Below are 72089 nucleotides of genomic sequence, written 5' to 3'. Positions count from 1 at the left end.
TTTGCCTTCAGAAGTCAAGGTCAGATGACTTAACTGTTTCTACAGATAAAATCGGACTCTCTCGTGAGCTACTGCATTTACTATGAAGTCTGCTGTACAGAATATTCAAGTAGACGATTTGATTAACAATTTCGTGCAATTTTAGTGATGAGTTTTCTGCTTTTGCAGAAAGTGTTGAACACACACCCGCTATAAAAATTTACTAGGAATTATAAAGTTTAATTTAAAGTTATTTTAAAGACAGTTGCTTGTTTTGAGATGATTAAACCCATTGCCTTACAAAACAAATCACATAAGGCCACAGCTGGACAGTGGTTGCTCTAATTCTGCTGTATGACAGCTGGATCCACTGAGGCCCCTTCCTGTTCCATATAGGAGACAATGCAACAGGGAAGGAAGGGTCCTCGGCTGAGAGATGCACCTCATCGCAGTGCCAGTCCTGCCCTAACAATGAGCCTTATTAATGGTCCTTTTCTCTTACTTTTAGTTTTATGACTTACAGCACTTTACTGAGTAGTTAACCCAGAGGTCAGCCACGCCAGAGGGCCAACATGACCGGACTCCATCCAGCAACATATTAAAAGTTCAGTGTGTTTTGTCACTGTTAGCACAGATCGCTTGTATTTGTCACTCCACATTAAACTCCATGAAGCTATGCCTCAATAGACTCTAAGAAGTGACGTAAAGATCCCCTCCAATATAAATTACTCTGTTTTTTTGGTCTCCTACTACATTCACATGTAAAACTTAGTTTTAAAGTGTAATTTAAAACGCATAATTGAAAAAAATTAAAAAAGTGGGCAAGGTGCTGATAGATTAGACCATGTCGACAAATATGACAACTACAGCAGGTTGGAAAATAGTGATACAGTATGTGCCTCATACCACAAATGAGCGTTCTGTTCGTCTCACTCTCTACTGCTGTGAAACCACTTCGTCTGAGAGCCAGCAAAATGATATATGTGTGGGGAGAGGCGAGTAGGGGGGTCTGATTAGAGGGCGTTAACATTTTATGTTTACATTTATTTCATGACGTAGATTAGTCCCAACCAGTTGACTCTCAGAAAATTGCAAGACTAGGCCTGATTTATTAGATGGAGTGTGTCATGTAATGGTGATTTTTATCAATTTGATAAGTAATGTCTATATTAACACCAGCATTGATGTGTTTCTTCACAGCACAGTTGTATCATTCAGCGTATAGCTTAAAAGAAGTTTCCAGTTACTCTTAAAAGTGAGCAAAATTAAACGTTTCCCCTTCAGCATGAATGTGCATCATTCTGCAAAGTGACGTACAATTAAAGTAACAATAAGCGAAACACATTTTTGAGTGGGAGATAATTGAAATAGAACGGACAAAACATCTCAGAAAATCTGCAGCTAATTTTCCTGTGAAGAAGATGTCTTTTTAAAGATAAATATATACTATTCTTTCTTAGCGACTTCATTTTATTTTGCTAATGAGAAAACACAAACTGACAAATTCTCTTTGACACTATGTGAGCACTAAGTGACCCAGTGGGTCTGGGCACAGGATCAGATTCAGACAGTGAACATGAACACATGGTGTGCTTTTCTACAGATGTATGCACATACACAGCACACGCCTGGGTTTCACTATGGTGTCCTCTTTTAGTTACAACCATAACAAAACTTCACATATACAACATTAGGTGTGCAGCGAGACCATCATTTCTCTCTGCTCTTAATTAGGATTGGGATGGTGACTTTAGAATAAATGAGGGGAGGGTTATGTTGAATATACTTGGGGTGAGTGATTTTAACAGGTCAGGTTGCGTAGGTGTAAACTGAGAGTGTTGTTTGGGTGTAATGGTCCTGTGAGGGCTGCTGCTTTACGTTTTGGCTCATTAAGCTCATGGACATCAGCCAGGTTAGACCTTGAGAGAAGGAGCAAACACGTTGGGCTGAGATGCTGTGCGGAATATCTTTACATAGAGTAGCAGGTGAGAGTGTGCCTCTGGACATGCTCTATCAGTAAGTGTACGGCCTAATTAACATCCGGCTGATGTATCACATGCACCCTTACTCCCATAAAACACACTGCACATTTCAGAAACACTTTCCTAAATGGAAAATTAGGGCCACTGGGACTTCTCCTTTGCTACTTTTCCGAAGCAGCTGAGATGTTTAGCTCAGAGGTTCATGGATGTGCACGTGTGTGTGTGGTGCTGGTGTGTAATAGAGATCCTTGTGACCATTCCTATTCATATGTGTTTAGCCTCCATCTGGATCCTGCTCTCTGAACACATGTCAGGTAAGTCAGCATCGAGTAACAGAATACAGGCACAGATGATGAGCTTTTACATAGAGCTAACCTGTCATTTATCTGATTCTCCACACTAGGTCACTAAAACAGTGGGGTTATACCCACACAGGCTTCCTGACGGTGCTCAAAAAGGAACAAACAGGCTGTCACGTGTATTAAGTTACATGTAGACTTTCTTGACATTTCCTATTTATCTTAGAAATTCAAAGAATGAAACCCACCTTCATAGACATTTTAGTCTCACTTTGCGTTTGATACAATGATGGCGGCTGATGTGAGAGGTGTTTTGATTGATAAGTAATGAAAACCAGGTGAGTATCAATCAGGCACGCTGGTCACAAGGTCACAAAAGGTTGGAGAGAGAGGTCACTCTACCTCAGGGGGGCTGATCGGGGGCAGAGAAGGCTGAAACTCCAGGAGTCGGTTTTCAATTAAGTCACAGCTCAAAGTGTCACAAGGATATGTGAACAGCCCACTGGCTCTCCTTAAAATTAAACTCCTCATCCATCTTTCCTTTTAAAGCTCAGAGGAATCAAAGACAGCTCATGTCTTTATCAAACATGACCGTGACTCTGTATCGTTCCCCTATCTATCACTTTTTATCACTTTGAGACGTATGTGCTCTCCTTGTGTCTCTCCTCATCTCTGATCACAATCAGGATGAAGCTTGATGTTTGCTTTCCCTCAAAGTTCTCTCATATGGTTCATTAATGCTGAATGTAAGATTTAAGCTTCAGCACATATTTCCACACATTGTCAATGTTAAATAAAATCCCATAATGTCGTTTGTGAGGGATGTATTGTTACTCTGGTTTGTATTATTGCTCTTATGTTAACCTCAGGAAATGAACTTTTACCCCCAGTAGCTGTGCTGCATTAAATGTGTTCGTTTTATCTGTTGGCCTGTGTATACATGAGTGATAGAGAAAGAGAAGTTAAAGGAACCCAGACTGAGTTGAAGACAGAGACACTAACAGAGATCATAAAAAACTGGAAAGAGAGAGAGAGAAAATTCAGCAGACCTCAGTCTCACTGATGGATGGCTTCATCTTGGAAACTCAGACATGCGAACCAGATGGTGGACAGGCCATCGAAACAGGACTCAGCTGATGAATGGGATGACAGTGAGGTTCACATTTAAACCAGAGCGCTCCCTCTTATTTAATTAGTAGATGAACAGTTGCAAGGTCTTGGACATATAAGATTTTTTTAAGTCAATTAGTGATTAGTTGGCAAATGATTGTAACATCCCTGGCACTATAACATTCAGCAAATGCTTTGGTCTTTGTAAATGAAAAGGGCCCCTCGGCGTCAATACATTCCGGAAAATAATGCCGGAGAAAGAGTCTGACAGTTTTCAATGAAGTCATTTGACCAGTTAGTTGAACAAACCAGTCAACGAGGAACAGTGGTGGAAGAACAACTGAGAACTTTTACTTAAAACAACTCCAAGGAACTTTCATTTCATGTAGATTTTGGAGGCCGTAGTGTTTCCATGAGCAGCCCTGCCTCATGGAAACATGTCACAAAGATTTTAATCTCACAAGCACGAGCAACTGTTTTGTAAGAAAGTGCCTGTCAAAATGTAAAGATAGACACTTCCGGTTCGCGTTCTGCTCTGATGTTCATGCTGTGACTTTTTTTCATCTCAGAGGTCACTCAATGGTCACAGGACTAAAAGCATCACTTCATAATCAACGATGTAGACGGTGTAGTTTTTTTTACATCAGTATTGGTTATTATAGTTAAATATTCACAGTGTGTATGTTCATAGCAATGATCCAGATAGTTTGAAAAAGAGTTTGGACCCCACTGCTGACTGACTGAAAATATAATATAACAGAGTTTATGGTGTTGTTTTCCTAAAGACCCTGAAAAACAATGTGAATAAGCTTCATTGGTTAAAGAAGAAAACAAAAGACAATACTTTTATCCCGGTTTGATGATGAGTCATAATGTGCCTTGGGCTTTTTGCACCAGAGTGAAACAGATATTTCTAAGCAGGAGAGCTGACCCAAAGCAGCAGAGCCAAACGTGACATTGATTAATCAACAGTAAACAGATAGACTCTTCACAATCTAGTCTCTAAGGACTTAGCTTGGCTTGAGCTTGCAGAGGGGGGGCAGAGAAGAAAGAAAGACTCATTGTCAGGGTATTTGTATGACTGACTTTTTCATGGTCCTTTCTATTAACTCTAACAAAGCTGTAAATGAAGCGCCAAGGGGCAATGTGACATTGCAGCTGAGACTGCTGTGGTAACAATTACAGGACAAATATATCATCAAGCAGGATTGTAACACACATATAAGGTTAAGTTTGCTATTTCATGTGTGGGACAGTTTCACAGCATTATGACTCTCTTTTAACATTTCCCCTTCCACATGCTTTAAATTAATTGCACTGGCATGTATCCCACAGTGGAAATATGAGTCTGATGTTCCCGGATGTTGTGGAGAGTCCAGGAGAAGGACAGTGCATGAGAGAACAAGAGGGGGAAGAGATTTTAACAAACTAAATAGACTGCAAAGTCACTGGTTGTGCACAAGCTTTCTCATACTGTGAGAAAGGATTTCAGAAATGTATCTTAAGCATCTTAGGTGTATTCATAAGTGTGGCTTTGTAACAATATTAATACAATGATAGTGAATTCTTAAAGCATTTTACAGAAAGAGGGGTGAACTCTGGCCTGACTCCTGCCTTCTAAAAAACAGATTGTGCTCCAGGGCTCATGGTAGGTCTGAGTCTGGAGCGGGGGTTGTGGAGGATGTGGGGTGAGGGGGTTGGAGGGTGAACGGCAGACTGTACACACTGCAAAGAAATTAGACAGGTTGTCAGCTGAGTGTGCAGCAGGGCTTTGGCGGTCAGCTCGCCTCTGGGATCTGGAGGAGAGGCGTGCAGGAACGGAGGAGTGTGTGAGCCGTGCACAAGGGGGTTGAGACACGGTTTCCTGTGTGTATTTCCTGTGTGTATTTCCTGTGTGTTTAATGTGGAGCTCAGGGCCAGGGCCTGTTTCCTGTGTGTGATGGGTGCCAGGCCCAGGATCCCGACGCATAGACAGCACGCCACGAGAGCCCACCAATGTCTGTAACACACATCAGGACAGTTTCACAGGCTTCTATATACAGAATCAAAGTTTACAAAATGTGTCTCTTGAGAGGCAGAGCTTTTTCTCTCTCCCTGTCTTTGTCATTATCTCTGCTTGGCAGACCTCTGCCTGGAGGGCTCGATACAGCTAGGTGTGCCACTTTACATAAACACTGTGATGGAATTAAAGTTGAAGGATAAGGCTTTTATTCTATTTTATTCTATATTTATTCTATATTTTCCTACCTCCAATACCATGAAACACCACTATTAGTCCTTCTCTTGATACTTTCTGACTTTTATCCTGTTTGTGACACTCAGCCCCATTTTGTAATACTGAAGACATTCTTCTTTAAAAACGGATCAAAATGAAATTGATTTTTAAAAGGCTTGGTAATTTCCTTAAACAGCAGGGCACTGCCGCTTATAGCGAATGGAACTCAAACATAGGACATATCACATATGTTTGGGACTATTTTAAGTGGATTAATATACATTTGGTGCAATAATGAGTATTTACAGCAGGATGGTGTTTGTGGGATCAACACGGAAATAAACTACAGTGCCCACGATCATTCCGATGAAGGAACATGTTCCCGGTGCAGTGATGTGGCTCACTGATGCTTTTTTTATGTTTTTGAACAATAACAGATGTCCTATATTCAACAGATAACAGATAGCTGCGGCTCCACTGATGAAAGCGGTGAGAGTGAACTGCACATCTTAACAGTGAGCTGAAAGATGCTAAAAAGCTCTGGAGAGGTGATCATCACTAAGCAGCTGCTTTCACATTTAAGTAGTCATGTGACCCATTGTTAGAATAAAGATATTGATTGTAGCTGCTTTTTGACTGCACAAACATTGTGTTTGAGCTTGTTTGAGGAGTGTGTTTGGACATGTGGTAGAGTGTGTGTGTGTGTGAGGGTCAACCAGGAGCTCTGACAAAGTGACAAAACCTCACTCAAGAAAACGGAGCATGTTTGCCCAGTAAGAGTAGCCTTAAACACACAACCAACACAAACAAAGACCCTGAGCATATGGGAAGGTAAGGAACTAGAGAGAGGGAGAGGAAGGCAGGGACGGAGTGCACATGACTGAAGCTGTTAATTCACCTCAGACAAGCACAGACACACACACTGAAACTGTGACGCACTCACTGACTCTCCCTGGAATTCTCCACTTTGTATGTGGAAGTGTGCACATCCAGGGCCACGATGTGTGTATGGTTGTGACCAAGTGATTACTGGCTTTGCTTACTGATTAGTTGATTTCCCAACAACAAAGCTTCAGGGCAAATTCATAAAGCTAAACACAAACAATGATACATTTTGACTGCTTGACTCGGTGAGACAGAAACACACACTGATATGCACACACAGAGATTTATGGGTGTATGTGGTGGCCAGCCAAGAGCCTTGGTTTTTATGAGTCTATCAGGCACACACAGATAGGTGAGCCAGACTGCCTCCAGAGGGAAGGCCTTATGAATGAAAGAGGCTGCCAGTCCTCTGTCATCACATGCCAGTACCCTGCAGTCAGGAATAAACACAGTGAGGCAGCCTCAGACTGTCCATCTGCACTGTAAAATAACAGTACAAAGGTAGGAGGCAGTAGATTTAATGGGAGTCAATGAGGATTATGGCACTAAGGCCAGCCGCATCATCTGATGTACTACCCTTCCATATTCTTGTATACTTGTTGCACACCCTTAAAACTTCATTCACACACAGCACAAATATTGTGTTACTCTCCTGATTTCTACAGAAACATTTTGAATTCACATATTATTACATTGAAACTAATTATATCATGTGATAAAAATTAAAAGCCAATCTCAGATACAGTGGCTTGAAATTTTCAGATGTTTTTAATTTGTGATTTCCAACCAGGGGTACTTGAAAACGGATGTTATGACTGAGAATGACTTGTTTAATTAATAGATAAAACACATAGGATTACGAGTTGACATGAAGCTGATCTTTAGTATATTTAGTTGAAATAATAGGCTAGTTGTGAAGGACACACCTCACACAAACCTGAGTCAGTTGTAACACCTTGACAACAGCGGAGAAAAACGAAATGGGTAGCTGAAAGTAAATAATTCATTTTTGAATCTTATGTCACTCCAAGTGGTGGTAATAATGCAGATTGGATATTGATACAAAAATTATTGTATCAATATCCATTTATTATTTTGTATAGGCCTAATTAAAAGTGTTAAATATATATGTTTAAAATCTATTCAAATGAACTTGTTTGACACATAACAATTGTTATTAAGGTTTATTTGTCAGACAAAAATGGTTGAAAATCAGTGGTTTAAATGAAAATTAATGACATGCAAATTTAACTTTGCAAGTTTTAAACAAGGTGCAACCATTTGGTAAATTTTAAAACTCACACATTTTAACAAAGAGTGTGAATTTCATTGACGCAGGTATAAATGCAGATATGAAGAGATGCAGTAATGAGCTCAAAGACCAGGAGGATACTACTGTACCTCTCAAAACTTCCCAACACATCACTGAATCATGAACCTGAGCAGGTATGAGAGCAGAAAGACATGAACCTCTTCACTGACCTCTACCCAAAGCTATAAGTCTCCCATCACTCAGCTCTCAACTCTTTTGTGTATATTTGTCCACCCTGCAGTTCAATGGAGTGAGGAAAGCTGCCATTCACTGATCTGTGTGTGTGTGTGTGTGTGTGTGTGTGTGTGTGTGTGTGTGTGTGTGTGTGTGTGTGTGTGTGTGTGTGTGTGTGTGTGTGTGTGTGTGTGTGTGTGTGTGTGTGTGTGTGTGTGTGTGTGTGTGTGTGTGTGTCCACCAGGGCTGAAAAGATTGTAGAGGGAAGTCTATGTCATTATGTACAAAAAAAGACCATGTTGGAGTCTATTCAAAAGGCTCTTGAGGACAGAAAAGACCTCTCACCCATTATGAGGAATCCCTAAAGCCTTTTTTATTTTTTCCCGCATGCTGCGTTGTATGCTATCTACTGCAGAACTCATTTATCAGAGGAATAAAAGGAGAACATCTCGACGGGTGTGTGTATTATTAATCTGTGCAAGAAAAATGGATATCTATTCATCTGCTCTCACAACATGTATGACTGATAAAAGCGCAGCAGTGTCTTAGTTCCCAGCTGTGTATGTCTGCGAACTGAAGCATAATGATGTGTCAATATCAAATCACCCAGACTGAATTTCACAAAAACATTAGGATGGGCAGGCACAAGGAATCTCTAATCCACGACTTGCCCATTATTGCTCCACTTTTTGCAGTGTCACGAACTGACAGGTCTGAACATGACTGCAAAAGCCAGAAGGGTGGAAAACAAATGACATTGAAAGAGATCGTGGTACAACAGTCGAAACTCCACCCATACACAAAGTGTGGCAGCTTATTGTATATTTGAAATTATTATAACCGCTTAATTTGAAACACAATTTTGTTCAACAACACATTCATCCTCAGCTGATGGGAGAGATTACTCTTTCTGTTGGTTTTAAACTAAAGGTCAGAGAGACTTGGCTTCACTGTTGCCTTGTTGAAGAACAAAAGCTTTCCATTCTGCTTTAAGTATCTAAACCCTCTATGTAAACTGAACTTTGATATTTACAATGTGACTTTTCCTATGAATACTCTGCTTGTTGTTTTCTTCATGTTTTACAGTATATATGGCCATTCTTTATTAATAACTACAAAACTTTTGTCTACACAAGGCTAAACACAATCATGAGTTGATCTGAAATGCACTTAGAGTCTCTGGCTGACTCTCTGCTGCTCTCTGGGGACGATGTAGTTTAATGACATACTGTTAAAAATGAGCATGCAACATTGAGAGCTGTACTGCATACTATAAGTATGTTCAGTGCAGTCTTCTCAGTTTGACATCAGGCCTTGAAAATATTCCCTTTGCCATATTTATTAATGAAGAGTAACACTTAGCCTCTGTTTCTATGTCTGCAGCCACATTAATTGGCTGTAAGCACAAACAGGACAATTGTCTAGTTAGAGTTTCAGTGGATATCCATTCCACTGTTATGATGATAGTCATGTCATAAGAACAAGATACAATTCTCTGCCTTCCTAAACTTCTAAACTACAGTTTTTGCTCACACTGCTAGAATAGAGATGAATCAAACTTATGTTGTCCCATGCTGCCCTCTACTGGTGGTGCAGTACATCTCAGGCTGCACAAATGTGTCACATTTCAAAAACCACTGACCTAATATACTATATATACAATTATACCATAATTTTAGATTTTTATTCCTTGAAAATTAATTTCTTTTAGTTTTATATTATCTTGTTACATTTTCATGCTCAGCTTTTAAAAGAGACGGTCTCTATTAACCTGAGATGATGCTACCTTACATTATTTAATCGTCTATAGATGAAGGGCATTTTTTGCATCATCAAACAAGATACTTTCGGATGTTGTAAAAAACTGCAAACACCAATATTCACACATACACACTCTAAGAAGCACACAGTCTTACATTTACTTTCTGTTGGACAGATATACATTGGCATGTTACCTCCACTCATAGAGGCGGTGCTGCTTCTACTCAAACTCATCATACACTTATGTTCTGCCTTTTACTGTACCCTTCATTTATTTCCCTATCATTATGTGCAGGCACCATTAATAAAGTAAAGTCATTGCAATCCACTGATAAGATTCATTGACTCCCTCAAAGTGGACAAAGAAGAGGTAACTCGATATTAACACTCCAGGCTTTCTCTGCAATAATTGCTGATGTAAAATTAATTTGTACTTCTAGCCTGAAACACTAGAGGACCTCAGAGAGTTGTTGTGTTTACACAGAGGATAAGAATAAACACTACATTCAAATGAGACAGATGGTTCTCTTAGAAAGCCAGGAAATGTTTGTTTAAAATGAGGCAGTGTGAGGATTTTCTTAGTCATCTCTCTGAAAATCAAAAGAGGGATTAGACAGTCACTACACACACCCCTTTAGCTAGACCTCAACATTGGCCACCTGTGACTATTGTTGATTTACATTCATGTGTCTGACTGGTGTAAAAAGCTCAGTATGAGCCACTGTGGTTTAAGTTCCCAAAGTCTGCCATGTTTGTTTATTCAATATTTGCTGAAATTTGACTTTTTTGTGTTGTTTACCACATCTGCAGTCAATAGTTTCTCTTTAATCTAAGAAGGATACAGAGGTTGATACAAGTTGCAAGAAGATACTTGCATGTGTAAGTGTCTAATGCAAACATTACAATGACAGCAGTCCATACTTAAGTCCAGAGATAAATACTCTGGAACATGAATAACATCACAATATTAGTGGCTTTCTACGACTGAACATATTTATTAATAAAGAGTAAGACCACAACCTCCTTCTATGTCTGCAGCCACATCACTTGGCTTTTAACACAAACAGGACAATTAAAGCTTCAGTGGATTTCCATTCCTCAGTTATAATAACATTCATATCATAAGAACAAGAGACAAACTCTAGATGAATATCTTTTGAAACTCTGCAACATAAGCTTTAGATTTATCGCACAGGCATGAGAGTATCATCCTTTTCTTCTAACTCTCAGCAAAGTGAATATGTGTTTATCCCAAAACATTGAACAATGCCTTTGTTGAGGATCCTGTGGGACCCAATGGTAAGCTGTTAAATTAATTCAAGTACAAAAGTGTGAACACTGCAATTATCAGTTCATCTTTCACTTGAATGACTCAAGACTCTCAGAGAGGAGTTGATGTGCATCTGCAAACACACACGCATCCATAACTCTTGTTAGCGAAGCAGCAGCTCATCATGGTGGTATTTAACACAGAATGTAAAGCCTCTAAACCCTGTTGTTAGAGAGAGTTATGGGTCGCCTTGAAAGATAAAGAGGTATTATTTCAAAAAGGTAAGGTTAAGTAAAAGCAGGACCACACCCAACATGTGAAGGAATGTGGTTCCAGAAGACTTAACTGATTCAAATGTTTATCTCTAAGTAATGTTGTAAATTTTGCTATTTCACTTCTTTTTCTTTTGTTAATGATGTGGAGTATTGTTATATTTGTTCAATCCTGAGGTTTTGCCTGTAAATCTTTCAACGTTTCAGATCTTCCAGCCAAGAGCAACAATGCCTACCAGTGCAATTATTGAGGAAACGAAGAACCAAGACACACTGGTGAATCATCAAAGATGGTACCTTTGTCTACATCAGTGTGTTCAGACATGTTATCTACTCTGTTATTAGAAACTTGGTATTAACATCCGCTGCTGCTTTCTGTCTGTTTTTTTCGACGGGTCATTAAGTACATAGCACAGAGCTTTGGAAGTCACGTTGTTACAGTGGAAAAAAATAATCAGAGTCTTTGATAAATACCTTGGAAGCACAATGTGGTGGTATAAAAAGAGAACACTTTTATCAATTTATAGTCCTGTTGTAGAATGCATAGACATGGGTTTTCTGTTTAGATGTTGTTTTTTAATCCTTATAAAGAGTACATGTATGCTCTTTATTAACCTCAAGGTCTTATTGGTATCAATAATTGTCAAAATGTGTAACCATTTGTAGTTGGCATGTCAAAACTTTCTAACTGGCAATTCTTAGGAAATTTTTCAAATACAATTTGACGTCTGTGACTGTGAGAGCAGATCGGTATGATAACATGACGTGTTTTGTGTACACAGGCCTTATGCAAGGAGAGTTAACATTTACTATCACAGCACTGCACCTGATTAAGGTCTAAGTTCATCCATTTCCAAAAGAAGCTAATATAAATGATCATAATAAAATAGTTAAGGATCAATATGAACATCTTCTGAACAATTCTTACAGGAAGCTGTAATTTACAAAGACTGGTGTTTAAAAATATTAAATGCTGCTGACATGTATTCAAATTATTTTAAAGGTGTTGTAATAAATTTTAAACTGACTTTATGCCAACAGTGTCTTCACCTCCTTAAAGGAACGATATACTCCTAAATAAAATACAGCAACTGCTGGATAGAGCAATAAAATATCTTACACTGTGACAGACGGTAATTTGTGACTCTACTACTTACTTACTGACATTTTTCTACATTACAATACAGCTGAATGCCCTAATATGTTTTTTTGTCTGCTAAATGCAGGTTTCAGTCAAAGCTGTTCACTTAGTTCACTTCTAAGCGCTTATCAATAACATTTGAATGCTTTGAATGTTATTCACCAATTGTCTGTTTTCTTCATTGTTATACAATACCACATATTTTATTCACAATTCTTCTCTTTTTTTGTTTCTGGGCAGCATGTGTCGTGTCTTTATGCCCATATGTGCTGCGTGTGTGCAAATATGTAGCAATGCTTGCATCATATTCTAACCATGGCTTCAGAGCAGAGAACAACCTCACAGCGCTTCCTTTCAGCTGTTTCTAGTTTTATTTATGAGATGTCACTCTGTGGTGTTTCTAGTATCCTATCAAATTTTTGATATTTGTAAGGAGGCCTTATATTTCAAATATTATCAACATTTTCTTGACCTATTAACAAAATAATCCTTCTACATTCTACAAAAAGTAGGTTTTTGACAAAGTGTCACTTATTATATATTTAAAGCATCTGTACATATTCTGTAATTATACCTTGATTTTAAAGAAAAAATCAATATTTTGGAAAATAGTCTTATTTGCTTTCTTGCCAAGAATGAGATGAGAATAATATAGAGTTAAGGTAATTTAGCTTAATTGAAGACTGGTAATGGCCAAACAGCTGGCTCTGCCCAAACTCCAAAAGTAAAGCAACAAATGTGACCTACCAGCACCTTTAAAGCTCACAAGTTAACAAGTTTTATCTTGTTTCTTTTATCTGTACAAAAGAAACAATTCACCTTTTTACAAAAAGGTTCTAATTACTAGACGTATGTACTTTTTTGGACCAGGATCAGTTACTTCACGGATGTCTTTGCTGGTTGCTTGGCAACTGGTCCTTGCCCTTAGACTGACCTAAAGCCTGAACCAAGTCTAGCAGACTGTATTTCTAAAATAAACTACTACCTGTCAGCATTTATGACTTTGAAGTGTATAGCACTTAAATATTCAACTACAACAACCAGAATAAAGTGTGAGGGCCAGTTTGTGCATTTATGCCATAAAGCGCAAAAAAACAATTGATTTAGGTCATGACATGATCCCTATTCCAGCTCCACCACCATGCCAACATTTCAGTTTAACATTCCAAACTGGCCTCATGCACCACAATTGGGCAAGAAAAACAATATTTGCTGCACACATTGAACGTCCATATGGAAAGATACAGCCACCAAACTGTGACCACTCATATACTGTATTCTTATTAAATCTGTTCAATTGATAGACAGTTTTCAATATATTTTTCTAGTCCAAGCGTAACATGTAAAATTGTACATGCTTCAAAAAATTTCAGTTTCTTTGCTTTCTCCTTTCCCCTATTTTAATCACAAGCCTCTATAATGGAGGTATGAGAGCAGGTCACTGTGCTATATGTCACCTGGACAGGTGGTATTTGGAGAGAAAGCTGCAGGCGATTGAGGATCACAGCAAGAGAGCCTTGCTCTTTATCAGCTTCTCTCCTCTCAAACCCTGCCTGAAAGATCGAGGAGAGAACCTGTGAATTCCTGCCTCGTGATGAGGTAAACCATCCCTCCTTCCCTTTATAAAGCTGAAAGGGAAAATGACTCCCTACAGGGAAACAACTGCACATTCCTGTAATATCTCCTATCCCCCATGTTGTCACACATCTTTAAATCCAGTTAAATCAGCTTAACATGTAGAGCTACCAGTTGTGGAGGAGAGACTGAATGGGGAGATCAGGGTTAATCACAAAAGAAAGCAAAGAGGACAGACATCACATGTCATCATTTAGTCTCTTTGCATTCCTATCTCCATCTGGAAAAAAATTAAAAATTTAAAACAACAAGTAAAATGTGACAAATCCTTTTCCTCATATATTATTTTCTAATTACAAATTGATTAAGTTTCAATAGAAAAAATTCTAAACTAAATCATTCACCTTTCTAATAAAAACAGACTGCATATTAATATGATTTTTGTTTTGAAGGATCAAGGAATCTCATTGTGAAATTAAAGGTACTGTCAAGAGATGACAATGATAAATGTTTGTATAAAGGGATAATCAGACATCTGTTAGTACATCTATGTAGTGAAATTATGATTTACCCATTTTTTTTAAGTATTTAACTCCAAACCAATCCCTCATAAAAACATGCTCACACATGCTGACAGCAGCTTGCTAGTAGGAGTTCAGTATCACATATAACAACAAGTTGCACTTCATGCCCACTTTACTCCTCTTGTTTCAATATATCTGGTTTACTGGGTCCTTCTGCCAGCCCCTCCACACTGAACCCTCGCATGAGAAGTGAAAACGCTGCAGACAATAACAGAAATTGCTCACTGTTTGCCAAAGCATTTGTTGGAGATCTTATGATATCTGTTCACTGACATCTTGTCCTGGCTTCAAATGTATGAAATAATATTGTGGAACCTGAGATATGATACCCTACATGTGATTTTTTCCCCCACCTTTTAGGTGAGTTTGCTGAACATGCAATTACATTATTTCGTTGTTTTATAGCGAACCCTGTTTAACATTCACATAGTCAAATCCTTATAGTAGTGTTAAAATCATATGAGCTACTGGTTGCTGAACAAATCCATCAAAAAAATTGGTGATTGGGTAACCGTCTTCATGCACAATGTACCTCTGGCGCAAACTTGCCTTCATAACCTTCATCTAGTTTATTTTTTGAGCCTGGTTATGATTAAGACAGAGGGATGTCACATGGCACTGTGTGGAGGTGGAACATCGTGTGCAAAGTGCTAATTGAAGCAGTTTAAACCACAAGTCATCCTGTCCTTGATGTCCTTAACCAACACAGGCAAAAAAAGCAGTGTTGGGAGAACACACATTCTAGAGCTGGAATGTGTTTTTATTAGTGCAGCATGGTTACGGGTTCAGCTTCGTTGGCTGGTTTAAAGATCCAGAGCTACATAACACATCTGCCTCGCACAGATTTATTTCGAGCGCTGTCTGCTTGCCTGCCTGGATAGCTGTTTACACCAGCCTGTCTTCTCTATCTCTCTAAAAACACAGAACAAGATGAACTTTAAACCAGTGGCTAAGATTAAATGGATGTAAAGAAATACACCATCCATCTGAACAGCAGGTGTGTTGTCAAGGCTGTTTTTATCCGAAAAATTAGGGGATGAAACATGCATTGATGACAAAATGTATTACACATGGTACTACTGACATATGATGAACAGTACATAGCAATGGTAAGAGTACACCAACATAAAGAACATAAAGAAATATCAATAGTATTTCCTTTGGCTTCACCTACCAAAGTTAAATGCCATAGTAATATGTTCTCTAATGCTAGAGGGTCACTTTATCTACGATAACAAAGGCACCAAATGAACAATCAAGGTATCAAGAAAGAGGAAGAACTTCCCTTTAAACAGCTAAGCTGATCCCACTTATGTTTGAGTTATTCTTTCATGTGATGCATTCCTAGTTATTCTATGCATCTACAGATTTTTGTATTGTCAAGGAACTTGGAGGTCTTCAAATGTATTCAATAATACGTGAATAAACCACGTGGTTTGACAGTAAATAAAGGCAATCTTCGTGAAATCATGTAACCCTGAGCCTGAAAAGTAGCGAAATAGTTTGGCTAATGTTTCTGCTCCGCATGGATACATGTGTTGCTTGCAGGCAGGAGCAGGGAGGGACAAGAGGAAAAGAGTATGAGGTGGGGAGAAGGGGAGAAGGGGGAAAAAAGCAGAAAGGGAGAGCTTAGGACTCCCCTTCAGGCATCTGAACAAGTCTGGACTGTTCATCTGCTGCTTGTGTTGAGCTAAGCAAGGCAGCCTCGGGAATCATAAACAGCGTTTTTCTTCTGCATGGATTCAGCGACAGGAGATCAGTTATTAAGCTGCAGTGATTGATTGTGGAGTTGCCCTTCGCTATTTCTTTTTCTTTTTTTTTGAAGCAGTGACCCTGGGCACCGCTGACTGGGAATACCACTGTGTGTCCAGACGCTGCACGGAGAGCTAGGGCTGGATATGCCACAGGTGGAAAGGTGAGGAGCGGCAGGCTGTGAACACGGTGCACGGAGCAGAGAGCACCCGAGTAAGAGGAGGCAGAGGCGGGGAGATGAGGTCCTGACCTGGGCTCCCTGGCAGCCCTCCTAATAAATATACATTTATGGGGATAGCGGTGCTAATCGGGATTAGAGTTGTGCACAATTTGCTAAATGCATTCTTGCATTACTTTTAAAAAAAAAAAATGTATTGGTGTTTATGTCTGCGAGATCTTACATGTATGGATGCAAATATCGACATTGATTTACTTTGCATGTGCATGCTGGTGAGCGATAACTCGTACACGTTAGAGCACTTATCTGAATTGTAGCCAATGCACCACTCCTTAGCTTATTGCCTGCCCTGCAGCAAAAGCCTTGACTTTGAACAAGACCGAGCAGAACATTTATCACCTAATTTTCACCCTTTCTGAAATTGAATTTCTCAGAATCCCACAGACGATTCAGTGATTGGACTTAAAAAACAAAGTGATGCATTTTAAATGAGTGAATGTCTAACCCCAACAAATCCTGTTATTAAACTCCTTTGCACTGCCTAGATTAGTTTTAATTACAGTTGCACAGGCCATCGTGGGGGTGTACTACAACGTTGACCTCAGCTGAACTCATTTAGTTATAGGGCATTACTCCTGACACAGAGGAAGGGACTCTCACTCCTCCGTTTCCCCCTTTGACTTTATGTCTCCATTGGTTTCAATTTTCTTTTCCACTTCTTAGTGCATCCGTCTCTTTGCTGTGGTTTGGCTCAAGAAATCCCCTATTAACTTGGGACTTATAATAATGTCTGAAAAACCTTTAGCAGGACTGATTAAACTCTTCCTCTCTGACTCACCGTCAGCCTCCCACTCTCTCACTCATCTTTTCATTCACTGCACTGCTGCAGCCTTGCTTGGTTAAGTTTTTTGCGTGCCATGCTGTGGCATAAAAAATGGCTCTGGACTGATCCCAAGTGTGTCATCTTTTGAGGGCTGCTGCTGGTTACTGTGTCTGTTTGTAAGGGAACAATCTTGTTTTCCATTATTTTCAGATCTTCATGACTTTTTAAGAGTAATACTTTAAATAATTTAATCAACAATGGGCTTTTTGTGGAAAACCTTTGCAGCCATAAATTCTTTTTTTAGTGGACATGTGTATTTTGATTGTTACTAGTGCTTAAATGTCTCTTTACTGTGTTTATGTTGTATTAAAATAGCTACAAGCTAGGGGATATTGACTTTTTGTCTCCATTCATTCATTTCTATGAATGAGAATAAGATAACCTATTGATGAATGCAGTTTTTCCCTAATGTATTCCATCTGGCTTTTGTTTGCTGTGATACAAAGCTTGTGAAATACTTAAAAAGGATGATAAGATCAGTACTTATTTTGAAAGGGGTCATGGAAGATTTTCTAAAGCTGCCTGTTTTTTAAGTACTTTTGTTTAGTTTGGATGAATAAAACAGACTAATGATCCATTACTGGTGGACGTGAGGGACTCTGTACTTGACCTGAGGTTAGAGGTCAAAGGTGACAGAATCAGTCTACCCTGCTTTTAATTCCCAGACAGCCCCGGAGTAATGCTCCTCTGTTCTTGCCACCAGAAGCTTCTGGCATCCAGGTATACAAAATTGTGGTGTGTGAGCAAATTTGCGGGAGACTTTGGTAATTTACTGTGACAGCCCGTACTCCCTTGACCCCTCCGTCCCCTTGTCCAGTTGGGTCACTTTCTGTCCCTGGTGACTGATGTTGTGCTGAGGGAGCCTGGCTCTTACACAATCCTGCACTCTGTCACATTTCAGTGGCCTGTGGCCTGCCGCCCCCCTGGGAGAATGGCATCTCTACTAAACCACAACTCTGTGATCCTGCCAGAGCAGAGCTTTCACAAAGCACAGGCCAAGCTCTGTACAGCTCCCACCAGAAGCTCTGGGATGAGCCCTAATCTTGTTTTCTTCCTGTCCCTGAAAAGTCCTTTTCTTTCTCTGTCAGGTTTTTTTTCAACACTAAGTCCTCACTTGATACCTGTTGTGGATGGCTTTTAGCTGCACTTTGCTACTAAGACATTGGCATTTAACCCATGTGTTTGGTTTAATTACCAGGTGGCTTATGGTAGGTGTGGCAATATCCATAAACCAGGTACTTCATCCTTTTATAATCCCAGGTGTGGAGGCCAACCTAGGAATGGTCTTGATGAATATCTTTACATATGCTGTAATAAAAAAGGAGCTCATCAGAGGAAGCAGGTTACTCCCACAATTGGCATGTGTATTATTCGAGCAAATATATAAAAAAGATGTACTAGCAGGATTGTATTTACTCACAGATTAGAACAGGGTCTGAAAATAGAGCAGGGTGTGTGGGTGTGTTGTGGGAGTGGCAGGAAGAGGAAGAAATCTGTGCTTTTTGATGCTTTTAACGTTTACTGCCACTGCTTAAAGTAGTCAGATGGTGTTTTTAAGTCATTAATGCCTTTAAATTATGATCCGTTAAGTTAGCCAATATGTAAGTGCTGAGAATAGGTTGTGGAAATGGACTGTGGTCTCAACACCTGGTTTACATAATGAAGCCTGAAATAAACATTGTTTAGATGTGGCTCTTAAGGAGCTAATTGTACATAATTTAATTTTATAGGTGTAGAAGTCTTAAAAAGAAATACTTTGAATCTTTAAAAGGGAAAGGGGCATTACATTTGGTATATATTAAGTGTTATGTTGGTGCTGCATGCTTGTGCGCTCTACATCTTACAGAGGGAGCAAACATATATGTCTACTTATGGTCTTCTGGCTTCAGGCAACATTTGAACGGCCAATGGATCGGGTGACTATTTTTAGTAATGTAAGTTTTTAGAGTATTGCTGTACTGTCAGTACTATACTATACAATGTATGAAAGTATTTGCTCAAGTATTGTTCCAGAAAGACCAAACCCTAGAACTTTCTTGCGTTATTTCTTCAAGGAATAGTAAGACATTATGGGAAATTTGATAATTTGCTTTCTTATAGAGAATTCGATCAGACTCTCATGTCTGTAGGTAAATGTATAGCTACAGCCAGGAGACATTAGCTTAGTTTAGGATAAAAACTGAAACCGGGAAACGGCTAGCTTGGCTCAGTCTAAAGTTAACGAAATCCACCTCCCAACACCTCCAAAGCCCAATAATGCACATGATGTTATATGTTGCTTGTTTAATTCATACAAAAAGTGTAAAACTACAATTTGTGGTTTCATGAGGTGTTTTGTGCTAAATTATCTCTCGGCTGGGTTCAGTGAATGAAAACACAATGTTGTTTTTGCTCTTTTAGTTTTTGTAATGATTAAACAACTGATAAAGCTGTTCATCCCTGTCTCCAGTATTTCTGCTAATATCAGGTGGCTGGTTTTAGCCTTCTATTTACCAGACAGTTATGATATTCTTCTCATCCAACTCTTAGCATGAATGCTAACAGATATATGTGAAACCATTGGTAATAGCTATTCTAATTACCAAAATAGTTGTCATGCAGCATTACATCAAAGTGGGAGCCATTCAATGTATTTTTCTGTCTGCTGAATGTATTCAGGCCTGTCAGCATGCGTCAACTACAGCTTTCTTTCATGTGGGCTAGTTCTGACGATGGAAACCCTGACAGTCAGTCTGGTTCAGGTCAGTGTTCTAGACAGCAATGAAAACGACCCAATTCCAGATGCTGACATCACTTATACATTTGGTCTCATCAACATAAGTAGCTTCTCTGGGTTTTGATCTGGGGAATGTTTACTCTAGCTACCGTAGGTCTACAGAGTAGATCAGAGGTTTTGTTTTGTTGGCTCAACATCTTTCAGCTATTTGCAGTAACTGCTGTGTTGTAACCGCTGTGTCCTCAAAATGGTACATATGATTCATAAGGTTCTGGCATCTGCATTCCAGACATGCAGTAATAAAGTTTGAGGGTGTTATCGGTCATGCTGTGGAGAGTGGTATGAACAAAAAGAGTCCAATCTGATAAAAGGACTTTGAAGTAGTTTATCTGTTCTGATGAGGCAAATGAGGACACACAGAGAGATGTCTAGGCAGCATTGCATTATTGGTTTGTGTCTCTCTGCACATATGTTTATGTGTCTTAGTGTACCATGTGTCCTTGTCAAATTTAGACCTAGTGATAGTGGGCATGCACATTTGTGTAAATTATAAACATCAACAAATTCTTGGAATGTTTTTTAACCAGTTGGTGTTTGACACTGAGCATTAGTGAAGATTTAGTCTCCTGAAATACAATTTTTTCAGATTTTATGCAAGACCCTTGTGTCATTAATGAGAAGATATCTTGCCTTTTTTTGATTGGACATTTTAGGACAGAAATTTGAATTAACACTTATAAAATGTTATTTGTTTGTTGACCTATATACATGTTTCCATTTAAAGAAAACCATAATGGTCTATGCGGACAGCTCATGCCTGTATTAAAGGCCAATGCATTCAGGATGAGTGCAGAACCACAATTCATCCACCAGATGGAGATGTAGAACATGGAAGGTTTAAGGATAGGCTGTTTTGATAATGGAGGAGGTCCCAGTCAAAATACTCTTCCAAGTCATGGAAAGTAAAACAGACTGATTGAATCCAATCAGAAATTATCCAGAGACATTGGAGTAGCCATTACCAGAGTTGATATGCCCTCTAACATAAATTTGTTCACAAAACAGCAAAGATAAAAGAGGTAAGACATCATTTATGGTTATGGCCGTGTTCAGCTGGTTTAGTCAGCTTTGATCGTAGACTTGTAAGACTCATACCGTTGGAATCTGCGGAGTCTCAGCTTTCATGATGACATATCATTTGTGCGGGTACAAAAATCTCTAGCACCACTATACGCAAATTATGTTGCTTTGTGTTTGAATTGATGTTTTGTTGAGGTAAAATTATCCTGAGCTTTTAGCCAATCTTCTTCCCATTATGTGGTAGTGCAGAGTGAATATGTTGCTATATGTTGCTATATGTTTAACAACGTGTTTGCTGCATGTGTAAAACTGCCCCCAGCACCAGGGGCGCTTGTTGAGGAAAATCTATCTGATAAAGGTTGTATGAAGTCAGTGTGGGGGTCAAGGGACCCCCAGAGGAAGGATATGTTGAGGAAAATCAATCTATTATACAATTTTATATAACTTATGTTGAACCCCAATAACCTGTTTGATGAAATCATCTGTGGGAATGAGGGAGACAAGCGATTCCCATAAACAGGGGTAACATCGCGCCAGGAAATATGAATAACATAATTTGTCCTGCCAAGAAGGTTAAGATGACCTGACGTTAAAGAAGCAAACAGGATGCAAGTGAAAGGCCAGATGTGCTTTGTTATGGTCCAATCGACTAGACGTGATTGGCTAAAAGTAATGTAAGAGGGGCGGGATTAAGAGTATATAAAATATGATGAAGGGACTAACGTGTTTGATTTTGTTGTAAACTCGTCTGCAATAAAATATCCCCACTGGTTGCAAACTCCAAGAACTGCATCTCTTCATTGGTTTTCTGCCACAACACGCTCTGGTTCATTTAAGTTACAATGTATCAACAGTGCTTGATAGACAATGTTGTTCTGTCTTTATAGTTGAGAAATAAAAGCTTGATGACAATGCCAATAAAATTAAGCGTTTAAGGAGAAAAATCCACATAGATTAAGATGGTTGATGCTGGAGTGGTTGGTCCAAAGGGACGCTTGCCCTGCTTTTTCACATGCGATAGTTGTTGAGGCTGTTTCATATACTGCTCATTACTCACCAACAATATCATTGAAGTGTGGTGATGAGAGCCAGAAAACATGAAATAATTCATCTGGGTTACACAGTGTGGACTTGTTTTTCTGAATCTGAATAGACCATATTGTAACCATTTTGGAGCATAGTATAATTCATATTTCATTAACTTGAGTTTCGGGTATGGTGGTCAGGGAGCATGAGTTGTTGTGTATACATGTATACATATGTTTCATGCTTAAAGTTAATAGGTATGATGATATTTTCACTTGAGATCATCATCCATGGTGATATTGTACCTTCTAGAACACATAAGCAGGACAACAGCTCTTACTTGGAAGAGCAAAATGGGACTGGAATAAGCTGTTTGCCTTGTTTGTGTACATCTACTAGGAATAATATTAACTTGTGTTAATCTGTGGGCGGGTTGTACTCAGACAGATCAGCTTTGCGCTAATGACTTCATAATTTTGCCTTAGCTTACACTACAAGCTCCAGTTTTGGTCATTACGCTATTCTTAAGAAATATTTATTCAGAGTGCTACGACAGTGGTAACACTCACTGAAACTGTATTATGCAAATAGAACTTGGACCTTAAACAGACGCCTGACTGGTATAATAAAGCAGACTTTACTCTGTAGTCAGACAGACATTTAGAAAAAGAAAACATGTTCAAAGGGAAGAGGCTGGCAGGCAGGCTATCAAAGATGCTAGGTGGTTTAGAACAGGTACGGGCAGGAACAATGGCTATAACTCCAAAGAAACACAGACAATCTGACAAATAACAGGGCTGAACCACCCTCAACATATACAGAGGAACAAATGACTAATGAGCTGCAGCTGAATAGTAAGTAGCTGAGGGCTTTATTTTATTGGTTACAACACCGACAAATATAACCTTGAAAGTCAAGGAAACAAGGAGTAGTAGTTATTGCAAAAAACGAGGCCCATCAATGTCTGCAAGCATGAATACCCAAAGATTTTTTTTTTACTACCAATCAATGGATGAATGTTAACAGACAATTAGAAAGACGTATAATATCACTATATTGTAATGTGGTCAGACTGTTTTGCAGTGAGTTAAAATAGTTTGTGACATAATTAAATCGTTTTTGTGCTCTTTGTGCACCCAGGTTGTGAAGATGTGGAGCTGGTTTTTCACTGTGACCGTCCTGCTCTCCTCCATGAAACGGATTGAAGCTCAGGGTATAAATAACTCTCCTCCTCAAAGTGTTCTCCTCCGTTGTGTGTCTGTTCATGTGCTCACATGTTTTCTCCATCGCTTTGTATTTACAGGCAGGTGTAATAATGTGCAGGCAGCAGATATTGTTTTCCTTGTTGATGGGTCTTCCAGTATTGGCCGAGCTAACTTCCTGCAGGTGAAAGGCTTTATGGCTGGAATCGTCAAGCCATTTGCCAGCTCTGTCAGTGAGACGGGTATTCGGTTTGGGGTCATACAATACAGCGACACCTCCAGGTGATTGACAGGATTAATATTCACCTCATTACTTTCCTGTGCATGCAATAGCAAAGGATCTTACTGCAGGTGCGGAAATGTGTATTTAATGTGCATTTATCCCCTTCCAGAGTTGAATTTACATTTAGTACCTACCTGGTTGGCACTGAGCTGATCAATGCTGTAGAGAATCTGAACTATAAGGGTGGAAACACACGGACTGGTGCTGGTCTCAAGTTTGTCGCTGATAACTTCTTCAACCCTGCGTCCAGTCGGGATGTACCAAAGGTCTGAGGAGCAGCCATTCTTTTGGGGTTCATAATAACATAGCACCTCTTGTGTTATCAATTCTACCTATGGGTCCGCTTTAACTTTCAGATCACTATCCTGATCACAGACGGAAAGTCACAAGACAGTGTGGAAGAACCAGCACAGAAGCTGCGCAGTCAAGGAGTGCATGTTTTTGGAGTCGGTAGGTGTCTACCATGAAGCCTCTCCTTTCTTACTCAAAGTATTTTTTTTTAATATTCTTGCTTCTGAGCCACGGTGATTTTCTTTTTGTTTTGCCAATTTCTTTGGTTTGTTAGGTATAAAGAGCGCTGACCAGAATGAATTGACTCAGATTGCCTCCCAGCCCAGCAGTGATTTCACCTCCTTTGTTGGGGACTTCAAACTGCTGAACACTCTTCTTCCTCTTGTGAGCCCACAAGTGTGTTCCAAAGCAGGAGGAGTCTATGCTAGTGATGGTATGTGGGTTACCTTAAATAACAAGAAATCAGTATTACAAAATACTCGCTCATAACAATGTTATTGTGAGAGTGCAAACCTGCATTTAGTTGTATCTGTCTCATCCTGCTTCCACCCTCTTCTCTCCTTTCAGAGGCCTTTTCAGGTCCATCGAACATTCAGTTCACAGGCCAAACATCTGATACTCTCAGGTTTCGCTGGAGTGCAGCAGGGGGGCCTTTGAGTGGCTATGTGGTCCAGTATGTGCCCCTGTCCGGTCTGGGTCAACCTATCTCAGCAGAGCTGCGTCAGGTGAGTCCAGGTGTTGGATTAGTATTCCTGACACATGGAGAGGACCTAGATATAAGTAGCCAGTTGCAAGAGAAAAACATGCCTTTAGGCTGAGTTTAAACATGTCAAATGGGTGGATCTTCTTTGTGTAGATGCTGTAGCGATAAAAATTTGGCAGAGCAAAGAGTGAAATTCCCTTCTCCTGGCAGACATGATGCAGATAGAGGAATGCCATGGCTTACCCATCTATTTCAGTCATTCACTTTGCAAAAACCTGTTTTAGGATTGACTGCTTACAAAAAATGACCTCTCTCTCTGCAGGAGACTGTCTCTGCCAGTCAGAGGACCTTTACCGCACAACAGCTGAGGTCAGGAACCGACTACCTGGTGACTGTGATCGCCCAATACCCCAACAGTGTGGGGGAGTCTGTTTCTGCAAAGCAACGAACCAGTGAGTACAAAGTGAAGGAGAACAGAACCCTTGCTGTTGAAGCTTTTACAGTCATACACCCGCAGTGTCTTTTTTTTATCCTCATATAGGGTCTTTGCCAGGGGTCACCAGTCTCCGCCTGGTCCAAGCAGGCTTCTTCTCTCTTTCTGTGGGCTGGAGTCAGCCTTCGTCTCCTGTGCAGGGCTACAGACTCACATATGGACCACGAGGTCAGGCACACACTTACCTGTCTACCTTTTCTTACTCTTTCTGTGTGCCAACTTGTGTTTTAATAACACTTACAGTACATAAGCAACATCTCCTCTTTTGAACCTAAAAAAAACTGCCTCAACGTTTTTCTGTTGCAAAACAAATCTTGGTAGGATAAATAATTATAGTAAAAATGAGAGAGGAAATTAAGCTACAGGACTGAATAACAGTTATCCTTTGGCGGCAAGTTGGAAACATGTCAAAAAATGTAGAGCAATCAGGGCTGAGTATGGGGAACATGAGCTTCTCTATCACCTAACCTCCCTCAGGCACTGGCTGTCAGTTAAGATTCGTATTGCCCAATCATAACTTATATATTAAATACATGTTTATCATCATCAGGCTTGAAATATGGATAGAGAGTGAAAACCTTCACCTACATCTTGGATCGTCAGTAATTTTTTCCTCACATTTCTAGAGACAGGGTGTGGCATAGATCATAACAGTGTCAAGATGTCTAGGTGCTTATTCTGTGATTCAGGAGAGAAAAGTGGCTCCTGAGGGCTGATATAAACAGTTTCTCCCTCTGAACATGTGGCAGGAGTGCCAGTCTTACATGGAGATCCTCCTCTGACTAGTTAGGTTGGCATGTAAGTGAGAGTATTTAAATGATGCCAGCATGTTTCCTTCACTGATATGAGTTTAATGTTTCTACGTGTTACTGTGTTAGCTGTTACTCGCACTGATAATTCAAACAAACAAGACAGATACTGACAGGCACCCACGCACACACATGACATGTAAACACATTCACACACAGACGTGCAAGTCCTCTGAACAATACTTCTTTACAGTTGGCTGGCTGCCATACTTAGGCTTTGTTGCGCTGAGGTGAGAATGAGGTAAAGTGGATGAAGTGAGGACAGCTCATATATTTTTAAGCTTGTTATCAGCTATTTGTCTAATGATAGTCTGTACAGTATAATTTGTGATTACTATTAGTGCACTAATTGATCCTCTGCATGCCCTCCATGCCTACTTGTCCTGTCTATTGTGTGTTTGGGGGAACAGGTCAGCCAGCAGCTCAGCTGTTGGAGCAGTCTCTGTCTGCAGACTCCACATCGGTCACCTTGGAGTCACTTCAGCCCGACACAGAGTACGTCGTCAGCCTCTATCCTCTGTTCCCCCGAAACTCTGCATCCCCGTCCATCCTCAACGCCCGCACATGTGAGTCCACCCTGTGGCCCGTTATATTTCCTTTGGTACTGTTATATGATGATGTAATAGCTATTAGTTTGATCATAATCAGTCGACACAGAATAATACAGTTGTAGATTTTGTGAAAAAGTTACATGATGGAGCAATATTAAACAAGTGTTAGGTACAGAATTTGTAGGACTGGGCAATACGCACAAAATCTTCTATCATGATATAGGTAATTTCATATCATGATAAAAATATATATCACGATATAGCATGTTTTCTGATTATTCAATAAATACAAAGTCTATATGAAATAACCACATGGTTAAGCCTTGTATAGTTTGGTGTGAATTAAATACTTGACAAATGAAAAGTACTGAGTATTAAGTAAGAACTTTAGATCAACATTTACAGCTATAAACTTACTATGTTTAGATGCATACACACAGAGTTATCCGATTAAGACAATAGTTTGACTCAAATACACTGGGGTATTCCTATGAGCAAAATTTCTATCCATTCAGATTTTCTGAGATGTTTGAGTTAGTGTATGCATGTTATTATCAATTTAGACAACATAATTGTATATCATGATATCTTGATATATGATTACATCACATTCAGTTCATTGATGATAAATTATCAAATGTAATCATTAGCCCCAAGTATGCAGTATGTACATTATACAGTTCATGCACAGAATAGAGTCCACATGCATGATGATACAGTCTCCTAGGAATGGGTTTCTGTGTGTTCATGTTTTTGCATGTCTCAGTGCGCCTTGAGCCAGTGCAGCAGTTATCAGTGGAGACGGAGTCAGAGGGCAGTGTTCGTGTGCGGTGGAGAGGTGTTGGTGGAGCGCGGGCGTACCGTCTGGTCTGGGGACCATTCACAGGTCAGGACAAAGCCGACATGAGACAACATCTTGTATTTCTGCAAGTCAGTATTTTTTTTTTTACAAATTTGCATAGACTTATGATTATATTTTTCTTTTATCCGTTCACAAAGGTCGAAATGTCGAGACGGTGGAGGTTGCTGGTGAGTCTCACACTTTGTCCAGACTGCAGTCCGACACTGAGTACATCGTCACGATCATCCCGCTGTATGAGGGCAATACTGAGGGCCCGGTGGCAACCGCCAGGTTCAAGATAGGTAAGTGTTGTTTCAGTAGTTCAACACTAAATAAAACCAGTGTTTCTGTGTTCATTGTACCCTCTTCCCTCTCAACACACACACACACAAACAAAAACTGCTAATTGCGACAAGACACTAAATTCCATTTTTTGTGTGTGTTTGTGCTTCTTAAATTAGTAATTGTAGGTCAATAATACTTGTTGAATAGGTGTTTTCCTTCTATTGTGTCCTGATAAGTGCAGGGACAGGAAGAGGAGACAGACAAGATGGACAACAGTTTTGTCTGCTGTTCGTCTCTCTTCGGAAAACCTTCACGTTACTGTTTAGCTTTGTTTAAGGAACATTTCAAGCACACCTACACACTCATTACACGCACACACCATCTGTCTCTCGTGAGTAAGGCCCATATGGTGTCACTTCAGTGGGACCGTTTTTATTTGAATGAAGGCTGACTCACTGCATGGCCACTGTACCGAGTAGAGAGCCGGAAGAAATGGAGGACTACAAACCTTTGTGTGGCCGAGTTCTGCTATCAAAGAAGTGAGATGTATACAGCGCTCTACATACTGAACACCACAGTAACCTAAACATCAGATGAGCTTGTTTCTCTCTTGTTTGTTCCTGTGTAAACCTGTGAGTAAGCAACTATTTGTTGTGTCTGTTGTTTGGGATGAGTTGTCTGTTCCGTTTCATTTTTTTTTTTTGGTTAAGTGAAAAACACATGGAATGAAGGATTCATCTTTATTTGCTAAATTATATATTTAGCAATACCATTTGGTTCTTGTTAAATCTAGGATGTCTAACAAGTTCTAAACAATATATCAAAGACTGCCTCTCTTTTTAAAGCGGAAGCAATTTTTTTTTTTGGTTGTGTTTATAATTACCAATTTCCCAACCGCTTCAAAAGCTCAGATGCAAATGTGTCATTGAGTAACATTTTAAATTTGTCAGTGTATAGTCTGACTCTCAGGCCTAAAATAGACATCAGTGGGTGACTGTTGCTCATCCAGTGGTCTCTAGGCTTTGGTTTGTGAACTGTTCGCTCCCACTGACACCTGGCATTTTTCTGTTGATTTGCTGACATATTTGTCACACAAACAAGAAAAGACCTGTGTCCACATACAGTATCAGAGAAAAGTATTTGCAGGTCTGACCTGTGTAATAATTTACTGCCTGGAGGGCATTAGGTTTTCCATCCGTCTACCTGTCCTACTCTCATGATTGTGATATCTCAGGAGCGCCTTAAGGGAATAAAGTGATGACATTTTATGTCCAAAAGGTCGAAGGTCAACTTCCTTGTGCCATCATAATGTTCATATCTGGCCACTATACAGCACCATAATAACTCAGGAACAGAAGGGGAGATTGTGACCATATATAACATTTTGTCAGATACTGAATGGGTGACACTAATCCTTGGGTGCCCACCTTAAAACTGGTGATTGTACAGATCTTCTATGCTGCCGGGGTTGAGGATGTGTGTGTGTTTGAAGCTTTCACGTTTTATAATTTGTAGCGTCTTTGCAGCAACATCCATATTTGAAGCATTGTCTACTGGCATGTGTACAACTCTGCGTTCTATTGGAATCAGCTGTATTGGCCGAGCATGTGAACACATACAAGGAATGTGTTTTGTTTCTCTCAATGAACTTGCGCACTAGTAGACACACAGTAGAACAACAAAGCTTAACAAAGTCAAGTAAAATCAATTCTATAAAAAGACAGAGGGGTTCCTGCTGACATTTAGCTACAGTGATTGTCGTTTCACTATGTCGAAGCTCTCTATCTGTCTGAATTTGAATTATACATGTCAATATAGTGATTTCTATTTCGTCAAAAAAAATACACCTCATACCTTTTATTAAATTCTTTCAAACTCTTAACTTAATGTTTTATAATATTCTGGACAGATATGTTTGTACACTGCAACTTCACTGGTTGGCGGAGGCATACAACTGCAAGGTGTTATTCTAGTTTAGTCTTTGTCACAGGGAGTAGTTTTTTGAACCAAGTCCAATACACCTGCAGCCAGAGATGTAAAATCCAAAACTATGTTAGAATATGGGCACCTCCTCAAAACAGTAGTTTTTGTATTATTTCGCAACAGATTCCTGAACCCCAAAGTTATGGCATGAAATTTGTGCGGGTTGTGTAAGTGAATATCTTAAAACAATGAATCTGTTTTTTGGACAAATTAACTGTAGGTTTGGTAGGTTTTCAAAGCGGCATGTTATTTCATGTCCACTGTAGTTTGTTTAGTTGTTCTCTGTTGTTTAACTCTTTTTTTAAGTACCCTAAATGATCTGTTAATATTTATGTTAGGATAATTAGAACAATGCCTAAGAATGAGTTTTTGTTGTTTTTAGAATTGTTATTTGATGTTCTAAATTGATTATGCACTAACTTTGGTTTGTCTGTAGGAGGAACTTCATCTTTAAAAGCAAGGAGTAGAAGCTCCTCAGGGAAAGTTTGTTGAAGTTAGTTCAGTTCAGGTGCAGGCCTGTCGGAAGCTTGCTGCAACTCTTATCTTTTTTTTTAATTGACTTATGGATTTCCTTATTATGTTATTTTGAAACGTTTTTTGTATGTAGTGTAGTGTAGTGTAGTGTAGTTTAGTGTTGTATAATATAGTATAGTATAACCTCACCATTGGTGTAAACTTCAAATAAAACAAAGATTACTCTTGACTCTGTCTTTAGTTTTCCTTCCATCATTCAGCAAATCCCTGCAATACCCGCTTGATATGATTTATTTAGCCTGCTGAAGCCGCATCTTAGCTTCAGCTGAACTTAAACTGCATTCTTACACTGAACAGGCCCGTTTGTTTTGTCCCCGTGACATTGAGATCACTTTAGGAAGGAATCTCTTTGTGGCCAGCACATCTATCCTCCATCTATCCTTCAACATAGTTAATTGATGGGAAAAGAGCTTTACTTATTATGTGTTATATAATTACATACATGTGATATATTATGTCTGTCTCTCCTTCAGAACGTCAGGAGCAGCAGGTGCTCAGAGCAGCAACCACCAGCCCGTCCTCTATTCGCCTCACCTGGAGAATCATTCAATCATCTCGAGGGTACCGCCTGGAGTGGAGGGAGGGGGAAGGTAAGATGTGCATGTTCATTTTGTAGTCTTTTGGTACAATATATGTAACATTCTGTAGTTTTTGAGGAGGGCTTTCCAACATTGACAAGAAATTATTTTGAAATAATAATATGTGCTAACACATGCAAAAAAAAGGATCATGTTGATCAAAAGTGTAGCTTCAATTCTCATTTTGTGACTGATTTTAATTAACCATTTTGTATTAACATACACAACATTAATGCTGTGTGTACTGTATCGCATTGTTTTTTTATACATCATTTGACTGAAATATAGCCACATGATTGAGTACATGCCAGCTCCACTTCTTAGTTGCAGGTAGTAGGAAGTGTATACTGTACTGTATGTACTGTAGGCATATTAAACATAAAACCACTGATCTTTGACCGTTGCTCTGTCTCCAGGAGGCAGTGTCCAGAGCCTAACCTTTCCTAGAACGACTACCAGCTATGAGCTAACAGGCCTTCGGCCCAACACAGAATACATCATCACCCTGTACACCCTGTTTGAAGGCCGTGAGGAGGCCACACCTGTTTCCACCACATCTAGAGGTAAGTACTTCAGCCTGGAGGCTCCAAACTCTGAGTTAATTTTGGGTGGCGTTATGGGTCATACATGTGCAGGGGTTGAATTCCAACTGAATATGTTCCTGTAGACATGCTAAAAAGCTTTTGTGTTTGTATCTATGTTTCACAAGTGTCCTGATCTTCTGTTGTTGCAGAGGAACAGCCAGTGGGGAAGGTGTCCAACCTGAGAGTTGTGGAGTCTCTGGGCAGCACCGTCAGACTCGGCTGGACGGGTGTAGCCGGAGCCACACAGTACCGCATCATTATCTCCAACGCAGAAGGTGCACTGACGCATTTTTATTAATTGTTTTATTTTTAATTCAAATGACTGACTGCTCAATTATGAATGAAAACATGCTTGTAAAAAAAGTGTGTCTGTTTGTTTCATGACATGTCAGTGGGGTCAGAGGAAATACGACTTATCCCTGGAAACCAGACGACCCTTGACCTCAGAGACCTTACAGTGGGAGTGTCTTATGGTGTCAGTGTCACAGCGCTGGTGGGAGAAAATGAAGGGGACCCAGTTACTGTTTCCATCAAACCAGGTGGGTCGAGGGGTTTTGCTGCTGTGTGCTTCATTCTGTTGACCTGTTACTGTAAATGGGCAGTCCAGTCCTAAATAGCAGATAACTAATTGACATCTATTATTTAATGTTATTTATTCTGTAATGGTTAATTTATTCTTTCTTTTTTATCTTGACATTTTACAGTAACTTTGCTGTACATTCACAGTTACTGTTGTGATCTAATGAAGTATCTAATTTATCTTTCAATATTCCCACTGGATCTTTTTTAATGCTTTTTTATATGCTTCACATATACTGTATATTAGTATATACATAAAGGAACACTTACCCAACATATGTGTCTACATTTCTGTGAATATCTTTTAAAGCCGATAGCCTCGGGTGGGTTTTTTTCGTGAATAACCTTTTCTCTTTCTACCTGTTGTTTCCCTAAAAGTGAAATATTCGGGCTTGCTTTCTTAAATAGATTTACGCATTGTATTTTGTGACATGAGGCCCTGTATGCCCTTCATTTCAGAGCAAGGTGCTGGCAGAGTGACTAACCTCAGAGTGACGAACGCAAACAGTCGGAGAATTCGAATTGCCTGGACAGGTGCTTCAGGGGCAACAGGTTACCGAGTTACTTGGAAACAAGGCAACAGTAAGTGTTTTAATGTCGCAATGTGTTTATGAGCTTATCCTTTTGAGTCACATTTTATTGTATTAGTCTTTTATATCTTAGTGAAGATTGAGCAAAACTGTATTTTTAGATCTATAAAAAAGAAGCAGCCAACTTTGAAGCTAGATTTGTTCTACACCTTTACTTATTATTCTGTATATTTATGTGCAGAATATGATTCTAACTCACGTTTTTCATTGTAGATCCAGAGCAGTCACGTATTCTGGGGGCCGGGGTCACGGCCTTCACCATAGACGGCCTGCAACCAGATGAGGCGCTAGTAATTGGTGTTGCAACTGTGGCTGATCAACGGGTTGGAGAGGCAGTCACGCTGACTAGTCGGACCAACCCCAACGGTGGATCAGTGTCTGGCCTTCGAATCATTGACGTTACATCTCAGAGGATACGCATTGCATGGTCACGTTCCATTAGGGCGACTGGTTATAAGGTCACTTGGCGCCGTGATGATGGTACGCAATGATTGGCATAAATGCTCAGTATTTTAAAGACACAAGTGAAATCCAAATATAAGGGTAGTGATCTCCCAGTCAGCCTCTTCTATCCTCATGTATCTGTAATTGGAGGAAAAAATTATTTCCACTTATTCATTTCTCTGCTATGTTTTACTGGTTGCAGGAGTTGAAACAACTCGTAACTTGGCCGCCGAAGTCTCTTCCTTCACCATTGATGGGCTACAGTCAGATTCAGCCTACAACATATTAGTTTCTACACTCACTGGCTCTCGAGAGGGAAGTCCTTCCACCCTGAGTATCAGAACAGGTACAACACTGAATCTGTCTTATACACATTATTGCTGTTGTCAAGAGTGTCTTTTGGGGAAGCTTGGTTATGAGTAGGGTAATATAAAGTAGAATAACCGACTGATTGTTTTCCGTCCCGACCTTCAGAATCAGATCAATCTGTGATTGGGACTGTGACGTCACTGCAAATACAGGAGGGCCGTGGAGAGGTTGTCCGAGTCACTTGGGTTGGTGTGCAGGGAGCGACAGCTTATCGCGTGACTTGGAGGAGAACGGATGGTAGATCTATTGCTGATCAATTTCACTTATGTTATAAAGTCCTCAATATAAATCTCACATCTCACAAGCATTCATTTGCCCTTAAAGGAATAGTTTGTGTGTTTTTGATGTGGGTTTTTACAAGGTTCTTATTCATGGTTAGTGTATTACCTACAGTAGATGGGGTTCAGTATGCTCCCAGTTTGGAGCAACACGAATCGCAGTTACAACACAGAAGCAAAGCAATGTAGCTACTGCAGCAAAACGCAAAGCCACCTAAAACAAAGACCCACCTAAAAAAATAATCTATATCAATATCAGTTTAAGTGTGTGCTATATAAAATATATTTTCAGTGCTTTACCTTGTTGTCAGGCAGCCTATTCCGCCGTGGAACTGAAGCCAATATATCTATCTAGACTCCACTGACAAAAACAGTAATTTTGCCTTGCAGAACATGGAAGTTTCTGGTCTACCGCTGCCTTGATCGGTTGGCTTGTTTATGTTATTGTGTAACTTTGGTGACTCCAAACTAAACCTTAAAACACCAAAGGGTTTTTAACGGGTAAAACACTTAAGATGATTTTTTTAATTTTTTTAAGTAAGCCTTTCTTTTAGGATGCCCCCAGTCACAGCAGTACGTTGCTTTGCTCTTGCCTCAATACTACTGACTGTTTTTCCAAACTGTTGGCGTGCCGACAATCATCTGCTGTAGGTAAAACACTTACTATGGATCATAAAACCCCACTTCAAAACATCAAAACTATCCCTTTTAAAAGGTTTTACCGAGAACTGTGTCACCCTTCTCACTGTTGCGTCTATTTGCTGCTGTAGGTGGTGAAGAGAGGAGTCAGCTGGTGGGGGGAGATGTGACGGGAGTGGATTTAGACCAGTTGGACCCCGGAGCCCAGTACGAGGTGCAGGTCATGGCTTTAGTTCAAAACAGAGAGGGAACCCCTGTGTCTGTCAGAATCACCACACGTGAGTCCTGTCTTCCTATATTCAGTCATTAGTTCAAGGTTCTGGCAAGTTTCTATAACCCCGAAAGAGTGTTGACTGAAGTAAATAAACAATGGATGTGAGGAGTTTTCTGAAATTAATGAATGAATGGATTTAACTGTACAGTAAAAATATAACATACTACACATTGGATTGTAGGCCTCAGTAATATCTTGTATAACGTCAAGTCTTACCCTAAAACAAGACAGTATTTAATCACTAAGTAAGACCTCTAAAGTCACTGAGAAACCTTTGAACTTGATGTGTAGAAATACTGTCTTTCTTGAGTGCAATAGTTCAATATTGCACGATATACAAAATCTTATATTTCATAAATATATTGGATGAAATGTCAAATTAAATAGCTGCTTTCCTGTATCCGTGCATACAGCTGGTACCCCCACAGTGCCCACCATAAGAGTGGCAGATGTTACCCAGAATTCTATGCGGATTGGCTGGGCTCCACTACCAGGTGCAACAGGATATATTCTACGCTGGAGAGAGGAGACAGGTGAAACGTGTTATTATACATGTTATAATTATTTTTTTTAAGACTCTGTCTGCATCATTTTAACTGTTTACATCTCTCAGAGGTTGGTCGAGGCTTGTCTGTTACGCTCCCTGCTGGGTCCAGCTCTTACCAGGTGACTGGGCTGCGTTTGGGCCGTCGTTATCGCTTTACGCTGCAGCCCACCTTTGAAAATGGATTTGGAACTGAGAGCTCTATTGTTGAACGCACTGGTAACACATCCCCTTTCATATACTTACCATACCTTTAAACACATTTTGATACAGTACTTAACCCTACAAACTTCTCTATGAGCAGTTTGTGTGGGCGGGCGTCTGGATGTGGTGTTTCTGGTCCCGGCATCCACCGATCGGAATAACCTCGCTAGATCTCTGCGCGAACTGCTAACAAGTGCAGCAGGGTCGCTGGACACTATTGGAGCCGGTGACTCTCAGGTACTGCTCTTGAAGAATAAGTCTCTCAACAGGTTGTGAAGTGGCTGTTTGCTCAAAGAATATGCTGGCAGGCTCACATTTTGATTATTTTCTGCCTCCTTCAGGTGGGAGTTGTAGGATACGGTTACAGACCCAAATTATGGTTCCTGCTTAATCGCCATGGCAGGTCGGACACACTTTTTCAAGAGCTCCAGTCCACACCATTTGATGAAAACCCGGGGAATAACATTGGTCAGTTTTTTCTCACCTTTTCTGTACTTGCTGCTCAATGTTTGTGTGTGTGAGTGTGTGTGTTAAGAGTTGTTCTATTTTCTGTCTCCCTCTGCAGGTGAGGCAGTGAGATTCACCAGGCAGTACCTTTTGACCCCCTCGGCTGGACGGAGGCCGAGAATCCCTGGTGCTGTCGTCATCATTGCTGATAAAAGATCAGCTGACAACCTGACTCTCGCAGCCAGCAGCCTCAGGGCTACAGGTGTGCTGGAGCAGACCAACAAGCAGTCACATATGAACATATATTTACTCTTTGCACTAGCCTGGTTGGATGTGACTACCTGCAGCCACCAGATCACTAATGTTGGCTTCATCTGGACAATTTAGTTTCAAGATTTCAGCCACAGTATATATGTACATTGATTTTAGAAAAAAAAAGAATTTCCCAAATAATCACCCACAAAATGAACCTTTGTATATAAGTTACTCAACCTGTGTTACCTTGAATTCTTGAAAGCAACTTTGTTTTTTCCACATGCCTCTATGGTGAACAAAGAATCAAAAAACTCAAAAAATCTTAAAGTACATGGAGGCCAGGCTTTACAACAACACTGTATCAAAACCTCCCTCTTCAAACTGTCACATAACTTGTGCAGTATAATCCAAGTCCCATTTATCAGGTTGTATGTGCACTACTTAACACATGCATCTTTGCTAAAACCTTACTTTTAAAACACCTCTGCATCCATTTGTCTGTGCAAGTCCAAATAAGAATTAAAAAAAAGGATGTTTTACCGTAGTTAAATGGCCTCCATTCACTTCAATTCATCGAGACTTTTCTTGCAATCAACGTTTCTTGATCTCCGTTCACAGTGGAGGCATGCAAAAAAAAAGGTAACACTGGGTGAGTAATTGATATACAAATTATCATTTTGTTAGTGAAGTATTCCTTCAAGTCACTGGGCCTGTGACCGAAGTATCCATTTGTAACTTTAAACAAGTTGAAAAAACGTGAATAATACTTCTGAATTCACAAGAACTTTAACTATATGTAGACATACTTTACACTGACACTTACTTCTGGTGTGTGTGTGTGTGTGTGTGTGTGTGTGTGTGTGTGTGTGTGTGTGTGTGTGTGTGTGTGTGTGTGTGTGTGTGTGTGTGTGTGTCTGCTAGGTGTGACAGTGTTAGCAGTTGGTATAGACCAGGCGGATATCGAGGAGCTGCGTCGGGCAGTGACGGACGGCAGCACCCAGAACATCCTGTATAGCCGTGATGCGGCACAGTTGGACACAGTACATACTGATCTGGCAGACTTGCTCTGTGGCATTGCCAGAATACCAGACGTAAGAAGAAACCGGGAAAAATCCTATGTTTTGTTGATTGTCTTGTTTTTCAAGCTTTGTGTAATCTGTAGAAAAAGATTGTTCATATTACTGTGTAGCTTTTTTATGGAAATAGCATGGAAGGTAATAATAACCGTTATAAAGGACGATAAATTACAAAACAAACTCTTGTATCTCAACCTAATGTTTTTGTCCCCTGTTTAGGTAGGTCCAGGTCCAGAACCGTGTACAATTCAGTGCCCTCAGGTGAGTTCTCTAGCTGTATTTTCATACAGTATCAAAACTGTTGAACCTGTGATAATGATGTGGAGTAGATTTCATGCCTGGCTCCTCCTCTCTACCGTATGATTTCTAAAATTAATCTTTCCCATTTATTTTAGGGTGAGAGGGGATATCGTGGAGAGAAGGTACATTGCAGAGAATTGCAAGAATGTTTACCAATCTCTTTGTAATTTGTATTTTCAGCCTTTAAGCTGCCTTTTTTTTTTTTTTTTACTCTGCAGGGTGAGAGAGGCAGAGATGGTGCAGATGGACGCAAGGGAGATTCTGTGAGTCATTCATCAACACTGACCTATTAACAGCAGTGTACTGCTTTTTCTGATCATACTATTTATTGTGCATACTAATGTAGTGTCCATATATATGTGTGTGCGTGTGTGTGTGTTTAGGGCCGTGATGGTCTGGCTGGAAGGGAAGGCCCCAGAGGACCTGAGGGACGCCCAGGTCCACCAGGCCCAGCTATCCCTATTGACCCCTCACTGGGGGTGAAAGGAGAAAAAGGCGAGAGAGTGAGTATAGCAAAGGCCGTAACAAAACCATACACAAATCCCTAATGAGGACTGAAGTAACAGTTGGTTTTCTTTTTAGGGTTTTCCTGGCATTGATGGAAGTTCAGGGTTGCCAGGGCGACCAGGTTCCTCTGGAAATGCAGGGGTCCCGGTGAGTTTGACGGAGCAGAAACCACAAACCTAATGGACATGTTCACGTTGTCGTATTAGCATTGAGGTAACAAAACAATGTTGTTCTTGTGTCAGGGTTCGCAGGGCATACCTGGTATCAGAGGAGATACAGTGAGTAAAACTTAACCTGCAGAGTTGTTAGGAAGATTTGTACTTCAAATTCAAATGTCCGTCTAAGTGTTTTGTGTCGTTCTAGGGTCAACCAGGTGGGACAGGGTCACTTGGGCCAAAGGGAAGTAAAGGTGAAAGGGTGAGCTGAGCAATCATTTCTTTTTCCTAAACCACCTCACGAGTGTTTGTAGTTCCTTTGTGCTAGTCTGAAAGAGATGGAGAACAAATTGAGTGTGTGTGTGTTCATGGTGCTGTACTGATGCTTCAGGGTGAACCAGGCTCAATATCAGGAGGGGGTCTTCCAGGGAGGAAAGGAGAGCCAGGCATCCCGGGGATACCGGTAAGAATCAAACCGGAGTGACTTTGTTCCTACATTAGCTTTGTATGGTCAAATATATCCTAAATCCCACAGTGGGCTACACTCACACAAACCCTCCACACTTTCATCTATAAAGTGATGCCCAGCTGCAGTAGAAAGGCTGGTTGTAGCTTTCTAGATGTTTGGGATGTACCAAATAATTTCTGTATACTGATTTGTGTTTGTGTTGTGTACTAAGGGTACTCCTGGGCGGCCTGGCAGCGATGGGACCAAAGGTGCCACTGGATCTTCTGGAACATCTGGTCTGGATGGTCGACCAGGTTTACCAGGAACGCCAGGACTCTCCATCAAGGTGAGCATCCTCCCCTGATTATCTCCATTTCCCCCAATTTAGAAAGAAAGTGAAGTATACTTCGAGCTCTTAAAGGGTTTCTTTTGAAAATACACCTGTCTGAATTATTGTCCTTACAGTTGGCCGTCACAGAGAGCATTCCATCACTCCTTAACTGAGATGAAATGACTTACTCTATTAGGCCAAATCCAAACTCACAGTCAAAACACAAGCAAGCATTTAACAATGTTAGATAATTTGCTGCGGTTGCATTTTGGAGTGACATATAGCTGCGTTGGGAAACATGAAGATTATCCAAATTCAAATAATATTCAAATATTCAAGCTGAGTTGTTTTTACAGACATTAGATTTACAGGAAAACATTTAACAGTCTCAAATACATAAAGAATTCAGTTTTTAACTCAGCCAATAAAAACAAGATATGTGTTAATCCTTAACTTTAAATTTGTTATGTTGACTAGACTCTATTCAGATTATTGTAGTAACAGAAAAATAAAAGTGCATGCATCCTCTCATTTTGATTTCAGCTGCTTTAAAATGAAACTGCTGTTGTTAGACTCATGCACATGGTGGTAGCATTGAGCCACTTTCATATTTCTTCAGTGGTGGCTTAAGCATTTACTCTATAGGAGCCGGGAGAGGTGAGGTTTTATGGGTAGATTTTGGTACACAATATCATTTTTAGTGTATCATTTTCATTTCAAAAGTCAGGGTTTTTATGGTGATCATCATGAATTTATTTTTTAGAAAAAGGATTGTATCATACTCTACTCCTTCTATAGTTTCCACCGCTTTTCAATAAAACAATTTAGATACATGATAGTTTACACAGTATTTCTAGTACATATCTGTGAAGACAGATTCTATGGAAACTCATATAAATCACATTGTAATAAATTGAAATTATCTTGATTACTGTCAAACTATAATTACAATAGTTTTTAGTTCCTCGGATATGGAAGCAATGGTTTTCTGTGGCCAATAACTTATTTCTCTCATGTAAATAATTTTGTTTACGTCCTGGTTGTGTGTTGTCATCGGTTTCCTTTTTATGCCTTTGCCTTAAGGTAGAGATACTAAGTGGATTAGCAGAGAAGTGGGTTGTCTGTGTATCAACCTCTGACTAAGTGTGTATACGCATGAAGCACGTCAATGTCCGTGCCTATCAAAGAGAAATGTTTCCTAACAACAACGTTCAGCATCCTCTCTCTCACACTCTCTCTCTCCTTGTAATGCAGGGAGACAAGGGCAGCTCAGGAGATAGGGTGAGTCACACCAACACCAACTAGTCCTCTCACTGCAGAAATATTCTGAGGAGCGTGTGAGCATAATGATCCTCAGCTCTTATCTCTCTCTGCTGACAGGGACCTCCAGGAGTCGGCAGCGGGGTGGCGGTGAAGGGAGAGAAAGGCTCCTCAGTAAGCGCTGTCAATCACCGCCAATGTGCTGACATGTTTAGTTTGCAGATGAACTCAGTGAGCATGCGGGGGGTGTATTTTGCATTTACTAATTGCATTTTTATTATCAGGGTAGCCCAGGACCTCCAGGAGCTCAGAGCCCTAGAGGGCTAGCAGGACCTCCAGGCATTAAAGGAGACAAGGTAGCTGCAGATTGATTAAGTGAATGAATGTTTGAGCATGTGAGGTGTTTATCCCAGAGTGATGGCTTGTGGTTGTATTTCAGGGTGATGGTGGCGATGGGGTGCCTGGACCTCCAGGCAGGCAAGGAGACCCTGGTGACAGGGTAGGTTGAGCACACAGAGATTTTAGATGGCTGATGTCAAGATGAGGTATCCGTTTTTTGCACAATATAAATAAAGTATAAAGCAATGACAACACAAAGTGTTGATGTTTGTCTGTTTAAGATGCTTTTGATTCTCACAATTTAATAGTTATGACAAAAGATATAAAGTGCTTTAAAAATGTTTACATGGTGGCACCGACCCAGTTAAAACTATTAAGTTATTTTGTGGACCATGGCTCAACTTTCATTGAAATCTCTCGTCATTTTTTAGATTCCCTGCTAACTAATAAATAAACACACTGCCAAAAAACTTAACCTCGTTTGTGGAATTAATACATTTGTGATCAAGCATTTTGCTCATGTATTTCAGGGTCCCCGTGGGCCTCCAGGTGAAATTGGTGGCAAGGTAAGATAAAGGTAAGAAAAATAACAAATTTTGTAAGCTGTTAATAGAGGAATAACCTTTGTCACTCGCTCTATTCCAATAGGGTGATCGAGGACAGCCAGGTGAGCCTGGATTACAGGGAGACAGGGTGAGTACTGTGATGAGTGGATCAGTCTACCAAGTTTACCAAAGGGAAGCGCGCATGCAATTTCAACTAAGTTAAAAAGGTCAAAATGGGATATTTACGATCTTGCTGAGCCAGATGTGCTACTCATCAAGCTCACGTAGGTCTGAAAAGTTCAAGTTAAGAAACGTTCGTCGGAAAAATGTGGAGACACAGCAGGCTGCCTATTTTCTTCAATCCAATAAATAATATGCTGCAAAGAACGTGTTAGCACCTGAATTGTCTTAATGTCGATTCAAAGTCTTGCTGTCCGGATTTTCTTTTTCTAACTCTTTTGTCTGAGATGGACGTTTGTCTGTGCAAGATATGTGGTATAGGCTGGGAAATAAAGGAAATCCCTCCATTTTCATGAATGGATTTTTGTAGATGAGCCCATGCAATTTGAGAAGCTCTAATAATTGCTACGTAGCAACAAACTATCCAAAGTAACTCACACATTAACAGTTTCATCATTTTAAAAGTTACGTAATGTTCCCTTCTTTGCAAGATGAAGGTTTTATTGACAGTGAGTCAGATAATCAACGAAGAGTCACAGAACATGCAGTTTGACTTGAAAAATGTCAGTGAATCTGTATATGTGTTTCTTTGCAGGGGGAGAGAGGACCGGCTGGTGAAACTGGGGAGAGAGTGAGTAGAGCAGAGTTGGTTCAGTTTTTTAATTTAGATTAGTTCAACTGTTGACATTCTTTCCTTTTGGTGGAATTGTGCGCTCTTATCTGAATAATGTTTTGTCTCAGGGGGACCCAGGGAAGCCGGGCCTCGCAGGAACACCAGGGTTGAGAGTGAGTGACAGACTGCCTTTTTGCTTTTGACATCTGTGTTAGGTTCATACTTGCTGCATGGTCTGACTGTTTATAAATGCATTAAGAGCCTCATGAATGAAGTCTTTCCTCTTTGTCACCAGGGTTTACCAGGGCCCAGTGGACCAGCAGGAGAAAAGGTGAGACTGATTAAATTGAGAAAGTGTAATCATAAGAGAAGCAGCAGGTCAATAAGAGCGTGATTCTGTCGCAGAACATTTCATATTTTTATGTAATGAATTTTCTTAACAAAGATGAAAGAGCAGTTGCACTTGTCTGTTCCCAGGGAGTCGACGGTGCACGCGGGGAGCCCGGCAGAAGTGTGAGTTATCAGATGAGGAAAAAAATCCTGACCTATAATAATTTATCTGTCCTTTCATTTTTGGATATGTAGTTAATGTCAGTGACAGTCTTTGTCTGTGATGACGAGTTCTTTACTGTATTATTCAAATCATGCAGGCTCCAGGTATTCCCGGGAAGAAGGGGGATCTGGTAAGCTATCAAATTCTGGTCTTGTAAGGCTTTTCATTTTGACAGAGCTCACTGTTCCTTCGCTCTGACATGTTTCCTCTCCTTTGCTGTTCTGCTAAAGGGGGACCGAGGCCTGACTGGTCCCGAGGGGGCGAGGGGAGAAAAGGGAGATGCAGGACAGAGAGGAGAGAAAGTGAGAAACCAGGGGATGATGATGATTATCCTGGAAATATCTCTCAGCATTACTCATACTGTTTGGCATCTTTCTGAATGACATTTCCATCTCTGTCATTTTACAAGGGGTCTTCAGGGTCAGGAGGGTCGGTTTCTGGACCTAAAGGAGAGCCAGGAGAGAGGGTGAGTTCACACTGGAGTCATAGTAACGCATTTTTATCAGAACAACTAATGGCACAATGATACAATGATAACGTTTACAGCTGCTATGATATATTCCTGACAATTGCATCCATTATTTATGAAACATTCCCTTGTGCCAGCTGTCAGTGTAAGTCATGCCCCGAAACCGCTCGTCCCAAAATACATAAAACATGTACTCTTCCCTCAGGGACCTCCCGGTATCAGTGGACGGCCAGCTGCCAAGGTGAGAGGCCTGCTGTGTTTTTTGGGTGTGTTTTTTAGACTTTCTGTTTATTTGATTGTCAAAACTGGTGTTTTAACTGTTCTTTAGGGAGATCCAGGTGACCCAGGAGAGAGGGGGGACAATGGGCGGCCAGGAATCCCAGGAAAGCCTGGTCTTGCTGGGAAAGAGGTGAGATTGGCTTCATTCAAATCCTTACTTTAGAAAGCAGCATGATTCACTATAGATAGCATTGGTTGGACTGGGTGATAGTTATTAGACAGCTATGTTGATAGTTGACTAATCATTTAAGTTTTAACAAAACATTCCTTTGTTCCAGATTTATAGAAATAAGGCTACACTGTTTTTCTCAGTTTTATATAATTATAAACTGAATATCTGTGTAATAAATATGTCAACTTAGGCTCTTAGAAAATAATTATTGAAGAAAATAGATTAATCAATAGTGAAAGTTACTGTAAGTTGCAGCTCTAGTGGTCTTATCATGCTCTAATGTCCTTCTTTGAGTGGATTTCCTCACACAGTGAAGTAAGACATTACTCTCTACTTATGTAAAATCTAAGTCAAACAGTTATTGTTATTGTTGCATGTTGGTCTCAGTGATGTAATCAAACATCAGGCTGCCTGATAAGCTTTCTTCTGTTCCTTCCAACATGCATCTCTATCTAATGATGCCATTTTAGAGGTAAAAGTGACACTTTGTGTGCATGAGATGACATTATCTAACAATTTATTTTGTGTATGTTCTCTAAACCCTCTATACAGTTGATGTTGTTGCAATTAAGGTGTGCTTCTAGTTAAAATCATCTTGCATAAAGTGATTTATTATTGTGAATACTTGTGTCCTAAAGGGGGGGAGAGGAGAGAAGGGTGATGAAGGCACACCTGTAAGTATAATACAATTCAACATCCACTCTCTTCATAAAAAGTGTGTGTTTATTTATAAAGATTAATTTGTATATGTAACTGCAAATGTCTATTCTTTTAAACTTGCTTTTCATCAGGGGGAGTCTGGACTTCCTGGGAAGTCAGGAGAAAGAGGACTGAGGGTAAGACAAGTGTCTTTGACACATTTTAGAGTCAAGTTTTCTTTCTAAAACTTAAAACCTACCATCACTGCAGTTCAGTTAACAGATATATTTAAATTGACCGCCCTCAGGGACTGGCTGGTCAGCCGGGTCGACCAGGAGAGAAAGGAGACATAGGAGACTCAGGAGAGAACGGACGAAATGTGAGGCACACATTTATGTATCATCATACAGACAGCTTTTCAATATGCACTTGTGCTTTTCCACTGAAGCTCGGTCAGCTGCTCAGTATATTTATTGATCTGTGTTCGATCATAGGGCAGCCCTGGACCCGCAGGACTGAGAGGAGAGAAAGGAGATCTGGTTTGTTGTTTGCTTTATTTTTCACAAAGCCCTATACAACTTTATATCTACTGTTTGTTAGTTCAAATATTTCTCTCTCTTCCTAAAGGGAGCCCAAGGGCCTCCAGGGCCACCAGGAAAAGTGGTGAGTGTGTAATTTTGATCACAGTAAACTACAGTTAGGAACTACATTCTGCAGCATCAACTTCCTACATCTCAACCTTGATATTGCATGTTTGTGTGTCTTTAAAAGGCTGAAATCCAGGGCCAGCTGAAAGGAGAGAGAGGAGAGAAGGTATGTCCTGTATCTGTGAAGAGCATACGAGTGGCAATAAGTATTCCCCCAAAATTAAATCTTACTGGAGCCATTGTAGTTATTGCAGACACACTGTGATAAAAACTCCCCCAAAAAAAAAGTTTCACCTCATGTTATTGTTATTGCCAGGGCGACGATGGCGACCCAGGAGAGCACGGCAGCAAAGGTCAGAAAGGCGAAGCCGGTATTCCCGGAGCTGCAGGCTTACGAGTGAGTTTGCCTCATTCTTGCAATTTGTAAATGCTTCTGTGAGCATCTGATAAGCCACCGTACAGTATATGCATCTGTTTGCACACTGACCCCTTTCCCTGTTGATTTGGTATGCATGACTGATGATCATTTGTGACTTCTTGTTCTTTCTCCGCTACTTATCCAGGGTCCGGAGGGACAACGGGGACTTGCAGGCATAAGAGTGAGTTTGCTTCCTGTCACTGTTTCTCTACTTCAATTCTCATTACCTGATATCTGTTAACACCTGAATGATTTGCTTATTTCCTTTCATACACATAATTTTTTTCTTCTAATGTTTACAGGGCGAAACAGGAGATAGAGGAGGGCCTGGAGAGAAGGTTTGAAATAAATCAGAGTGGATGGTCCTCACAATCTCACCTATTGAACTGACCCTAGTCATCAATATTTAAAAAAATAAACTGTCAGTTCTCGTTGTCCTTCTGTTTACCATCAAGTATTTCCTCAGTGGGATGAAGTGCAGGGGAGCTTGCAGAAAGCTTCATGGCCGAAAATTTTATTCTGCCACTTAAACTGTTTTCTTACTGTAGGCTCTTAATTAAATGTAGTTTTCTGACCCTAAACATCTGTGTGATCAGGGAGAAAGGGGAACATCTGGCTTAGATGGACGTCCTGGTCTGGATGGTAAACCAGGTGCTGCTGGACCGCCTGGTCAGAGGGTACTTTATGCCAACTTTTCCCCAAAACTTTAAAACACATTGTATGTGCAGCCTCACTGGGTGATGAATGTGTGTAGCTGATTCACAGTGGATTTTTTTTTCTTTGTTTTACAGGGTGATCCTGGAAAACAGGGGGATCCTGGGAGAGACGTAAATTTAATTTCACAATTGGCTTTGATTTTGTATTGGTTATCAGTGATTATATGAAAATAGATGCTGATATTTTTATCTAATGCTCACTTTAGTTGTGAGATTTTTATTTATTTAGTGAATAGTTTAAAACTTTTTTTTGATTTAAATGATATTATCAAAATTTTGTAATAAACACATTTTCATTAAATGCATATCTGTCCCTGAATTGCAATCACATATGCACTTTATGTGTGTGTGCTGCAGAGGGCACTGTGGAGGCGTTAACAACCAGTCTTCACTACTGTGACCAGTTGCATAAGCCAACTGTAGGGAAAGACATCTCTAGACTGGTCCAGTTTTACAAGAGATTTTTATGTAATATTGACCATAATAATGATTCTGAAAGTCCTGCTAAATTTACATTTTAGTCAAAGAGTCTGAATCCTAATTTAAGGGGCAGACACATGATGGCTCTATGACTGATGCTGTTCAATCCACATCAAATTGCAGTTGATATTTCTGTCATATCTGCTAAGTGTTAGTACACTTTTAAACTACTAAAATAAACTTTTTAAATTATCTTCTGCCCTTACATCCCCACTATACGGTGCTACATATGAGCAAATCTAAATCAGTCTTAGCTTAGCAGGCATTTAGTCTGAATAATAGTGAAATTAAACCATTCATTGTGATGCGTGTTGGTTTGATTAACAGGGTCTACCAGGACTAAGAGGGGACCAGGGCCCCCCGGGGCCTGTTGGGCCTCCGGGCACTGCAGGGACACCTGTGAGTACACACACACACACTTTCATTTTTGTATTTACATGTCACTCTATCAGACTCATCCATTATTTTTGTTTCTTTACATCTCCACCACATTTACTTTGTGTCATCGTCCTTGTTATTATATTTCAGGGTAAAGCAGGTGAAGATGGCAAACCTGGGTCTCCTGGCAAAATGGTAACCCCTTGCTATAACACTGTTCTCAGCTGATATACTTCAGAATCTTAAATGTAATATAAAATCTTCCTTACAGGACATTTTATTACTGACTTGACGGACATACTTTGATATTTATTACAACAAGTCAGAATATGAATCTTGTTCAGTAGTGCTTGTGTTTTCTTTCAGTATGTCTTTCTCTCATTACTTTAATTTGGTAATGGCCTTGACAATAAAGCAGCGAGGACATTTATTTCAGGCCTGCTGCATAATGGCCGTCTTAAGTGAGTCTCTAAAGCAGTGGCACTGAATTATCTGAGTGCTCCTTTAGCAGGCTGGCCATTATTCAGTTTGTTTGTTTCTTCAAGTCTATAATGCATTTTGTTTTGACTTGCAGGGCGAGGACGGTGTGCCAGGTGAAGACGGGAGAAAGGTTTGTAGCTATATCAGTTTATACAATCATATGGCACTGACTGAATGAGCTTTAGTCAAATACTGTTTCTTAATAAAAGTAACTAAAGCTGACCAACAACAGCATTTTACTGTTTCACAAATTTATGTGACAAATCTTTAACCTTTTTCCCAAAGATATCCTCATACAGATGTTATCATGTTAAATTACCTGTTAAAGTGTAGCATGTTTGATAATATGCTATTTGTGAATATTATCTTTGCAGTGCTTTTAATACTACAGGACACACCACACAATTGACTTAAAATGGAATGACAAATAGTACTTATTAGGTCTGTATTTCTTTGCAAATCTGACTCTGCTGTCTTTAATCTGCAGGGTGACAAAGGAGAATCAGGAGCTGCTGGAAGAGATGTCAGTTTATCCAGTTTCTTTTATATCATCATCTCTTTGTGTTCAGTTTGTTTCTATGCTGTATCCTGTCCTGTCAATCTGCCCCTTCTCACCCCCGCTTCCTGTATTGATCCTCGACTTTATTGTATTACAAATCAGCTTTCCTCCTTTCTCTTTTCCTCATCACTTTCCCACTCAAGTGTGTATTTATCAAGTGTACTTTGCTCTGACACTGACATTACCATCACACCCTCACTCACTGCCGAATCAATAGGCTTCTCAGAAGCAGCTATATAAATTCACTAGCCTCTAATGATCAAGCCGAGCCTTTAAGGGGGAGCCACTTCTGAGAGGAATCCAGAGAGGCACCAAATGTCAGTGCTGTGCTGTTTTCATGTGCAAATTCACATTAATTATCTCTAGAACATCAGTGGAGGGGTGGCAGCGGCCACCTGCTTTGATTTTTATAGTTCAGCCTCTACTATAGCACAGGAGGAAGTAACCCTGTGTAGAGAGTGTTTCAGTTGTGTAATCGCACTTCTTTTCCAGGGCCGAGATGGGCTGAAAGGAGACCGGGGTCTTGCTGGGTCTGTCGGACCCTCTGGCCCTTCTGGGCCTCAGGGAGTACCTGGCAGCATTGGTCCTCCTGGACAGGTGCGACAGTTTACAGACACGTTTGATGTGTATTATGAATGGGATTTATAGTTTGTTATCTTGACTTATCTATACACTGTCCCTGTCTCTCAGGTGGTGTACATGAAAGGAGCTCAAGCGGCACCAATCCCCGGCCCGCAGGGGCCTCCGGGAACGCCTGTGAGTATGCATGACTTTGTAGCATTCTGACATTGTTGTTAATTAAAGTCTTTAAATTCATATTTCAGTCACTGCTTTTGTGAAGGGTTTTGTGCTAAAAATGAAGAAGACCTCCAGGGCAAATCTGCACTAATGGAAGATAAAATCATTATATGCACAGGACAATTCCTCTGCATATAATTTTCATTTAGTGTTTTTTTTTTGCATACCATCATAGAAAAGTTTATTTTACAGAAACATCAAACTAGAAACCTCTAGCTGTTATCTAGCCCTCGTGCGGTCATGTTGTCCCCAGCAGCATCACTCTCCCACATGTAGCGGCAGAGATGTATGTTCTTATCTACATCTGTCCCTGTGTGCTACCGCAGCCCTCCCACAGTCTTATCTGTTGATGTTTTCATCATTGTCCTTGCTCTGTCCTTCAGGGCGTGCCTGGGATCCCTGGAGCTCTGGGAGCCAGAGTAAGTCATGGTTGTCTGTGTTGAGCCCAGTTTGCTTTAGATTCGCAAACACTTAGTTGTTCTCTTGACCTTCTAACTTTCTTTGTTCCAGGGGGATAGAGGGCCGTCTGGTCAGAAAGGTGATGCTGTAAGTTAAAAGTCCACCTCTATTGTACTGAAAGTGTGTCCTGAGTGAGGTTTTATGTGTTTTGTGTTGACACTTTGATATCTTTTTATTGGCAGGGAGACCCAGGAGAGGACGGGGCACCGGGAAAACCTGGGACATCAGTGGTAAGATGTCAGCAGATCACCGTGACTTGTAGAATCATTTTTTTATCTTTTTGTCTTGTTCACTGATGTTTGTGTATTTCTCTTACCAGGATGTACAAAAGGCTCTGGCCAACTTTGACATTCAGGTATGTAAACTGACCCACAAGGATTCGCAGAGTAATGATTCTGTAACATTTTAGTTTGTTGAGCCTTTATAGATGCAGAAATGATTCTAGTCTTCAGTATTTTATGTTATATAAGGAGATATTATTACTCTGGATTTGAACATGATTAAGTTATAGCATGATAATCCCCTCTGAGATAGAAATGTCTGCCATCCTTGATGAAGAATTAAGCCTCCACAGTGACACCAAAGCACACATTTATTTTTGATGGACAATTTTGATTGTTAGTTTTTTCATGAATGCTTATTTACAAAGCCTTGCACCTGCATTTTAAAATTCAACATTTTACATTTCAATGTGCGTATAACTACTTTCCCACTTATCTCTGTCGGTGTAGCACTAAACATTTGTGGTTAGTAGTCAGATATGTTTATAAGGCATATTTTGAATGTCAAAATGAACTTGTGCTGTCATTTGAAAATACATTTGAATTTGTATATGTACTTATTCTTAGCAACCTTAATCTAAATCACTCATTTATCTGTTATGGATATATAGATGAATGTTTGAGCATAATGGTCTTTGCTAATGGAAATTGCACTAGAACTTGTGCAAGTTTTTTTATTTGTCTATTTGTTCTTGTAAGCGTCATCATGCCATTTACAGCTTCCAGATGTATTTATAACTTGTCGATTAGTTTGAAAATAAAATGTCTTCAATCCAGTAAAAGAGGATTAACAGAGTTACCATGGTCCAATATGGGATTGTCTCTTGGTTTATGGGCATTATAAAAATAGGACTGCATGTAGTTAAAACCCACAGCAGCATGTGGGGCTTGATGTCATAGACTTAGACCACGGACGGACATAGATTTATGAGTAAATTGGAACTTCTTAAAATAAACGTTGCCCCGATAGTGTGAAGGAGTTTGATAACCTCATTCAGTATGTCAGCAGATGAAAAACTATCTCAATCCCTCACAGGAAACCCATATATTTAAGAGGTTTTGTGCAAATACATTTTAAAAAGACCATTAGGCCTTACATTTTTGGGCTTTGTGAAAATAAACACTGATTACAAGCAATTCTTCAGCTGCTGGGATCAAATCTCAATGACTGGTCTTTAACTGATGTCTAAAGTGTTTTACAGACAGGCAGCTATGCCTAAAAGTTATAAAGTTCTTACCAACCATTTCCATTTTTCTTCCCTCCACACAGGTTTCAGATCTAAAAGTTCTTATGGACAGGAAGGACATACTCCTGAATCCTACAGCGCAGAAGGCAGTGAAAGGTGCAAAAGGAGACGGTGGAGAACCTGGACCGAGAGGACCGTCTGGTGCAGATGTAAGTATGACTAGGGGCATCTTTGAGGCTTTCAGTAAATATAAAAAAACCTTGATGAAGACCCCCTGTAAGATCATAGCAAGTCCAGATGGTGCATTCCATTTTGATGTTTACTAAAATGTCTAAACAACATAATATAGTTCAAAATTTAGATTTGTTTATCTCTCTCCATTTCCTGTTGTGCACCAGGGACTCCGTGGTTTTCAGGGCGAGAGAGGAGCAAAAGGGGATCAAGGGGAGCGAGGACCCGTGGGAGCAACTGGGCCCCCAGGTAGAGCCATTGGAGAACGAGGGTCAGAGGGACCGCCAGGTCCCTCTGGAGAGTCAGGCAAACCAGGAATACCAGGAGTTCCTGGGCGAGCTGGGGAACTGGGGGAGTCTGGAAGACCTGGAGATAAGGTGAGCTGTGGAGAGTTGGGTAAACAAATGAAGATTTTTCATTGAACATGATTCTGCTAATATCGTGTTTATCTTTACTTCAGGGGGAGAGAGGAGAGAACGGTGACAAAGGAGAAGCTGTAAGTGTTTATGTTACATTGATAATTTTTACTTTGGTCCACCACATCACGGTAGTGAGGAAAAAAATCATGTTTTATGTAATCACTTCCACACTGAACTGAGAATTTCTTCTGTTTTTCAGGGTAAAATCGGGCAAACGGGATTAGTCGGCCCACCAGGTCAAAAGGTTAACTCCTTCTCATCTCTTGTTAATGATGCAGTGAAACTCAGGGGATTCCACATTTAAATAATGTAAATATTGTGTGTGTGTGTGTGTGTGTGTGTGTGTGTGTGTGTGTGTGTGTGTGTGTGTGTGTGTGTGTGTGTGTGTGTGTGTGTGTGTGTGTGTGTGTGTGTGTGTGTGTGTGTGTGTGTGTACTGTAGGGAGCATCTGCTGACTCAGTACTGGTTGGTGCGCCTGGAGCCAGAGGTCCTCCAGGACTTCTAGGACTGAAGGGAGAACCTGGTGCTGCTGGATCACTGGGACCTCAAGGAGAACGGGTAAGATTTACACATCATACTAAGAACATTTGTCATGCTCTGTCACATGTTTCTATATGCAAATGAGCTACATTGAATGTGTCTTACAGGGTTCTGTGGGATCTCGTGGTGACAAAGGAGACAGAGGACAGTCTGGAGAAAACGGACGTCATGGCTTGCAGGTGAGCTGAGTATTGTAATAATCACAGACTCCTAAAGTAAGAGAATCTGGTTTTGATCTTAATGTTACTATATTCAAGACATTATGAAAACAATATGAGAAGCAATTTGTCTTTTGTTATTTTAGGGATCACCGGGAGAACCAGGAAAAACGGGTCAGGATGGGAAACCAGTAAGTGGGAGGTGCTGGATGTAAAGTTGTACGCCTGAAGGTTTTTTATTTTTATTTGAATAGAGCTTGATATAGTAATGACTTTCTTGGTTTAGAGACGCATGTCTAACTATTTAGTGAATGTTTCTTCAACAGACTTGGTAAGTGTGTTCTTTTTTCTTATTGGAATAACAATATATAGTTAATAATACTTAATAATTGATTAATTTACAGTATTTTGATATGCGTATATATTGGACTATTAATTCATATGCAAAACATAATGAAGCTTTTTTTTTTTTTTTTTTTTTTTTAAAACCAGCTGAATTCCAGTTTACATCACAGGTCACATTAAGGTTTAATCTTTATCCTACAGTAGTATTTGCAGTGATCACATAAAGCCAAAACACAAATGATGTGCCGTATGTCATGATGATGTGTTCGGGTGCAGAAATAAATGTAAGGAGAGGAGAGGTATTAAGCACTTCCTCACACTTTGTTTTTTCCTTCCCTCCATGTCGGAGCAGGGCCTAACAGGGCCCTCTGGTCCTCTTGGCCAACCAGTGAGTAACCAGTAACCCAGCAAAGGGGCTTCCTCTTTGGCTTAATCCCCAGAGCAGACCACTGAGTTGGCTGATGGAGCTCTCTTCCACCACCCCCCCCCCTTGGGCCGAGGCTTCATAGATCCTTAGACTGTAACCCCCTTTTGCAGCTGTGCGGCTAACGCCTTACTCTCTGACTTCCTCGCTCTTCTCATGTGTGTCTTATCTCTGCCCATTTCCTTTTCTGTGTTGTTTGTTTCCCCTCTTCCAACTTCCCTCTCTCCACCTACCTGTCTTCAACCCCCCTACACCCTCCTGTCATCCTCCCCACTCTCTCTTTCTTCCTCTCCAGGGCTTGCCTGGGTTCCCAGGAGTTCTAGGCAGACCGGTAGGTTCTCTGCTGCTGGCTGGCATGCTTGAGCTGTGGAGGCGGGAGGGCTGGGAGAACCTGTCCCTGTGGTATCTGATACAGACGGGGAAAGCACCAAAGCTTTAGAGATGCCAGTGGGGTTTAGCTCAGACAGGAAATAGCTTGAAAGATGTATCCGCATTTAACAACAGGAGACTAGAACAACCTATCATCAGGATGCACACATCGTCATGTACCTCCCAGGCAAATTTCACCCCTTTAATCTTCATGCGCTTGTATTGGAAACATCCTTCTGGGAGCTGGGATAAGAGTCAGACGTTGATGGGTTTGTCATAAAATATTAATCAAGACCAACTGTCCCCAAAGCATCTGTGTCAAACTCAAAAGTTGAATTTTAAACATGTAAGACATCACAGATTTGTTGCCGGAGATGAAAGGACGTCAGCCTACATCCTGAGCCGAAGCTCTCGCCAGGATCTTGTGTACAATAGTAGAGGGGAAATCAAAATTGGGTGTTGGTACTCCAAAAAGTACTGTGTTGTCAATTCGCTTGAGTCTGCTTATCGTGCATGCAGCTGTTCCTGCTGCTGTCTGTTGTGTGCTTATCCCTCTCACAGCACTGGTTTTCAGAGCTTACCATGCCAGTATCTCTTTGTTGACATTGCCGATCCTCTGTTTGCATTGTCCTACCTGTTGTCACGAGTCAGTCAAATGTTTTATGTGTTTGTATATTTATGTCTCCTAGAGAGACTCACGTGTCAATCAGTGACATGTGTTATTTATGTGAACTCCATGTTGTCCAATATTAAGTATATAAAAATGTATTTACAGTTTTAATTGTTTAAGTCTTTTAAATATATATGTATGCATAAATATATTGCTTAAAGGAATAGTTTGACATTTTAGGAAATACAGTTATTCGCTTTCTTGCTGAGAGTTGGATGAGAAGGTCAATACCGCTCACATATCTGTTTGTTGAATATGAAGCTGCTGACAGCAGTTAGCTCAGCATAAAGACTGGAAGTATGACAAAGGTAACAAAATGTGCTTACCAGCACCTCTAAAGCTCACATATCAACATGTTATAATGATGATGATAGTCGGTCATGCAGTACTATTTGCTAAATGGACACTGAGGCCTCCTTTTTTTCCATTTTGTTGTCAACTAATAACAAACCCAAGAGTATCAATCTTCTCGTCTAACTTAAGCGAATAATTTTCCAAGATGTCAAAATATTAATTTCAAATTTTTGGCCTGTGTGCTGTTAGTGAGTATTTCATGATGAAAGTATTCTGTACATGACTTTTATTTTGCTTCTAGGGAAACCCAGGAGAGCCTGGAATTAGGGGGCCAACTGTAAGTATCACAAACATGATGAAGCATGCAAACACATTCATAGACTCTCAACAGCAGCTGTTTACATGTTGGTGGTATGTGTTTCAATTAGGGCCCCATGGGTCCCAACGGGGTTCCAGGTCCGTCAGGTGTGAAGGTGAGTTAACTACACCTCAGTGTACTACGTGTCACTGCATGTTTACTGAGATTCTTTTGTTTGTTGCTTGCTGGCCAAAGTCCTAAAACGTTTGTGTCCGTCACAGGGTAATCAAGGAGAGCCAGGTGTTGGCGTCAAGGTAAAACCATTCCAGTGGTATTTTTGCATATTTTAGTGCAGAGGTTCAATTGGCCTAGTAACTTATTACATCACAATGTAGACAGTGTGTGAGTTTTTTTTTTTTTTTTTTTTCTTGTCTGCAGGGTCCTCCTGGTGCCCAAGGGAGCACAGGTCTGCCAGGACCAGCAGGTCCCCCTGGAGCTGTAGTAAGTCTCCCCACTGTTTATCTCCAGGGAGAAACTGCTTTCCTGTTTTCTCACGAAATGTATCAAAAATATCACTGTGTGTATCACATTTTTTTCTTTTTTACCATTGCATTTATTTTCCCTCTGCAGGGTCCACAGGGCGCTCCGGGACTGTCGGGGCAGGTGGTGAGTATGTGATCAGTATGTGATGTGAGCACAGTGAGGAAATGTTCTTGGCCTGAGGCATTTCAATTATAACTGAAAATAGGAAGGTAATTAAATAGAAATGCCAAAACATGTGTACCAAGCTTTTGCTGACAAATGGCGGCTTCAGTTGCTTTTTGTGTTCATAATTTGAAAAAAGCAGGTTACAAAACATGTGATTTGTTGTATTTAACAGCTGAAAAATGAGCAGTGTACGGACTTAACCAACTCTTCTACAACATTTTTATTGTAAACCGTTGGCTGTCTGCTTAATAATATCTCACTATTATAAAATAAATATGGAAAATAAGTGGAGACCCCATTTCAGATCTATATTTATTGATGTGTGGTGTTGATGAAGACAGTTGCACAGATCTTTTTAGATGATTTGCAACCTTTCTATTGCACTTAAATGCAAATGTTACTGCACATGCTTGTGATTACACATATATCAAACCTACTGAAGTATCTGCTGCTCCTAAGGGTGAAGCGGGTAAACCAGGAGTCCCTGGAAGAGATGGGGTGCCTGGCAAAGAAGGAACATATGGATTACCAGGAAAGCAGGTATGTCTGGGTTTTACTATGTGCCAATGTCTGTGTCCATGTAGGCAACTGTTTATGCAATGTGTAGTGTTCACTGTGCTGTTTTTACCAGGACCTCTTCTGTGTCATCAAAGTGTCATTTGTTTCTCAGGGCATTGCTGGACCTCCAGGCCTGGCCGGCTTAAAGGGGGAGCAGGGAGACAGCGGTCCTCCAGGGAAGGTGAGAACATGCTGCATCTACCGAGCAGCCTTTGGCTAAAAGGACAGTCAATGAAATTGGTTTTGTGGTAGCTTTTATTGGATTTGATCCTAGCTACAGAAGTGATGAAAAAAAAAAAATACATTTCTGTAGTGCTATTATTAGCATCCAACTGTGCGAGTTATTCTGAGTCCTCCCTCAGGGGCCGTGGTTGGGCTGCTGTTGTTTCTCCACCTGGGGCTGGGGGAGGGGGCTGCCTGTAAGCCAAATCGTGCTCCAGAGACATTCCCCTGCAATTTGTACACAACTTAATGTTGTCCGGGAGTCCCACTGTTAGCTGGTTATATGCTGCTGCCAGCTGTCTCCATAAACTGATATTGTAACTCTGATATCTCTGAGAAGCCTGCAGCAGTGTGAGCCATGAGGCTGTAGGGAGATGAACATGACGAACGCTCCATACAGCTCTCAAACAGAATATAAAGACATTCTCTATTGATGAGGGGATCTGTCAGTGGCCTGTAGTTAAAGTCAATACAATGGGCAAGGCAGAAATGTATGGTGTTTAAGGGTCATTGAATCTAGAAATTGCTCTACTTAGCAACATGAAGCCCAAGAACATTGTGCTATGAAGGAGTTGCACCAGAAAACCTGCTGTCATTTCTGTTTCTCATTTTGCGTCTACATATACAAAGAAGGGGGTCGGCTACAAACCTCTAATATAGGAGATGATTAGTTGTGTTATGAATTTTGTGTGTCCTGGTGAAAAGGTGTCCAAAGCGCTCTGTGGTGGTAAAACTGCTACCTCTACCTATCTGGGCTGTTGGTAGTGAGAATAGATCTGAATGAAAACCTTTCCGAGTATTTAGCTTTCATTCATTTCTCTCAATGAACATGGGGGCCAGAATCAGGAGACAAACACAACTACTACAGTTACATTTTTAAAACATTTTGTCTGTGATTGAGTAACCCTCTGTAATATCAAATAGCCAGCATAAAAAATCCTTCCCCTTTGCTGGGTAATTTGAGCTGGGATAAGGACGAAATACAAGAGCTAGATCTTCCCTTGAAGTTCTCTTAGTGGGATCTTTCTGTTATACGACTGTTATTGATTGACATTCATGGACCAAATTATCTGGCACTTGCTCACCCTGTATAATGAGTTTACACATGTCAGCAACATATTCAGTCACTCTTTCTTAGGTTCACACTTCCCTCACATGTCTATATTATCTGCTTGAATACAGCCCTGCAGTTTTTGGCAGAAATGTAGCCAAGTGGGGGAAAAACCCTCCCCCACTTTAAAAATAACAGAGGAACCAACGATGAATATGAATTTCAGCTAAATCCTTGTATAGATTCTTGGATAATTGGCTCAAGTGTTCTATTAGACAGTCTGCAAGTGGCACAAGCTGGTCTGGATTAGAATATAAAGAATATATATTTAGATATAACAAGATAAAGAGCCTGATGAACACTCTTGACAGATATATTGTGCTGTTCTAGTTCTAAGAGCTCATCTTTTTATCATTCACTGTCGCCCACAATACACCTCTGATAAGAATTGGCAAATCAGAGTGAACTGGATGTTCTACTGTAGCTGCCCTTATTATTGCTTGAGAATTTACAAGCATCAACATTTTAAGTGCAAAAGACACTTTGGAAGACGATATACCTGAACTCCTATATTACAGTAAGTCCTGCTTCTGCTCAAACATGATTTGTCAGCGCCACTTGGCCTTCACATGGAATTTACCTTACCACTGACACTGAAATATCATTGCCTGCTAGTTCTCTGTATTTGAATGACTGCAGACATCTGGTAATGGGGATTGGCTAGGCGTGACAAAGTCTGGGCCAATTCTGATGATGAGGATCTCAATTAAGCCAAATTTCAGCTCAGTGAGACTGAAAATGACAGAGAAGGTCACATGCATTCATATATTTCTCTCTGTAGGGTGTGGCTCATAATCACTTGGAGTCAAAATCAACTCTGTTCTTCACTTTTTATCCAACATGGCTCAATACAACTTTCGGATTATTTTTATCAAATAAACTGCTGCCAAACTATTATTAATCTTTGAGTGCTCCTGACCTTATCTTGTTAAATAAATTGCACCGTATCCAGGTAATTTGCTGTTTCTGTGGTGCAGATTCTCCTTGTCTGAGTACTGAGCATCACATTTTTTAGCCACGAGCGCAGCTTATTATAATGCAAAACCTGAGCCTATCAGGATTGCTGCCAGATATCATAATGACATGTATTAGCACACAAATTTACTTGCTATTAACTCCAAACTGCTATTAACTCCAAACTTGTAAAGATACAATGTTCGTTTGGCAGTATTTAGAGAGACTTTAGCTGTTCAGCTTAGCATCCAAAGTGCATGTTTATTCAACCACAGAGTGGGATTGGTCATCAACAAAAAAAAAAAGGGGTCAACTATTTTCTATTTCTCACACTCCTGTATTGGTTCCTCTTGTGTGTTTTCCTCCCACCCCTTTTCTTACTGAAAAGGTTGTCTTGTAAACTTTATCAAATTCCTTTGCATCATGCCTCTATGGGGTGTTTTATCAAATGTATGGTAGCGGGTAGCTCACATACTAGAGTTACTTATTATGTGGCTTTAAAGCATTTATATTATGTCTTAAGGAATATTTGTCTTAAATTCATATCATATTGTAACTTTTATCCGAGCAAAATGTTTGACATGTAGCAAAGGTCACCGCCTTGAAATAAAACGGCAATGTTGCAATAGCAGCATATGGTATGTACATTAACATTTAGCCCACCAGACAATGATTTAAACTCCTCATTACCAGTTGTAGTTTCTCTCTGCTGTTTAAAAAAATAAATGTCAGAAGAAAAAGAGTCAAAGATAAAGCTTCCTTGTCAGGCACTCTGTAATCGCGGCCATTCCTGCTGTTTGTAATGTTGACATGAATCGTGATGAGTGTCTCGGGTTCAGCACCCTGGACAGAGCCACGGTGACACTGTCACTGAGTTCACTAGTTTGATGAATAACAAGGCAACGCTTACCCATCTGCTCAGCAGCTCCACCATTTGTTCACACACACACACACACACACACACACACACACACACACACACACACACACACACACACACACACACACACACACACACACACACACACACACACACACACACACAAGACAAGTGACGTCGCATTTTCCAGCTCTGCAGTTGCAATGGACTTTGATAACAGTCACATGTAAAGGTTTCTATATTGGTTTCAGTCATTCTGAGTGCAAGAACTAGAGCTTCCTTCATTTAGTCATTCTTGACCGAGATCTGGAAGATGTCATTTTGTCAAGTCAGCCGAAAAATGTCAAATACAATTGAATAGGCATATTATTATCACAATACGTGCATCTCTTAAGCAAGTTGTAAGACCAATGCTTCTACAGAGAAGAAAAGTATAGGTTGTCGAAAGCTTTCACTGTGGTGAAGTGCAATGTTGTGCATTTATTATCCGACCTCGCCAAAGACATTAAGGCTCTTAATCTTTGAGAGCTGGAAAAGCTAATGGGTAATATAACACTTGAATACCAAGGCTTTAAGGTTCATGTATACGACGTTTCATACCTGAACAAGTAGCCATACTATGCTGTGCAGGTAATTACTATAATTTCTATACTTTGCACTCTTACAGGCTGTTGCTGGACCCGCTGGACCCAAAGGAGAGAGGGTGAGTCACTGTTAATGCCATTAAAGAGCAAGTAGCTACATTAACCTTTTTTTTCATTCTGTAACATACTCAATTCATGCAGTTTAGTATGCAAAATGAAAATGCTAAACGTTTGTAAATGAGGAAGAAGGACAGAGCAGCTGAATGCAGCTGACTTCACTTTCCTGGTTTTGATCGATGCAGGGTCTTAGTGGTCAAACACTTCCAGGCACGACTGGAGAGAGAGGTCTACCTGGAGATAAGGTGAGTCTGCCTAAAGCATTGGTACTGAAGGCTCACTCTGTTGATTCCACGATACAATGTGAAAATGTCAAGCGCTTTTTCATTGACGCCGATCACTAATAACTGCTGTCTTTCAGGGTAACAGGGGAGACAAAGGAGCTGCTGGCAACAAAGGAGAGAGAGTGAGTGCCATCCTGCTGCAGGGGAACACATACTCATAAAGTTAACATAACATGTTCACATCATGTTATCTGTCTTCATAGGGGGTGGATGGTGAACCAGGAGAGCCTGGAGAAGATGTGAGTTATTAGCTTCCACTGCCACTGTTTGTTTTCTGGATTTATTTTCTCTTAACTCTCACATGTTATATAACTGAATGTGTTTTTTGTTATAAACAAATATCTTTAAAGGTCTAATGCGTTCATCTATCAGTGAAGGGTTTAATGCCACCATAACACTACTATTAGTGGTGTGTAATTTAAGTTAAAAGTTTTTACTATAACAATGTGAGTAACTACTCAACTACATCCAGCTTAGATTTTATATTAATATCATCAAATGCAACATACTGCTATTTAGCATGATGAGACGGATAATATGGAATCAGGCGATTGCCTGGGGGAAGACAATGATTACGACAAGTGCTAAACTAAGTGACGTGTATATATATATATATATATATATATATATATATATATATATATATATATATATTTACCTTTTTACATTAAACACTTAAATTACCCAAGGGCACCACACTGTGTTAATCTAGGTCTTTTAGCGTAATAGATAGATAGATAGATATTTTTTTATTTTCGTGTCATGCACAGAACGTGCCCAACCCTCATGGGTTTACAAGACACCAACAATACAGCTGCAGTGGATCCACATCTCATCAAGTCACATTTGATTACAAAACAACCGGTTGCTTCACCGCTCAATCTTAAACAAAACATTCTGCCTTCTCTCCCAGGCCTGGCAAATAAAATCTGCTACATAGAAGGTTCCTTTCCTAAAACACAACTCGAGTTTTTCATAATCATCCAGCCAAAAGAAATCAACATAAATGGAAGTCATTTTACTAAAGAGGACATCCCTTATGTCCTCGTAGACAGGATAGTAAAACAAAATAAACTGCAATAATCAGCTCCAAATTGGACATCCTGATCATCCTAGCTATGTATTCACATCCTGCTTAGTGGTTGTCATTTCTGTTATCCAGAAATTGTGCAGAAGAGTGCAGGAAATATGTAATTATGCCGGTTAATGTATGCAGATTTTGCTTCAAATTTGAAACAAGGATTCTTTATGTCAAACTGTTTCTCTTCAAGGTCAGTCCAATTATTTAATCTCACCTTAATCAACCATTTTTCTACAGCAGTGTTATTAAAGTTTCTAGACCTCCCATCTAAAAGTGTAATTGTGACCAGTCTCCTCTGATGCTCGAGGTTTTGATTATTTGTCAACTGTGCTTTACTACTATTATTATTATAATTATTAATATTAACTAAAAAAACAATGGTTAACATGTTTCTGTTTTCTATCCAATAAGGGATTATTGGTATGGAAAAAAATCCCAAATCAGTGTATCTTATTTTCACACCTGATATTTGTTTATTATGCAGGGGGCACAGGGACCTTCAGGGCCAAAAGGAGATAAGGTAAACCTCTGTCATGGGTTTTTATTAATTTGCCTTAAATCAAAACCAATCCATGTGACAGTTTTAACAAAATATGTGTTGCAGGGAGAGAAGGGCATAGGAATGGCAGGTCTTCCTGGTCGGGTTGGGCCTCAAGGCTTAAAGGTGAGTAACAGCATGTGGTGCAACAGGTGGATGATCTTCTGTCTGTTTTTACCTCTCTAACCAGTAAGTGTGATGTATCAGATGTGAGACAGTTCAACTCTGACTTAATTTCAGGGAGATCAAGGCCTTCCTGGTCCAGCTGGTCCTCCAGGGCTACAGGGGAAGTCAGGTAATGCTGGGCAGCTGGGCCTGAGAGGAGAAACTGGACAACTAGGAGCTCCTGGACCACCAGGGGATAGGGTTGGTGGAGCCGCTGATTACACAATACTGAATGCTTCTTCTCTTAATATCTGTTGTTGGTTTTCAATTACTGAGGTCTCATTTTCAGGGTCTCCAAGGTTTTGCAGGCCGTGCAGGAAATGTCGGACCCCCTGGTCCGGCTGGTCCTCCTGGACAGGCAGTGAGTTTGGATCCTGTTTTTATTACACTGTGATTAGTAGCCAGCTTCAGCTAAAAGTAGCCATATTCAGGACTGATTTTATTCCTGCTGGACATCTGGGTTGTTGTTTGAGACTGCTTATAGATTGTTTCCTAAGATGCAATATGTAAAAATCTTTTTTTCTTTCAAAGTAAAAGGTCTGAGAGAGACAGGGAAATGGACCAAAACAGATGGTTGATGATTTATGATATGATTTATGCATCTTTTACAATTACTACTTTATAGGGCTCTCCTGGTACCAACGGGGTCAAAGGGGACAAGGTGACTATCAAAGGGACACATATATATGTCTCCTTGCTTAAATATAAATGGATTTTACATATAATTTCTGTTGCCAGGGGGAGGTTGGCGTCGGAATCCCGGTCCCAGAGGAGAGAGAGGAGAATCAGGGCTGAGGGTAAGACATCGGTGACATCAGTGTTTCGTTGTAGATTTGATAAAATATGAATCTGCCTCTGGATGATAAAAACTGGTATGTTGTGTGCTTTTTTTCTTTTGTCATGTCTTAGGGAGAGGAGGGCCGGGCTGGCTTGGATGGGGAGAGAGGGCCATCGGTTAGTACCATGTGATTTTTTTATTTTATGCATCCCTCAGTAACACAACATACACCAACAAAGCCTCTCAAATAGAGTGCCCATACAAGCTTTTCTTCAATTGTTCCAAATGAAGAGAGAGCATATGCGGCTGTGTGTGGCCGCCGAGCCAGGAAGCATTCCACGCATGTTTTTTTTCCAGAGCACTCAGACTTTTGTGTGCAGCAGCTCCTAGCGCCTCTAGTTGAAAATCTCCGAAATCTTCAGAAAGGCGCTGGTGTCGTCACTGTGGATGAAGCATGCTTTTCTGCCATAAAAAGAACACTATATGGACACTCAGCCTAAAGCTTTGAACTGGTCTTTTAGTGTTGTGCTTTACAAAATGCTTAATTAACCAGGAGGGTGTATGTATGCAGGCACAAAGGGTAAAAACTCAGGCATAAATAAATCTTTATAGTTATGATAGAAGAGCTGTTCTTTACAAAGACACAATGTATTAGATGTAAACTAATTATTCAACAGGCCTTGTCCTCCCTCACGATGTTGCAGCACCCATCATTTTAAAACAGGATCAACCCTGTACTCACCATTTATTAAACTGTACATCCTGAGGAGTTATGACATTATTGTGATTTCCGTTTGGTTGTCTAACCGAGGTAAACATGGCCCGAGTTAGAAACATGCATGGTGGTTTTTCTGTGTGGACCAGTATATAATGGGAATATGTGTCTTTGTGTGTTTATCAGGGTCCCGCAGGGAATCGTGGTATTCGTGGAGAGAAGGTGAATACTACCAGGCCTTTTCCCATTGTTATGTGTCATCATGCTAGCAGTGTCCCCCGAGTATTTTGCTCATGTAAAGTGGTGAATTATATTGACACGCCTGAATGAAATGTTTTGCTCTCAATCATTTATTTATTTTTTTCAGGGGGACATTGGGCTGCAAGGTGACAAAGGAGAGAAGGTGTGTGCATTTCAATATCTAATAAGCTCCACCACTGCCCTCTCTCTCTCTCTCTCTCTCTCTCTCTCTCTCTCTCTCTCTCTCTCTCTCTGACACAAAAATGGACAAAGAGGAATATAAGACACATTGTGTCAGCAGTGGCTGTTTTTGAAAGAGCTCTTTCATGAGAGAGCAGGATGATTATATGAATACTCACAATGTTAATGAGCTACGATACTAAAAGTGACACCGCTTAAGAAAAGGTTACAGGATAAAACATTGTTTGTTGATGTTTTGGCTTTTGGGAGAAGCCAGATGTTTACAGTTGTGCTGTCACTCACAGGGGGACACAGTGCTGGTGGGAGGACCTGCTGGAGAAAAGGGCAATAAAGGAGAAACAGTCAGTAAACACCTGATGGTTCCAAATATTGAATATTATAAGATAGTCTTGTTTGTTCTTACAGTTTATGTTTTTTGTCTTTTTGTTGATATCACTATTGTTTCATTTTAGAGTGATAGGGGACCCAAAGGTGTTCAGGGAGAAAAAGGGGGGAAAGGTCAAGAGGGCCCTCTAGGGGAGCAGGTAAGTGTGTTTCTTTTCCGAAAGTATGTGATGGTGTTATGGCTACTACTAATGATCATTTTTATTTTTGAATTATACATTAATTGTTTTTTTGAGGGATTGAATAATTATTTAGTGAAGGAAACATCAGAAGATTTTGAAAAATGTCCTCCTGAATTTGCAAAAATCCAAGGTGACCTCTTCAAATTTCTGTTTTTTTCCAACCAGGTTAAGATATAAATCAGAGAAAGGCTAAAGGATTTGATGCATTTGAGAAGCTGAAATCAGCATTTTTGCTAAAAAACAATTATTGTTTGAATATATGTCTCAGATATTTAGTTAGTTTGCCGTTTAACAGAATTTGATCTAAACTAGGGGGTTGATAATATGTAATCATAAGTAGCGTGGATCTGATGGCCAAGCAGGCGCATCAATTGACTATTTAACTCAGAAATATAAACCACTTAACTGTAACGTAACAAGGAAAAGATAGCATTTAAACAATATTCTTATGTTGCATCAATAAAGAGTCCACCATATTGATATTACAAATGACCAATATGCATATTTCTGTGTTTGTGTGTATTTAACATTAGGGTCTGCGGGGAGAACCTGGAGAAAGAGGATCCACTGGATTCCCAGGTGCCCGTGGCCCTGGTGGACAAAAGGCAAGAAACGCTGAGCATGGATGATTATTGTGATTAAATCAGTGTCAGAATTAATAGCAAAGCCAGTCAGTAATTTGACTGCTCTAATCACTATAATTTTGTCATCTCCCTGCAGGGAGAAGCCGGCCAACCTGGAGTACCTGGTGAATCGGTCTGTGATTTTAATTCCATCCAAATAATAGATTTAGCATTTTTTTTGTGTGTGGTTTTATCTCCTGGGTGGACAGAATGAGGGATGTTTTTCTGTTTTATCTTCCAGGGTTTACGAGGAAAAGACGGGCTTGCAGGGCTGAGGGGAGAGAAGGGAGAGATGGGTGTTTTAGGAATGAGAGGAATCAAGGTATTTTCTTTGTGTTTGTGTGCTTGAGATGGTGTTTGTTCATTCACTCAATAATAGCATAAAATGTATATGATTGCAGAGGATAAAATTAAAGATATCCTTGCAGAATATTTGCTTTCAACCTGTCATTATGATTATTAACACCCGAAAATGGGGTGTTTTACTCAGCCTGATAGAATTAATGCACCTAATTTATTCATTTGAATTATATTTGAATCACTGAACCAATCAAAGATGTGGGTGACGATGTAGATGTCTGTTCTTTTTTTTTAGAATCTTAAAAAAACCTTTTTAATAACCTTTATCAGGTAATCTCATTGAGATAAAGATCTATTTTGCAAGAGAGACCAGAGCACAGCTGAATAAATAAGTACAGAGAGAAGACATACAACAAATGCAGCAAGTCACAAACAGCATCAGAAGCAACCATAGACCTCTCTAATAAGGAACAAAGTTTAGAATTGCTCAGCGGGATGAGACAATGAGGCTTTGAAGGAATATTTTGACGTTTTGGGAAATTAAGCGAGCTTGGCTCTGCCCAAAGTAAAGAAAACAAAACGCACAATTATTCGTTAAAAGTATAATAATAAATATAATCAACACAACTAACAGTTTTTTATGTGCATGACTACTTCTTGGCCTGGACCATTTACTTCCTGAAGACTCCACAAGGTGCCTGGCAACTGGTTCTGGCAAAGAAGTAATCATGCACACAACACTCGGCAAAGCAAGGAATTTACATCTTTATATAATATGTTTGATATTACGTGTTAATTTGTGAGCTTTACAGGGGAGTTACCTTTTATCTGAGCCGGGATAGCTTTTACTAAGCTAATCGACTGCTTGCAGTAGTTTCAGATGAGAGTAATATTTATTTTATCAGCTAACTGTTTTTACCAAAATGTCAAAATATTACTTAAAAATGTCATACTTCTTTCATGGTGGAAATCACTGGTACGTCCTGCAGTTCGTTTTTGTGAACAGTTGAGAAGAGGTCTGAGATAGTGATGCAGCTTTAGTAGGATACCTTTAAAACAAGAATGATAGTGTGTACACTGAGGACCAGCCTGCTTTTCTTATATAGTACAATGAATGGTAAGGTGGAATGAACAGCGTGGGAGTACAGGGTAGATACATAGTTATATACAGATGATAATACCGGTATCAAGATAATGCCGGTGTGCTATCAAATGAACATGTGGATTCAGCTGCAGAGGACTGGCCAACATCGACCAGTCCTCTGCAACTGTGTATTGCCACTTGTAACAACACCCATTATCAGGAGATGATAGTTCTGCTTCATATTTGTGCTGTTTGAGAGTTGCTGGACAAGTTGGGTCATGTTCACTGTGTGTGTAAGTGCTCCTGCACAATGATTCAGCCTGAGTGGCAAGCAAAAGGACTGTCTGTGTCAATGGATGGACTCTCTGTCTGACTGGTTTAGAGCCTCTTCATGTGCCTTTGACAATGATGAACTTGTGTTTCCAGGGTGACCGAGGACCCAAGGGGGCTTGTGGAAGTGATGGACCAAAAGGAGAGAAGGTGGGATTGAGACAGACAAAGAAAATGTTTTTTTTTGAGGAGAAAGAGGAGAAGAAATAAGCATGAATGAAGTAATTGTATGGTGAAAATTTCACACCCAATGGTGTTTTAGAGATGCAGCGTTACCGATAACGGAGATCGGTACAATACTGACTCAAATAGCTGGATCAGGTTTAGGTTACAGGTGGGCCGATCTGATATCAGATACCATTATTGTAATAAATAACAATTCAGTAAATTTATCAATGAATAATAAATATCCTTGTAATTATTATTTACCCGTTGCCTCACACATACAATAATGAGCTCAGTCCCTGGAAATACAGTGAGGAATGCAGCTTATTAATTAAGTACTGGTATTGGATCGGTACTCTGCATCGGCCGATACCCAAAGCCCAGGTATCGTTATCAATAAATGGACTGAATAATTCAGATTGGTGCATCCCTAGTTGTGATATACGATATTCTTAATGCCTGTCATCGGGTCTGATTCCCTGCGAAATCAGACGAAACGATTTACAGCGCACAGGTTCACCAGAAACTAATTTAGCTCAGACGCCAGCGGGTCGTCATGGACAGACCCAGATCCAGCTTTGCAAACACCTCCGACCTGCAGGCGAAGCACCGGTGGGAGGAGGACAGCTCTGCTCCTGGCAGCAGAGGCTCCTCCTCCACCCAGGAACTGACTTGTTGGAGGCCCAGGCCGTACTGCTGGGCCAGCTGAAGGGAAGGGGGTAGAACCAGAACCAGGACTGCGTCGAGCAGACTGTTCCCTACTGCAGTAAAATAAAATGTTTTCTAAATCAACTCTGGTGCTTTTGTCCATTAGGACAGCCAAATCAATACAAAATGAAAGTTCTTTGTACTACCTTCTAAATTAGTCATGATTTAGACATGTATGAGTCATGTACTGTGTGGTAAGTACTTTGGAAATTGAATGAATCTGAGTGTTTGTTTTCAGGGGGATGCTGGTATTCATGGACGATCAGGCCTACCAGGAAGAAAAGGTGAACAGGTATGAGTAACATCGAACAGGCGCTATTTGCTGTATTATATTCCTCTGTGTGCTCTTAAGCTTTGTTTACAGGCATGCCCTCTGTGTTTACCAGGGGGAACTTGGACCTTCTGGGGCCCCCGGGATCCCTGGAAAAGAGGGAATAGTCGGTCCCAAGGTATGTGATGACCAACGTTTCTTTAACTAACTATAAATGTGACCAATATAAAGTGTTTAACCACTTTTCTTTGACTGTGTAGGGTGACCGTGGATTTGATGGTCTTGCAGGACCCAAAGGAACTCAGGGAGAGAAAGGTGAAAGGGTGAGTTTCTAACTCAGCAGTACAGTGTGTGCTTACATGCTGCACATAATCTCCATATTGTGTATGTACTACCAGTTGCACAGTATGGCTCATCCTCAGAGCTACATATAGAAAACCTTTAGCTTCATAATTTAACCAACTGTGTGCTTCATGTAGGGTCCCTCTGGCGTACCTGGTCCTCCTGGCCCCAGAGGAATGGATGGGGCCCCAGGCCTGAGTGGGACTCAGGGACTAGCTGGTGCTAAAGGCCCAGAGGGGCTCCAGGGACAGAAGGTGACTATCCATACTTTGGCTTGATTGTGGCTAATTCCACACTTCTCCACTTTATGGAGGCAGATGTCTATTATAGAGACGAGATAGGATATGATGACAATTCAACAAGCCTTAGTTAAACCAGCTAATGGGTGCACCACCTTAGAAAAATAATGTATAATGGAAGCAAGAATAGACTAACCCGTCAATTGCTCAACTATGCAAGTGTACAAATAGCAGAAGTCAGAGGTGTGTGAGTGGCAACAAAGATAAAACTTTTTTTTGTGTTTGACTGATGTGACATTAAGAATATGATGTTAGACTTCTATAAAAAGAATACAGTCTTTTGTTTTTCTGTCCTTAGTTTGTTCTCCTGTTTCTTCTTTCACCTGACTGCTTTTGTTTGATTGCTGTGTATTGCTTCATCATGATGATTGACAGTTTGATGGGCCCTGTGTTCGACTGGCTTGTCTGCTGCATCATCAAGTAAATAAAGAAAAGCTGGTGAAAGGAGAGCAGGGCCATATCGAGTCTCTTTGATGGGCGCGCCTTTTTATTCTTCAACCTGAGAAACTCGTTTCAGCAATTCAGTTGCATTGTTTTCCAAAACTAAATTAGACAAAAATATGTTTGCTTTGGTGCAGGCTTAAATTAATTCTGAGCATCTGATCTATTCATAGGATGGAAAAGCAACAAACTGTAATAAAAAAAGACTGTAAATATATAATTACATGATACGTGTGTACCAGAACTGCATTAGGACCGTATGAAAGTCATATTTATGGTTTCTTTGATGTCTTCATCATAGAGAAATCACTTTTGCATATTGTGTGTGTGGATTGAAGGAGTATAGTAGCAGTTTATTTGGAGAATAGATAGCAGTGGACTATAAATAGTTATCTGTCTTTGTATAATCTGAAGCTATGCAGGCAAATACCACCATCCAGAGATTATGTATAAAGAGATTGTTACTAGCATTGTAAGTTTTTAACTACACCTGTCTACTGCAGACATGCTGTATGTTGTAATGTTGTTTTACCTGTGTGTCAGGGAGAGAGAGGTCCAATCGGTCCCTCCATGGTTGGTCCACGCGGTATTCCAGGGATCCCGGGGGAGCGGGGAGAGCCCGTAAGTTTCACACTTGTCTCCTGGTTGTTTTCTTGGCAATCATTTGATAGGAAACCACATGCTGAGGTCAGAAATATTTTTTTGATACCCTTAAAAAAACATTTGAACATCTTCCCATCATACAGCCCTAAATTACTTCTTCAATTCCAGACTAACTCTTTCCACAGTGTGCCAAATTAAAACGAGCTCCTCATCGCTTTGACATTATCAGTATCAGTATCAACCACAACTGGTTACTTGAAATTACATTTTCCAAGCTTTTTTTGAATTTATGGTTCATTTAAAGGGGTCCCATACATTGACAAAGGATGTCAAGACTAAGAAACCTTTTTTAAAGTAACTGTTAAAGTCACAATTGCTGATTTAACCTTTCCCTTTGACTTTGCATTCAGTTCATGTGCTGCACCTGGTCTCAGCTTAATGAATTTATCTGCTGCAAGCCTCTCAGTGGGTTGTGTGTCCTAATACATGTCCATGTTGCAGGGAGAGTTGGGACCAGATGGAGCCAAAGGAGATAGAGGAGAGCCAGGCATGACGGTCAGTGCTTGAGCCTTACCGCGGGGTTCAATTTGAAGATGTGGACATCAGACAGCACACACACACTTACACAGACCGGATTTTAAGGGTGTATTTTTAAGTGTATTATGTTTTTTGCTCTGTTCCCCTTCTTTGTTTTTGAATTCAGGAGTATGAGGTCAGAGAGTACGTTCGCTCAGAGATGAGTCAGCACTGTGGTGAGTCTTTCATGCAGCTTGCATTACTAATTTATAACGGAGTTGTCCCCAAGTTCAACTTCAGATAGTAATCACAGCATATGAGTCACAGCTTCAGCTAAACTCTTTGAAAGTATGATACAAAAGAAGCTGTAGAGACATCAATGCCACGGCTTTTTAGGCTGACCTTTTTTTATTCCCTCTCTTTCTGCTTCCTTCCTGTCCATCTGTCTGATCCCCAGCCTGTGGAGGTGAGTGAGCCATTCGACTGCAGCAGAAGAGAGAAGGGTGGACAGAAGGGCTTTGATTTAGCATGAGTCACGGCGGTACACTATAACACAAATACTGCTGCAGAGTCTGTAGTGAGAGCAGTCAGTCGCATATATATTTTTTAGAATGCTTTAGGGCATTTTCCCTCATTAGGCATTTGTGTGTGGTTCAAATAAACATTTAACCTCATGCACACAAAAATAACATATTTACATTACCAACCATTATTTTAGATTATATGTTCATGCTAGACTAAACAACATACTTTATCCAAATTAATTAAAAGACTCAAAATGATCAACTTTCCCAAAGTTTTAACTTGTGAGATGTTAATCAATGCAAGACTTCATCATAGTTGTGAAGCAGCAGTTACTAAGTATGCAGTGTTACTGAGAATGAGGCCAAAACAAACGCTCATGTTTAATTTATTTATTATTACCTAAGTAGTTATGTGTTTCATAATGTACAAATCATCGATGGATTGAGGCAGCAGTCTTTAGTTGAATCAGCTCTGATTTGACTTGGACTCAAGTCAAAACAATTTGACAAGTCCATGAAGCAGCGACTTGAGTCCTTAAAGGATTACAACCGGTCTTTGGAAGATTGCCTCATGGTGACCAGTCTTGCAAAAACTCTGTAAATCCTTTCAGCTGGTGTGTATGTTGGAACGGTGGAATGATTTTTGTGGGGCTTTGGGGTTGTTGTTATTGTTGTTGGCTCATGTGACTGAAGGTTTTACTACCAGAATGTTCTGTCCTTCCTTTTTTTCATCATTTGACCTTTCCGGTCCCCCTTTTGTAACACTTACCTGGTCTCTCTCGCTCTCTGAATCCCGTCTCCGCTCCCTCGGTGTCCCCGTTCGCTCTTCCCCGTCCTATCTGGCTCTTTCAGGTTCAGGCCCAGTAAATCGGTCCCAGCCCCCGGTCAGGGCTCGGCCTGCACCAGAGCAACAACTGGTCGTGAAGGGTGAGGAGGGTGAGTGTGCCCGTCCATCGCTCTGCCTGTCGACCTCGATCTGTGTGTCTGTCTGCGTGTCCGTCCATAACAAACAGGTGGCGCTGGGTCTGGAGACCTCTGGACACTGGGTGGTTTTCTCATTAAGAAAACAGAGGACTCCATTTATGTTAATGTTCCACATGATGTATTCTATAGGCGTATCCAGGAAAATACAGATGTTAGTGTGTAGGCTCACTGACTACTCTGTACCTGTATTTAGAGGCTTCTTGTGTCAACATGGTCCAGAGCCTTCTCCCTATCTGAAACTTGGAGGTCGTCAGACGCAGCTGAAGGATCTCTGACCTGTGTGATGTTGCATTTTCTCAGGCCGTGAGCTGCGTGTGGTGGTGAACACCAACGACCCCGACTATGAGCACATCTACTCCATCGAGACCTACGACGACCCCTTGGACGAGCTGCTCTACTTCTCTCCCTCTGCCAACCAGAGCGATGGTACTGTGTTTCCTACTGTGTCCGATGATATCGTGCAGTGAATTAGCACTTTCTGATACACTGAGCACCACCTTAACCAACCTGGTCTCAAGTGAAAGTTGTCAAATGAGCACATTGTCTGGAAAAACCTGTACAGGTTCAGGTGTTTCCTGCTTTAAAGTGACGTTTCTCAAAATAAAGTAGATGGCATGTCAAATTTCTTCCCACATGCTATTATTTGGCTTATTCAATAGGTACATAATCCAATTTGTGCTGGAGGAGCGTGTCTCATATTAAGTGTGTATGTTGCACTTTGTGCTCATTTCATGACATTGAGAGACCATGTTGACCTTGTATATGTTTTCACTCACGCCTGCTACAAGCGCCCACCATCCTAAGTCTGTGAACGTTAACTTAGATCATGATCTTTAAACCCGTTATCACATGAATGTATTTTTTTCTATTTATACTGAATGTGTCTATGCTGTTTGTCTGTGTGTGTGAATGTTTGCTGTGTGTTTCTGCGTGTGTTTGTGTGTGTGTGTGTGTGTGTGTGTGTGTGTGTGTGTGTGTGTTTGTGTGTGTGTTTATGTGTTGACAGGTGAGGTTGTCAAGGATGAAACTGACAAAACAGACACAGTTGAACCAAACAAATCAGCCGTAACTGTTAAGAAAACAGCAAGAGCTGATGGTCAGAAAGCAGCCAAAGTTACACCTCTGAAAGCAGTCAATTCCAGATCAGTCAGAATCAAGAGGAGAGTCAAAGGGGAAGGTAAACCAGCTCATGTGCTGTTGTCCTATATTGGGATTTATCAAGGATT

The 72089-nt window shown here is 40.4% G+C and overlaps 1 protein-coding gene and 1 long non-coding RNA gene across 2 annotated transcripts; both read left to right on the top strand.

The window, feature by feature from the left end:
• The first annotated feature begins 23343 nt into the window (after nt 1–23343).
• On the top strand, nt 23344–62132 carry col7a1 (collagen, type VII, alpha 1). The gene is made up of 96 exons (XM_054617645.1): nt 23344–23407; nt 23498–23678; nt 23789–23945; nt 24036–24129; nt 24245–24403; nt 24538–24695; nt 24996–25125; nt 25215–25334; nt 26386–26541; nt 27293–27412; nt 27526–27669; nt 30643–30759; nt 31164–31310; nt 31481–31606; nt 31724–31870; nt 32370–32492; nt 32714–32980; nt 33147–33290; nt 33419–33550; nt 34362–34508; nt 34918–35037; nt 35118–35267; nt 35353–35489; nt 35594–35720; nt 35818–35961; nt 36876–37045; nt 37250–37291; nt 37426–37452; nt 37549–37593; nt 37714–37833; nt 37913–37984; nt 38080–38115; nt 38201–38254; nt 38384–38455; nt 38673–38786; nt 40026–40052; nt 40152–40205; nt 40316–40387; nt 40471–40530; nt 40901–40936; nt 41019–41063; nt 41691–41726; nt 41837–41881; nt 42004–42039; nt 42186–42221; nt 42359–42391; nt 42492–42563; nt 42671–42727; nt 42936–42971; nt 43059–43139; nt 43820–43855; nt 43973–44017; nt 44128–44199; nt 44315–44359; nt 44448–44483; nt 44592–44633; nt 44784–44864; nt 45031–45066; nt 45188–45223; nt 45482–45562; nt 45677–45712; nt 46409–46480; nt 46610–46654; nt 47034–47069; nt 47427–47462; nt 47991–48095; nt 48189–48254; nt 48680–48715; nt 48807–48842; nt 48938–48985; nt 49075–49110; nt 50307–50432; nt 50622–50831; nt 50915–50950; nt 51073–51117; nt 51315–51431; nt 51521–51592; nt 51718–51762; nt 52636–52671; nt 53975–54010; nt 54102–54146; nt 54253–54285; nt 54410–54472; nt 54602–54637; nt 55139–55219; nt 55350–55418; nt 59072–59107; nt 59291–59350; nt 59467–59511; nt 59593–59628; nt 60955–60990; nt 61075–61134; nt 61249–61374; nt 61482–61534; nt 61912–61970; nt 62083–62132. Exons 1-96 carry the CDS (start codon nt 23344–23346, stop codon nt 62130–62132), a joined length of 7662 nt encoding a protein of 2553 aa, XP_054473620.1.
• A 732-nt stretch (nt 62133–62864) lies between these two features.
• LOC129105221 (uncharacterized) lies at nt 62865–63601 on the top strand. The gene is made up of 4 exons (XR_008531823.1): nt 62865–62888; nt 63034–63069; nt 63392–63448; nt 63560–63601. It is a non-coding gene; the product is annotated as an uncharacterized LOC129105221 (long non-coding RNA).
• Nucleotides 63602–72089: the final 8488 nt, after the last annotated feature.

Source organism: Anoplopoma fimbria, chromosome 17, assembly GCF_027596085.1.
Source record: "Anoplopoma fimbria isolate UVic2021 breed Golden Eagle Sablefish chromosome 17, Afim_UVic_2022, whole genome shotgun sequence".
Lineage (NCBI taxonomy): Eukaryota > Metazoa > Chordata > Actinopteri > Perciformes > Anoplopomatidae > Anoplopoma > Anoplopoma fimbria.
Note: the sequence above shows the minus strand (reverse complement) of the source record. Positions and strands in the feature narration are given on the sequence as shown.

What these genes read in the sequence shown, in the direction of transcription:
- col7a1 (XM_054617645.1), top strand. Translation starts at nt 23,344, where the DNA reads ATGTGGAGCTGGTTTTTCACTGTGACCGTCCTGCTCTCCTCCATGAAA. An exon ending in TCTCAGCAGAGCTGCGTCAG is followed by an intron (nt 24,696 to 24,995) that starts GTGAGTCCAGGT and finishes CTCTCTCTGCAG; the next exon opens with GAGACTGTCTCTGCCAGTCA. An exon ending in TTGGAGCCGGTGACTCTCAG is followed by an intron (nt 35,490 to 35,593) that starts GTACTGCTCTTG and finishes TGCCTCCTTCAG; the next exon opens with GTGGGAGTTGTAGGATACGG.